Raw genomic sequence first — 72,089 nt, 5'->3', positions numbered from 1 at the left:
ATGTGGGCCTTGAAATACATCCATAGGTACACCTCCAATTGACTTAAATTATGTCAGTTAGCCTATCAACAGCTTCTAAAGCCAATATCTAATTTTCTGGAATTGTCCAAGCTGTTTAAAGGCACAGTCAACTTATGGAATGTAAATGTCTGACCCACTGGAATTGTGATACAGTGAATTATAAGTGAAATGATCTGTCTGTAAACAATTGTTGGAAAATGACTTGCGTCATGCACAAAGTAGATGTCCTAACCGACTTGCCAAAACTGTAGTTTGTTAACAAGACATTTTTTGAGTAGTTGAACAATGAGTTTTAATGACTCCAACCTAAGTGTATGTAAACTTCCGACTTCAACTGTAGGTAGGGGTAAAGTGACTATGCATGGATGATAAAATCGAGTAGCAGCAGCATAAAAACAGGGGGGGGGGGGGCAATGCAAATAGTCCAGGTAACCATTTAGCTCAGCAGTCTTATGGCTTAGGAGTAGAAGCTGGTAAGAGGCCTTTTGGACCTCGACTTGGTGCTCCAGGAACACTCGCCGTGCGGTAGCTGAGACAATCTATGACTACGGTGGCTGGAGTCTTTGACTCTTTTTAGGGCCTTCCTCCGGGCCGTATACACTATCCTCTGTTGCGCCCAGTGGCGAGCAGTTTCCTCAGAAAGCAGTGATGCAACCAGTCAAGATGTTCTCCAAGGTGCAGCTGTAGAACTTTTTGAGGACTCATGACAAACCTTTTCAGTCTCCTGAGGGGAAATAGGTGTTGTGTTGTCCTCTTCACAACTGTCTTGGTGTTTTTGGACCATGATAGTGTGTTGGTGATGTGGACACCAAGGAACTCAAAGCTCTTGACCTGCTCCACTACAGCCCTTCAATATGAATGGGAGAGTGCTCGGCCCTCCTTTTCCTGTAGTCCAAGTCCATGTTGAGGAAGAGGTCTCTGACCTCCTCCCTATAGGCTGTTTCATCATTATCAGTGATCAGGCCTATCACTGTTGTGTCGTCGGCAAACTTAATGATGGTGTTGGTGTCATGCTTGACCAGTCGTGGGTGAACAGGGAGTGTAAGAAGGGACTAGGCACGGACACGAGGGGCCCACGTGTGGAGGATTAACGTGGCAGATGTGTTGTTGCCTACCCTCACCACCTGCGGTAGTCCGTCAGGAAGTCCAGGATCCAGATGCAGAGGGAGGTGTTTAGTTCCAGAGTCCTTAGCTTATTGATGAGCTTTGAGGGCACTATGTTGTTGAACACTGAGCTGTAGTCATTAAACAGCATTCTCACGTAGGTGTTCCTTTTGTCCAGCTGGGAAAGAGCAGTGTGGAATGCAATAGAGATTGTGTCATCTGTAGATCTGTTGGGGCGGGCGGTATGCAAATTGGAGTGGGTCTAGGGTTTCTGGGATGATGATGTGGATGTGAGCCATGACCAGCCTTTCAAAGCACTTCATGGCTACAGACGTGAGTGCTACTGGTCGGTAGTCATTTAGGCTGGTTACCTTGGCGTTGTTGGGCACAGGATGTGCTTTAAACATGTACGTTTTACAGACTCGGTCAGGGACAGCTTGAAAATGTCAGTGATGACACTTGCTAGTTGGTCAGTGCATGCTCTGAGTACACGTCCTGGTAATCCGTCTGAATGTTGACCTGTTTACAGGTCTTACTTACATTGGCTACAGAGAGCGTGATCACACAGTCGTCCGGAACAGCTTGTGCTCTCATGCATGCTTAAGTGTTGTTTGCCTCCAAGTGCTCATATAAGTAATTTAGCTCATCTGGTAGGCATTTGTCACTTAGCAGCTCGCGGCTGGGCTTCCCTTTGTGGTCAGTAATAGTTTGCAAGCCCTGCCACATCCGACGAGCGTAAGAGCAGGTGTTTTAGGATTCAATCTTAATCCTGTTGTTGGAAAATCATTGCATAAACTTAATATAATTATAAGTATAGCATCAACATAAAAATAAATAAAAATCCCCTTAGCTGATCATTGTGTTTAGCTTGATCTGACCACAGTGTAATGAGACAGGCAGGGAGAGTGAGCTTGTCCGTGGTGGATGGCAGACCCTTAACCATCTGAACCGTAGCCCTGCGTGGCATCAACTGTGCCACAAAACCATGCTGAAGTGGTCAAGTCGATATCCGCGTTCATAAACACAGGGTTGCTACAGTTATTGCTATTTGTGATGGTAATCATTTGTGGTAATCTTTAATTTTTTTGTTAATTTCATGAGGGAGAGGGTGTACACATTTTTAAACAGTACAACGAGAGTCATATGAAAATATTTGTAATGTATTGATTAGATTAGAACCTGAGTGTGATGTCCTGTCTTTTGTTCTCGCCAGCAGAGTGCAAAGTAATACTAATTTAGGTTGGGGGGGTGAGTTTCCGTTTTTCCATGGAGAAAAGGTCTGTGTATCCTTTGGTTCATCGATACCTTTTCTGCAAGCTCCACACTTACTTTTTCTCTTAGAAATAATTCTGAACTGAAGAGACTGTAACCACATATTTGAAGTCTTTATGGTGATAATCATTTATTCTGTCTTATTTTGTTATGTGTCATGTATTCCATGTACACTGTTATTGTTTGAGTGTTCGTTAATTTGTGACTAATAAATGCATTCCTCGTTTATAGACTAACTCTTTGATTGACTACACCTTCATAAATTAGTAGGCCAATTGGTCAATCCTAAATTGTCGAGTTATTTACACTACACAACATATGTTTGGGTTCTAACGTGACATCTCTGAGCTAAACTTGACTCATTTAATTATTGCTGGAACTTGGATTGTCAGGATTAGCTCTTAGTATCCAGACATAAATAATTGCATAACTGTCATCTTAGACAAGTGTAATTATAGTTTAAAGGACTGGTGATGCAAGACTAGCTATATTGCTAGATCCACTAGAGACACTTCTGGCCTATTTACATGATTATGGAGTCAGATTGATAAATGCAGTTTATTGTTCAACATCATTTGTAACCCAACTACACAGCCTGACAAAACTGCCAGTCTGTGGGAGAGAAAAACTTGAACGAGTGAAAGAATGAAAGATAACTTGAATATAGTCCCTGACCATGCAATTACCTTCGCACGAAACGCTGCCATTCTCCCCCTGAAGAACGGCAGCAAACTATTTGTCCTTTAATGGGATTCCACTACAGTGGGTTTTTAATTTATATTGAGAATCAGGCAGAGCGGGAGGAAGTCTGAAAGTTTAATCAGGTCTCGTCACTGTCAGAGGGAAACACAAGAGCTCAGATAGCAGCACCTGCAGGAACAGGGCTCAGGATAATGATGGGCTATTGTGTATTAACATCAAGGGAATACTGTAAAATGAATACTTGGCATCCGACGTTGGGCTGACTGTGTGGACGGGTGGAGCAGGGAAGGCGAGCAGGGTAGGCACGCACAGCCTATATCAGGAGTTAATTTAATGGGTCGTGTTGATTTGAATTTGGTTTGGATTGTGTATAATTTTGTATGTCTCTTCCTCGAGGATAGCAAACAAACTATAATTGAGAAAATTGAAGGGAGTGCGTTCAATTTATTAGGGGATGCTGTTTTGGTTGATCCATCCTGTTGCATCCATACACATTCATCATTATAGACAAGATTTGGATTGTATGAAATTCACTCCACCTTAATATAGATATGGAAATAATCTATTTTACACTGTGACATGCACGCATGCACACACTCACACACATAAAGGAACAGACACACGCACGCACAAACCCTCAGCCATAGAGCTTAGTATTATTTCACACAGGGCCGCGGCAGGTCTGTTTGTATATTCATGTGTTGGCCTGTAGCCCAAAATTACTACATTATTACGCTGCCTGTTTGATTTGTAATATGATAACGACATATGGTAAATACAACAGTGTTTGTTTAAAAAAAAATCTATAACCCCCCCAAGAAATGAGACGGTAGATACAGTGTGTAGAACTGAAACAGAAGAAGACGTCAAGACACTATATTTCTGAATAATTCATCAACATGTAGACGCCTTCTGAGAATTAGATTACTGATACTGAATATCAGTTCTGTGGGGGGAAAAGAGAACGGAGAGGGAAATAGTTATGGAGAGAGAGGGGAACGATTGTAAACAAAGCTGTAGCCTATGAGGCATGGTGCTATGGCATCTGGGTTTGTTTCAGGGGAGAAGCTGAATAATTGATGAACAAACCTATTAATGTAACGAGGGTTATGTGACTGTTTCCCATCTCTTTAATATTCCATATAAGATTATAGCCCAAATTGCCTTGCATTATTGCCAAATTCATTCAATAAAAAATGCAGAGACAGTATTTATTCTGTTCTGTATAAAATTAGATTGAGCCGATCACTGTGTATTTTCTCCCTGAAAACATATTTAGATTCTCACAGTAATGTAATGAGAAGTTTTGTTTAAAATTGACACAGAACCATGTCTCCTAACTGATGCTGATGAGCTTTAAGACTGAGGGGGGTAAATAATGATTTGATTAAGCCTGCTTGAGCAACCACAAAAATCATTGGAAACTAAGGAGAGAAAAATAAACACAAAAGTGAAGACTATAGCTGAATACTAATACATTGAAAGGCCTCGACACTTTTGTTTGTGGAGTTGTGTGTGTTAGGTTATAGGGGCCCTGTGCAACATGGAAATTGGAATTGGCCCTCTTCTGTCTATTACCTGACAGTATTGACTGAGTGATAGTGTGCCCAGACAGTGCACTGAGGATCTGTGGAAGTGTGTAAGAAAGACACAGTAATAGGCCATTACTCCCCAACCCCTGCTCATCTCCCCCAATCTGCCTCTAGGATCTCCACTGATGGGGAGAATACCAAATGACAGATGTTCATTTCAGAGGACAAATGGAGAGAGAAAGAGGGAGAGAGAGAGAGTGGGGTTGAGTGACAGACAGAGCAGCGAGATGAGGAAGAGTGAGTCAGAGAGGAACACAGAGGGTAGAGAAAGGAGGTAAGTTTGGGTGATAAAGTCACATGAAAAGGAAATGTGATACACAGATAAAGTAAAGGCCCTTACAGCAAAAACCACTTGATCACAAGTGAAATCGTGTTTTGGCAAACACTTCACGTCGGAAATGATTCAGACCACTTTTTGTTATGTTACAGCCTTATTCTAAATGTATTAAATAGTTGTTTCCCCTTATCAATCAACACACAATACCCCATAATAACAAAGCAAAAACAGGTTTGTATACATTTTTGCAATACCAAAATTAAATATCACATTTACATATAGTACCAGTCAAAAGTTTGGACACACCTTGTGTCACGCGGAATGACGCTGTAGAGACGAAGCAGGTACAGGGAGTAAATATTTAATAAACAACTGACATAGACGAGACAGGAACAGTGTCAGCAAACTAATACTAAAGACAAAAACAATACAATGCAGCAGTGGGGAACAGAGCTGGGGAACTGACAAATATAGTGGAGGAAATAAACAGGTGATAAGTGAGTCCAGGTGAGACCAATAACGCTGATGCGCGTGATGAGGGAAGGCAGGTGTGAGTGATGGATGGCAGGAGCGTGTGATGCAGGGTAATCTGGCGCCCTCAAGCACCAGGGGAAGGGAAGAGCGGGAGCAGACGTGACACCTACTCATTCAAGGGGTTTTCTTCTTTAAAAAAAAAACTATTTTCTACATTGTATAATAATAGTGAATAACAGTGAATATATCAAAACTATGAAATAATACATATTGAATCATCTAGTAACCCAAAAAGTGTTAAATATATTTTAGATTTGAGATTCTTCCAAGTAGTCACCCTTTGCCTTGATGACAGCTTTGCACACTCTTGGCATTCTCTTAACCAGCTTCACCTGGAATACTTTTCCAACAATCTTGAAGGAGCTCCCACATATGCTCAGCACTTGTTGGCTGCTTTTCCTTCACTCTGCGGTCCAACCCATCCCAAACCCTCTCAATTGGATTGAGGTCGGGTGATTGTGGAGGCCAGGTCATCTGACGCAGCACTCCATCACTCCCCTTCTTGGTCAAAAAGCCCTTACACTGCCTGGAGGTGTGTTGGGTCATTGTTCTGTTGTCCCACTAAGCGCACACCAGATGGGATGGCACATTGCTGCAGAATCCTGAGGTAGCCATGCTGATTAAGTGTGTTGAATTCTAAATAAATCACTGAGTGTCACCAGCAAACCACCACCACACCAGCACACCTCCTCCTCCATGCTTCACATTAGGAACCACACATGCAGAGATCATCCATTCACCTACTCAGCATCTCACAAAGACACAGCGGCCTGTTACTTGAACTCTGTGAAGCACCTAGAGTGAGGGAAAAAAGTATTTGATTCCCTGCTGATTTTGTACGTTTGCCCACTGACAAAGAAATGATCAGTCTATAATTTTAATGGTAGGTTTATTTGAAAACTGAGAGAAAGAATAACAACAACAAAAAATCCATAAAAACGCATGTCAAAAATGTTATAAACTGATTTGCATTTTAATGAGGGAAATAACAGAAAGACAGAAAGATTTCTGGCTCCCAGGTGTCTTTTATACAGGTAATGAGCTGAGATTAGGAGCACACTCTTAAAGGTAGTGCTCCTAGTCTCAGTTTGTTACCTGTATAAAAGACACCTGTCTACAGAAGCAATCAATCAATCAGATTCCAAACCCTCCACCATGGCCAAGACCAAAGAGCTCTCCAAAGATGTCAGGGACAAGATTGTAGACCTACACAAGGCTGGAATGGGCTACCAGAACATCGCCAAGCAGCTTGGTGAGAAGGTGACAACAGTTGGTGTGATTATTCGCAAATGGAAGAAACACAAAACAACTGTCAATCTCCCTCGGCCTGGGGCTCAATGCAAGATCTCACCTCGTGGAGTTGCAATGATCATGAGAACGGTGAGGAATCAGCCCAGAACTACACAGGAGGATCTTGTCAACGATCTCAAGGCAGCTGGGACCATAGTCACCAAGAAAACAATTGGTAACACACTACGCCGTGAGGGACTGAAATCCTGCAGCGCCCGCAAGGTCCCCCTGCTCAAGAAAGCACATATACATGCGCATCTGAAGTTTGCCAATGAACATCTGAATGATTCAGAGGACAACTGGATGAAAGTGTTGTGGTCAGATGAGACCAAAATGTAGCTCTTTGGCATCAACTCAACTCGCCGTGTTTGGAGGAGGAGGAATGCTGCCTATGACCCCAAGAATACCATCCCCACCGTCAAACATGGAGGTGGAAACATTATGCTTTGGGGGTGTTTTTCTGCTAAGGGGACAGGACAACTTCACCGCATCAAAGGGACGATGGACGGGGCCATGTACCGTCAAATCTTGGGTGAGAACCTCCTTCCCTCAGCCAGGACATTGAAAATGGGTCGTGGATGGGTATTCCAGCATGACAATGACCAAAAACACACGGCCAAGGCAACAAAGGAGTGGCTCAAGAATAAGCATATTAAGGTCCTGGAGTGGCCTAGCCAGTCTCCAGACCTTAATCCCATAGAAAATCTGTGGAGGGAGCTGAAGGTTCGAGTTGCCAAACGTCAGCCTCGAAACCTTAATGACTTGGAGAAGATCTGCCAAGAGGAGTGGGACAAAATCCCTCCTGAGATGTGTGCAAACCTGGTGGCAAACTACAAAAAACGTCTGACCTCTGTGATTGTCAACAAGGGTTTTGCCACCAAGTACTAAGTCATGTTTTGCAGAGTGGTCAAATACTTATTTCCCTCATTAAAATGCAAATCAATTTATAACATTTTACATGCATTTTTCTTGATTTTTTGTTGTTATTCTTTCTCTCGCTGTTCAAATAAACCTACCATTAAAATTATAGACGGATCATTTCTTTGTCAGTGGGCAAACGTACAAAATGAGCAGGGGATCAAATACTTTTTTCCCTCACTGTATTTGGGCTGCAAATTCTGAGGCTGGGGACTCTAATGAACTCATCCTCTACAGCAGAGGTAATTCTTGGTCTTCCTTTCCTTTGGCAGTCCTCATGAGAGCCAGTTTCATCAGGGTGCTTGATGGTTTTTGCGACTGCAAACCAAAAAAAGTGTTAAACAAAATATATTTTATATTTGAGATTCTTCAAAGTAGCCACCCTTTGCCTTGAGAGCTTTGCACAATCATGAGGTAGTCACCTGGAATGCATTTCAATTAACAGGTTAAGGTTAATTTATCGAATTTCTCTCCTTCTTAATGCATTTGAGCCAATCAGTTGTGTTGCGACAAGGTAGGGATGGTATACAGAGGATAGCCCTATTTGGTAAAAGACCAAGTCCATATTATGGCAAGAACAGCTCAAATAAGAAAAGAGAATTGACCGTCCATCATTACTTTAAGACATGAAGGTCACTCAATACAGAACATTTCAAGAACTTTTAAAGTTTCTTCAGGTGCAGTTGCAAAAACCATCAAACGTTGGTTTTTGTGACTGCACTTGAAGTTACCTCTGCTGTAAAGGATACGTTTATTAGAGTTACCAGTCACAGAAATTGCAGCACAAATAAATGCTTCACAGAGATCAAGTAACAGACATCTCAATGTCAAGTGTCAGTGGTGAGGACGGAGTCAGGCTGTCACATTCGTTATAAGGATCGGACCAAGGCGCAGCGTCGTATGCGTACATTCTTATTTATTTAAAGAATGAACACTGAACAAACTAACAAAACGTAAAGCTATACAAACGAGTGCTGACAGGCAACTACACATAGACAAGATCCCAGAAAAAACAAACGGAAATGGCTACCTAAATATGATCCCCAATCAGAGACATTGATGACCTGCTGCCTCTGATTCGGAACCATGTCAGGCCACCATATACATACAAATCACCTAGACCTACAAAAACCCTAGACATACAAAAAAAACGAGATAATACAAAAACTAGCGTACCCACCCGAGTCACACCCTGACCTAACCAAAATATAAAGAAAACAGAGATATCTCAGGTCAGGGCGTGACACAGGCGCAGGGCAGAACCAGAGGGTTAAATAGGGAAAATAATATTAACGTAATGGGAACCAGGTGTGTACAATCAAGATAAAACAAAATAGAAAAAGAAACGTAGATCTGTGGCAGCTAGAAAGGCGGTGACGACAACCGCCGAACGCCGCCCAAACAAGGAGAGGCACCAACTTCGGCGGAAGTCGTGACACTCAACATCAACTCTTCAGAGGAGACTTGTGTGAATAAGGCCTTTATGGTTGAATTGCTGCAAAGTAAGCACTACTAAAGGACACCAATAATTAGAGGAGACTTACTTGGGCCAAGAAACATGAGCAATGGACATTAGACCGGTGGAAATCTGTCATTTGGTCTGTTGAGTTCTAATTTGTGCTCTATTTCAGAAATCTAGGCATATGTCACTACTTCATAGGAGAGCCGTTTGAACGTAAACTTTTTTTAAACATAATGCGTTTTTTGCCAGAAATTCCTCCTCGAAAATGTGAACTTTTATGTAAACTTATATGTACCTTAATAACAAACTTGTATGCCATCTGTAAATATGAAAAAAAGTGTTAAATTAGGTGCCTAGTTGGTTTAGCCACAGAAAGAGTGAGCAACCTTCCTGCTAGCCATATATTGGCTGAAATAATCAGTGGGCTAGACATGCCAAGAGATGATTTTGGATTGGTCTGCCATATAGCACACTTCTGTCTATTTGAGCTGATCAGTATGTCTAGGTAATCCTGTCTAATGTGGCTTTCTTTAAATGTATTGCGTTGTAAAACTGCATAAGCCTAATATCAATGCTAGCTAACGTTACGTGTATGCTCTCCTCTTTCTGGAGGACCGAGTTTTGAAATCAGTGGAATTTGAGTATGACACTGTAGCTAAGGAGATGGAGAAAACACTGTCTCCCGATTACATCTTCAAACAAAGGGAAACCATAACATCAGACAGGAGACACGTCCATCCATGATGGTAAGACAGTCTAGCTAGCTACATTTTCAGATATTACACATTTCTAATTTTGACAGAAAGTGATTTCCTTTCAGGTTAACGTGTACTGTTAGCTAGTTAATGTTAGCAGGCTGTCTCACTAGCTAACGTTATGTGTATGATATTATTATTTGTATCTCAGTGTCACGCCTGCTCCCGCTCCTGCTCCACCCGTCATCATATGCACCTGTTGCCATCATTACGCGTTGCTGCACTCATTGGACTCACCTGGACTCCCTCACTTTGTTGACTGCGCCTGCATATATGTCTGCTCCTCTGTGTTGTTCCCTGTAGTAGTATTGTTTGTCATGTCATGTTTATGTCCAGACGCTGTTCCTCTCTCCTTGCATGTCCGTCTATATTAAATGGTTCACTCCCTGTGCCTGCTTCTCATCTCCTGCATTGGGCATAAAAGAATGCTACTAGCATTACAAGAAGCATCAGGGAGATATTGGGGGTTTGTTTTGTTTTGTTGGTGACGTCAGACCTGGGGGCCGCCGACGGTTAAACCGGGGGTGGGTAAGCTGGCTCATCGGGCTGTCCTACCCTAGTTGGCTCGAGAAGTTTCCTTACCCCGATTGGCTATGCAGGTTCCCCTCCCACGTCATACTTCAGCCGGCTCCTCGGGCTCCGATGCCTCAGTCGGTCCATGAGTTATTTTGTTTTGTTGGTGGCGCAGGACCCGGGGGCTGCCGCCAATGGAACCGGGGGTGCCTAAGTTGGCTCGTTGGGCTGTCAAGCACTAGTTGGCTCGAGAGGTTTCCAAGCCCTGGTTGGCTCAGCAGGTTCCCCTCCCACGTCATGCTTCAACCGGCTCGTCAGGCTCCTATGCCTCAGCCGGTCCATGAGTTTTCTTGTTTTGATGGTGACGTCAGGCTTGGATTCCGCCGTCGATGGAACTGGGAGTGCCTAAGCTGGCTTGTCAGGCTTTCATGCCCTAGCTGGCTAAAGAGGTTTCCTTGCCTCGTTTGGCTCGGTAGGTTCCCATCCCACGTCATGCTTCAGCTGGCCCATGGGGCTTCGCTGCGGGATCTTCAGTCTGTCACGCCTCAGCCGGCCCATCCGGCAAGCCCAGGTGGGACACCGGGTGGCTCCCCTAGAGAGGGGGTACTGTCACGCCTGCTCCTTCTCCCCCTCCCTGGCGCTCGAGGGCGCCAGGCTACCTGTCATCATACGCACCGGATACCATCATTACGCGCAGCTGCACTCATTGGACTCACCTGGACTCCCTCACTTTGTTGACTGCCCCTGCATATATGTCTGCTCCTCTGTGTTGTTCCCTGTAGTAGAATTGTTTGTCGTGTCGTGTTTACGTACAGACGCTGCTCCTGTCTCGTTGCATGTCCGTCTATATTAAATGGTTCACTCCCTGTACCTGCTTCTCATCTCCTGCATTGGGTGTTACACTCAGAGACATTTGCTTGACTAGTTATAGCCAAATATTAGCTAGCTAACATTGAACCTGGTTGGTTAGCTACCTGCAGACTCATGCAGGATAGTAACGTCATGAGTTGGGATTATGGTTAATTGTTTAGCTAGCTAGCTACATGTCTTCCCAAAAGACTCATCTCAGTGTGCCAGAGAGCAGAATAACTGATGAATTACGAATGCTCAAAATCCGTTGAATATGGTCGCTGTCAGTAAACGTAGACAAAAAAGTGTAATTCGAACGGACAATCTGACTGCACAGTTACAGTCACCAAAGCTCTGGATAACATGACAGCCTAAACAGCTCTGCTAGGGCGAGTAATGTTCCCGTGAGCTGTTCTCTCTTTTGTGTCTGGAAGTAGCTAGCAAGTTAGCTTGAGTGCTTGACTGTTTTTATATATATATTTATTATTATTAATTTAAACAATATAAATACAAAAACAGAACTATACAAACAACAGACAGGGGAATTACACATATCGAGATACATTTTCAATTTGTCAAAAAGTTTTATGGTACGTAATTGCTTTTTTTTTTACACTTACTGATAATTTCAAAATAATATTTCAATTCTATTTTAAACAATGTGAGGGGTTTGTTCTCTGGCCACTTCCTTTTATGGAAAAACAATTGCCATAAAAAATATACGAATGAACAATGAAAGTTAAATCAGGGTCCATATAATTTGGATAAAAATAAAACATAATATCAGTCTTTCAAATGAACATTAATAGTATTTTTTTTAAATAAAATCTTCTTACTCACTCCAAAATCTTCTGACATAAGACCAGTCCTAAAATAAATGTTCAAAAGACTGTGGGCCACAACCACAAAATACACATTTGTTATATACATTATGCTCCATACATACATACAGTGTGCTACGGTGGAAACGACAACACTATATACAGAAGCTATAATGATAACGCAATATGGCACTTACTTTGATAGGAACGCACACATCCAAAGTTATTATTAGTAAGGAAAACAACAATGAAGGCAATGCGGACGCCAGCTGGAAAATGCTCCAGGGGGGGAATGTTTGTGCAAGTTCTGTTCTGATTGGAGATGTGCAAATTACTGCTTACTTGATTTGGGGAAACACTGGGGAAGTGCTTAGGCTCTCATCGAAGAGAAAAGTTTGTCAGGATAAATAATGTCTCAAACGTAAATTGTCTAATACAGTGAAATCGGCTACTTTTATGTTAATTAATGAGGAGGGGGAACACATCTCAATCCAAACTGTTGTTGGAAAATTAAACTTGTTAGAAAATAATTTGAAATTGACAAGTTAAAACATATAGATAATTAGCAGGCAACATGCCTTGGTTTGAGGGCAGTGTGGGTTTACTGAGCTGTACTGATGTGTGAAAAGGTTAACGTGACCCGTGTTCAATTACTCTATGCACATAGTGCAGCAGTCTCTAAGCTGCAGAGTCAGATAACCCGGGTGACACCGGATGCTGTAGATGTCCTGGAGGGCAAGCAGTGTGCCCCTGATGATGCGTTGGGCTGACCGCACCACCCTCTGGAGACCACTGCAATTGCCGTACCATGCAGTAATACATCCCGACCAGAGGCTCTTGATTGTGCATCTGTAGAAGTTTGTGAGGGTCTCAGAGGCCAAGACACACTTCTTCAACCTCCTGAGGTTCTTCACCACACTGTTGGTTTGAAGGGACCATTTCAGGTCCTCAGTGATGTGCATGCCGAGGAGCGAGGTGTCGGGGTCCGCAACATGGCTGGCATTCCCTTTATAATGCATGATTATCTGAAGTCCCTACCACATTTGTCACACTTCAATCAAATGTATTCATAAAACCCTTCTTACATCAGCTGATGTCACAAAGTGCTGTACAGAAACCAAGCCAAAAACCCCAAACAGCAAGCAATGCAGGTGTCGAAGCACGTGGATAGGAAAACTCCCTAGAGTTCAGAACCTATTAAGAAACCTAGAGAGGAACCAGGCTATGAGGGGTGGCCAGTCCTCTTCTAGCTGTGCTGGGTGGAGATTATAACAGAACATGGCCAAGATGTTCAAATATTCATAGATGACCAGCACGGTCAAACAATAATAATCACAGTGGCTGTAGAGGGTGCAACAGGTCAGCACCTCAGGAGTAAATGTCAGTTGGCTTTTCATAGCCGATCATTCAGAGTATCTCTACCACTCCTGCTGTCTCTAAAGAGTTGAATACAGTAGGTCTGGGACAGGTAGAACGTCCAGTGAACAGGTCAGTGTTCCATAGCCGCAGGCAGAACAGTTGAAACTGGAGCAGCAGCACAAACAGGTGGACGACCAGGTGGACACATTGTCACGTCATCACATTAACTTCACATAAGATCGTGAAAACATGTTTTTTTGGAACACTTCACGTGTAAGAGTTTTTCCGTAAGGGTATGGCGTTGACATGACGAGTTTGGGAAACTGCCTTCGTCTGTAATGGGCCAGGGCGGACTAAACAGTGGGGCACCGAGGCAACCATCGTCCCCAGGAGAATCCTGTCCTTCTGGGGGAATCAGAATGAAAACGATATGTTATCACAAAATGAAGCAGAATGAGGCAGAATTGAAAGAGGTCTATTAATTAACAAATGGATTCGATATGCTTGCTCCCTCTCAATCGACACTATGGAGGCTTTGATAAAGGAGGATAGGCAGGGTAAACACCTTATACTTTCTCAACCTCTGATTTCTCAAGCTCATTCTGGCCGTCTCACTCTCTCTCTCCTCTTTTCTGTCTCTCTCGTTCTCTCTAACAATCTCTCTTTCTTTTTCTCCCTCTCTCCCACTCTCTTTCGCCCTCCTTCTGTCTCTCTCTGATTAGGTGACAGTCAGGAACTGAAGCCTGTAGGTCACTGTAATGTTCTTAATCTGGAATGAAACCCAGAGAACCGGGATTAAATCAACAACACAGTACAACATCAAAGCCTTCAGTCTCGTATTCCGTTAGTAAAACACTGCAGGTGAGGCTGTGAGACTAGATATGGAATGTTTTGAAGAGCACCTACACACTAACATTCTACACAAACGCCCAAGAACACTGCATTATATTCCGAACTACATGTTCCATGCAAAATTGTCCCTGGTCTGTGTATGTTTGAAGTAAACACAAACACTGGCATTTCAGTGCATTATTATTATTAAACTTGTTAGTATGATCACCAGCAGCTCTAGCCCTCATTAAAATGTCCTGGGCGGTGCAGCTGCAGTCGGGCTAGGTGGACACAGCGTCCCCAGTACTTCTCCAGTGCTCCTTTTCAACAAGATAGACAAGGCGTCACGTTTACTCGGCAGTACTTATGGTTAATCACAAAGCGTCATCACCTCTCTGAACCCGCAGATTATTCAAGCCGAGCTTGTTGTCCAAAAAAAACACACATCACAACTCAGAGGAAAATACTCTCCGTATTTATTATTTTATTTTTATGTTTCTGCCTAAAAATGTTCACTTTAAGTCCCTCTTTCATTCACACTGATTTAAAATGGATTCAAATGGATAAAAACAAGAAGAAATAATAGCCATTCATTTTAGAACAAAAAAATAAGATATATTCACCTTTACATTTTAGAGTGTTCTTTCTCCAAAGGACCAGGGGGCATATTTGATTTAGGAAATGTTTTCTCTACTTACTCGCCCACAAAATACACCTAACCTCAGAGCGCTACTCTGATTTGAGGTGTGGATAGATTTCTTGCTTTACAAATGCTCTATGAATATAGCCTAATGTGTACATTATATTTTGATTCCATACACAGCAGACTGAAATTGCAGATATTTCACACACTTAGGCCTCTGAGAGTTCCATCACAGTAAACATCACAGGAAACTGTGTCCTAACAGTAGTTGCTTATTATTTCTGTATGCATCATAAAACCAAAAGAAGCCTTCGAAAGAAGTAAACCATGGAGTTGTTAAAGTTAGATTTCACTTTCAAAGAACCCCTGTGGTAGAAAGAAAACTCTAGTTACGATCTGTCTTTTGCGTGAAAGATGCAACATTTTTGTAACCAAACATATTTCTTTACAGCCAACAATACAAAATAAAAACAAGTGAACACAACACCTCGGTGGCTGTTCCTAAAGAAATATCATTATGCTCGATCTGAGATGAATGAACAGTGGCGCCATTTGATCCAGGAGCTTTGAAGCGACGTCTCCCCTTTATCATCACAAACATCTCACACATGGCGACAAGAGAGTGCTACAGGGAAAAGAAGATCAGGGATCAAACAGAGAGATTGGGAAAAAAGTTTCAGTCAGCGGTTTGGTTTATTTCGCAGAAGGTGTATGTGAGTAAAACGAGCTCCACCACCGTCGTGATTGAAGGGGAGGAGGCCTCCTCAAGATGAGAGATAGAAGATGAAGGAAGAATGTGGCTTGGCAATTGAAGCGGCTTGACAATTGAAAATGGAAGGTTTTTTTAAAAAGAGGAGTAGTGACAGCATGGAATAGAAAAGTGAGCATGTCAAAGGGTGATAGAAGTGCTTCAGCTTGGAGGTATGGATTTTCTTGCCATGAAAGTGAGCAAGGAGCTGTCACTGTTGTGACAAATGTAAGAAAGGCCCAGTCTCGGTACTACTGCACATCTACAGACCCTTCAGGAAGTATTCATACCCCTTGATTTATTCCATATTTTGTTGTGTTACGGCCTGAATTCAAATATATATATTTTTTCTCACCAATCTATACACAATACCTGATAATGACAAAGTGAATGCGTGTTTTTTGAAATTGTAGCAAATTTATTGAAAATTGAATACAGAAATATCTCATTTGCATAAGTATTCACACCCCTGAGTAAATACACAATATAATGACCTTTGGCAGCGTTTACAGTTGTAAGTCTTTCTGGTTAAGTCTCTAAGAACTTTGCACACCTGGATTGTACAGCATTTGCACATTATTATGTTTACAATTCTTCAAGCTCCGTGAAGTTGGTTGTTGATCAATCCTAGACAGCCATTTTCAAGTCTTGCCATATATTTTCAAGCCCATTTAAGTCCAAATTGTAACTAGGCCACTCAGGAACATTCCATATCATCTTGGTATGCAACTACAGTGTAGTTTGGCATTGTATTTTAGGTAATTGTCCTTCTAAGAGGTGACTTTGTCCCCCCAGTGTCTGTTGGAAAGCAGACTGAAACAGCTTTTCCTCTAGGATTTGACCTGTGAGCTTAGCTTAATTCTGTAAATTTGAACCCTAACCCCCTAGTCCTTTCTGATGACAAGCATACCGATAACATGATGCAGGCACCAACATGCTTGAAAATATGAAAAGTGGTACTCAGTGATGTGTTTTGTTGGATTTCCCCCAAATATAACATTTCGTATATATGTCTTTGCCAAAAAAATTCCGTTTCACTTTTGTCCCTTGTTGCAAACAGGATGCATGTTTTGTAATATTTGTATTCTGTACAGGCTTCCTTCATTTCACTCTGTTATTTAGGTTAGTATTGTGGAGTAACTACAATGTTGTTGATCCATCCTTAGCTTTCTCTTATCATAGCCATTAAACTCTGTAACGGTTTTAAAGTCACCATTAGCCTCATTCCTTCCTCTCTGGCAACTGAGTTAGGAAGGACTTTCTAGTGTAATTAATAAAATAAAGTGTAATTAATAACTTCACCATTTTCAGAGGGATATTCAATATCGTTTTTTTTCACCCATCTACCAAAAAGTGCCCTTCTTTGTAAAGGCTTTATAATGTCCATGCTACTTATTATGTGACTTGTTAAGCACATTTTTACTCCTAAAATAATTTAGACTTGCCATAACAAAGGGTTTGAGTACGTATTGACTCAAGACATTTCAGCATTTCATAAAAAAATTTAACATTTAAAAAATATCATTCCACTTTGACATAATGGGGTATTGTGTGTAAGTCACTGCTACCCTCAATTTTTGGAAGAAGACAGAAAATGTGTCCATAAGTCACATTTTATTTGTGTAAGGACAAACACTGGAGTAGAGAAGCAGATCTTGCACATTAATGAGATGCTATTGAGCACACACTACTACACTGTCTGAGCCAAGGACTACATGCTTTCTGGTAAGTTTTGATTACAATACTGGATGGGGTGAATATATTTTATAAGACATACATGATTTTTTGCTAACTAGTAAGTAGTAGCCGAAAGCAAAGTGTGTTTAAATAATTTCTACCTTTTAACAATTTCTGCTAGTTAGCTTGAGCCTACTAACTGAGGAGTGTTAATTCACCTGTTTCCATACATGTTTCATTTGAACCCTTTCCTATGTGAGTTCCAAATATCTCTAAAGGTCGCCCCAGAGTGAGTTTTGATGTTAGAACGTTCTCTCCATCCCAGAATGTGATTGTTCCACAGCAGTACATTTAATCCATGCTACCCTCAAACCAAGGCACACAGCCTGTTTTTATTTATAGGCAGTTTCAACTTGTCAATTTCAAATGATTTTCTAACAAGTTTTTATGTTTTAAGAACAGTTTGAATTGAGGTGTGTTCCGTCTCCTTATTCATTCATATAAAAATAGTCATTTTTACTTTTGATAACAATTCCTTTTTGGGACATTTCTAACCTGGACTAAATTCCCCAAGCACTTCCCAATTGTTTGTGCAGTTCAAGTCTGCAGACATTTGCGCATCTCCCGTCAGAACAGGATCTTCACACACGTGTTCACATTTTCCGTCTGTTGCTCGCATCGCAGTCATTGTTGATTTCGTTACTAATAATAACTTTGGAAATGTGTATGTTTCTATCAAAGTAAGTGCCTTATTATGTTATACTAGTTTTTGTATATCGTTTCTACTGTAGCTCACTGTATGTATGGAGCATAATATATTTGTGTATATTCTTTATAAACGTGGACACAGGAGGTAACGTTTCTCATTTCATGACCTTCATGGTGTTATATTCAATTGTGCTTATGTTGCTATCTACATTCTTCTGTCAGCTCTGTAAAACAATGCTAATTGTATCAGAGAAGTATTAGCTTGTGTTGTATTTGGAAGCTACCCAGCCCTTATGACTCCCAAGTGGTGCAGTGGTCTACGGCACTGCATCTCAGTGCTAGAGGCATCACTACAGACACCCTGATTCGAATCCAGGCTGAATCACAACTGACTGTGATTGGGTGTCCCATAGGGCGGTGCATAATTGGCCTAGCATCGTCCGAGTTTGGCCAGTGTAGGCCGTCATTGTAAATAATAATTTGTTGTTAAATTACTTGCCTAGTTAAATAAAGGTTCAATAAAATAAAAATGATATGACCATTGTTTGTTTTCATTTGGCCTATTTATCATAGCTCTGTTCAGCCCTGCTTTGCCCCCTTGTGGAGCTCAACAGTTACTGTTTCTTGCAGTTATCTCAAATTTGTGATTTTGTCAATGTAATATATTATTTTTGTAGCAGTGTTTATTATGTTACTTCTTTGTAATATTGTTTTGTTGCTATATCCTGATATTGTATTCTAATTACTAATCATTCCTCTTTATTCTGTATTCTTTATTCTGTATTATTTTATTCAGAAACCACAAACAGTATTTAACAATATCTTAACTGGAACTGGACATGTTTGGAGCTGAAGATGGAGGTTTTTGTATGCTAGTGTACACTCCTTAACAGTTTCACTGGATGAAAACACAGCGAGAAAACACATAGGCCAATATGTAATAATCGTCTATCTTATTGCAGTATTGGTGGTGGTTGGTTGAACAACAACAACAAAAACTTGTTTTACTAGAGGAAAAAAAATGGAATATGCATAACCCATATTTCATATTCATGCAGTGACTGAACAACAACTGCATTTCCACCCCCCCACCTCTAAAGGCAGAGTATCATGGCAGGTCACCTGTCAAGTCACCTGTCAGGTCAGTCAGTCACCAATTGCTGCAGATGTGCTTGAGCATATGATACTGCCCAAAGCATGGTGAAACACATAGAGGTGTATCACAAGCTAAACACATGTATTTTGTCTACCTCTGCTTACTTCCTCTGCTTACTTCTCCTGGTGCCAGACAGGCAGACTTTGCAGTGCCTCCCTGTGCAACTACCTTGAGCAGCAGTTAGAGGGACTTTGCATGGAAAATGCTGTGCAGTGAGGCGTAGGGGATTGTCCGTAGCAGGACGACCCCCAGTGGATGAGCGCAGAGGGGTGTGGTGCACCTCCAGCAGCTCTCTCATGAGGTTCTCTTTGTGCTTTTGGTAGGTAATTATTTTACCTATGAGGGAGAGAGAGTGGGGAGGATGAGGGAAGGGAGAGGATGATGCGCAGTGGGTAGGTGGGTGAGATACTGTCACTATAATTGCATAATGGAACTGTATGTGATTTGTATGTGAACTGTACGTCCAATTACAAAAATACCTTGTTCAGTAATCATCTCACCTGTTAGTTGGCGGTGAACTATGTGGCCATTGAGGGCAGCAGTGTCGATCAGATGGCAAAATATCTTCTCATACCACATGCCTTATCCACTGCCCCCATTTTGAGGTTATAGTCAAGCACACAGTCTGGTTTGATTTTTCTCTCTCCCGTCAGGTGGTCCACCTTCCCTGTGGCCAACATGGTTGCTGTGTGAACAGTGGAGAGGACATGGACGTCTCGTTTGTCATGCCACTTTACTGCCAGCAGTTGACTGTTCTCCTTGAGCTCCACCTCCCCTCTCTGCATCTTCCTGCATCCGAATGCCTGTATCCCCTTCCTGTTCAACCTGACTGTGCCACAGGCCCTTGTGCTGTTGGAGAGCAGATGCTGGGAGAGTGTGGGACTGCTGTACCACATTGTCCACATGTCCCTTGCCGAGATGTGGAGCCAGCCTGGTCATCACCGTGGACGCGGACACCCAAAGCCCCTCATAATGTTGGATGTCAGTGGTGGACCCTGTGGAAACTATAGTGTCCTGGACAAATATTGTCTTCACGTCACACATGACAAAGAACTTGACCCCAAACCTGTGCCTTTTGGAGGGAATATATTGACGGAACGCCAGCCTACCTTTCCATAACATCAGGGACTCATCATTGCATAGGTCCTTGTATGGCACAAAGACCCAACCAAATGCTGATGTCAGGCTGGTAAGAACATTTCATACTTGCCGTTTAGGATGGTAGTAGCATTGTTAATGAAATGCAGGCACCGTAGCAGAACTAGGAAGCGGTATTGGAAAAGAGGGTGGCAAAGAAGGGAGTTGCAAACATAGGATCTGTGCCCCATTATTTTCTTAGGGAGTTCTTCTTTACTATCCCCATGAGAAGGACTGTCACCAGGAAGGTATACATTTCACTAATTGTGGTTGTCACTCATTTAGCGAGTTTCCCCCCCACTCCTGGCTCTCTCTTCTCCTGTAGCTCCAAGGCATAGCGATTGGTCTCCTCTACTATGTCTCCCACCAGCTCCTTTGTCAGAAACAACTTGAGGCACTCTGCCTCAGATGGAAATGGTAAGGGGCGTTGCACTCAAGAATGGGACTCATCAAAACAAACAGCAGGGCCAGGAGGGGTGAAATGGCTGGCGGCCTTCCAGCTACCACATAACTCCTGAACTTCATCCACTGTCTATCTGCCTCCATCACCACCAGCATCTTCAAAAGGATCTGGGACTTCGTCAGTGGACAAGGGGGTCCTCAGATTCAGGGTTCTCAATGGCTACAAGGTTGTGGGGCAGCTCCTAACTGTCAGAATCTGATTCATGACTTTCATACTCAGACTCATTGTCAGAATTTAAAAAAAGCTCCAGAATTTCCACATTTGTAAGTTGTCTCCTTTTGAAAGACATTGCTAATGCTACAGCTGAGCTCACTAGCTAAATACATAAACAACAACACTGTCACACCCTGACCTTAGTATTCTTTGTTTTCTTTATTATTTTGGTTAGGTGTGACATGGGTGATGTATGTGTTTTTGTGTGTCAGCACTTGTTTATGTATAGCGTCACTTTCGTTTTGTTGTTTTGTAAGTTTCTTCGTTTCATTAAAGAAGAATGTATTCACATCACGCTGCGCCTTGGTCTCCTCCATTCAACGAACGTGACAACCACTGAATGGCTCAGAGTGGGAGTGAGAGGTTACGTGATTGACTGCCAGCACGCACCACTTGAATCAATGTTTTGTGTGGTAATTCATTATATATTTGCTGTTTTATTCACGTTTTCAATTACCGATGACAAATCATGGTTTCCGGTTCTTGGATGGATTGCAGGCACATTGTGTTTGTAAAATACTTTTTTGAAGGTAGTACTGATTATGATGAGCTAATCTAATTCCAGCTGTGTGTGGAGCCATGTTTATTGACATACAATGCAGTCTGGGTTTTGCGTATCTGTTGGACCAAAGATTTTATAACAAAGTGAGATGAGTAAGGGTTCACACATTTTTTGAGAACTTCTGGAAATTAATGGTGGGATGTGAACGATGGTAGACGACACACCCCCTTCAACATGCATGCTATAAACAAACCAAACTCATCTTGGCTTCTCTTATCTTTGGTTTCTGTGAGAAAGAAAAGCATGGCAGCCATCGTCGGATTACTTTCGATTTCTAGAGTGTTTTACTCAATTATTTCGATCAATGGTGAGCTCACCCGTGATGCGATTAAAAATAAATAGTAATTTCTATTAGCTAATTCATATTGTAGTTAATGTCAGTCGATTGTTATACAAAGAGTTATACATGACCGCTTGTGTTACGTCAGTCTTTCCTCAGTTAGCGATAGGACAAATGTAGCCTACATTTTTCCGGTTTGCATGATTGTGTTATGCTGTAGATACTTCTGTGAATGTCTGAACATTGCATCCAAAAATAAACTGCTCACATTCTCGACATAACTTTGTAAGGACAGTGTTTGTGCAAAATGTTTCTGAAAAAACAGTGTGGCTGATCAAATGCTGATTGATGCATCATCCGAGACTGGCCGTTCTAAATAAGCATTCTAAATAAGCATTCTAAATAAGCATTCTAATCACACTGGTTTGATCGTATGCTACAGGGACCACTGTAGAATGATCACACCAGTGTGTTGGTATGTGTGAAAAGGAAAAACATTTGTCTTACAAATTAGTTGTTAAATCTAACTGCTTAACTATTTATCTGAAAAACATTTGTCTTACAAATTAGTTGTTAAATCTAACTGCTTAACTATTTATCTGTACCTAGAATTATATTCTTAATTTTTTTTCTAATCTTTACAGGAAAATGCCACGGGCACTATCTGATGTGTGGAAATATTTCACTGCAGCTAATGTAGAAGGAATGTCACACCCTGACCATAGTTTGCTTTGTATGTTTCTATGTTTTGGTTGGTCAGGGTGTGATCTGAGTGGGCATTCTATGTTGTGTGTCTAGTTTGTCTGTTTCTGTGTTTGGCCTGATATGGTTCTCAATCAGAGGCAGGTGTTAGTCATTGTCTCTGATCGGGAACCATATTTAGGTAGCCTGTTTGGTGTTGGATTTTGTGGGTGATTGTTCCTGCCTTTGTGTTTGTTGCACCAGATAGGGCTGTTTCGGTTTTTCACGTTTCTTATTTTGTATTATACATTGCCCAAGTTATCATCTTTATTAAAGATGTATAAAAATAACCACTCTGCGTTTTGGTCCGCCTCTCCTTCTCAGGAAGAACCGCGTAACATAATCACCAACCACTACAGGACCAAGCGGTGTGGTGACAGGCAGCGGCAGCTGGAGCAGCGCAAGGAGGACTGGACATGGGAGGATGAGTTGGACGGTAAAGGACCCTGGGCACAGCCAGGAGAATATCGCCGCCCCAAAGAAGAGCTGGAGGAGGCGAAGGCGGAGAGGCGCTGGTATGAGGAGGCAGCACGGCGGTGTGGATGGAAGCCCGAGAGTCAGCCCCAAAAATGTATTGGGGGGGTGGCACACAGGAAGTGTGGCGAAGCCAGGTAGGAGACCTGCGCCAACTTCCTGTGCTTACCGGGGGGCTAGAGAGACCGGGCAGGCACCGTGTTATGCTGTGAAGCGCACGGTGTCCCCAGTGCGGGTGCATAGCCAAGTGCGGCACATACCAGCTCTGCGTATCGGCTGGGCTAGAGTGGGTATCGAGCCAAGTGCCATGAAGCCGGCTCTACGCATCTGGTCTCCAGTGCGTCTCCTTGGGCCGGCTTACATGGCACCAGCCTTGCGCATGGTGTCCCCGGTTCGCCTGCATAGCCCAGTGCGGGCTATTCCACCTCGCCGCACTGGCAGGGCGACCGGGAACATTCATCCAGGTAAGGTTGGGCAGGCACGGTGCTCAAGAGCTCCAGTGCGCCTGCACGGTCCGGTCTATCCGGTACCACCTCCACGCACCAACCCTCCGGTGGCAGCCCCCGCAACAGGCTGTCTCTCCGTCTCATCCCTACAGGTGCTCCCGCCTGTCCAGCGCTGCCGGAGTCTCCGGCCTGTCCAGCGCTGCCGGAGTCTCCGGCCTGTCCAGCGCTGCCGGAGTCTCCGGCCTGTCCAGCGCTGCCGGAGTCTCCGGCCTGTCCAGCGCTGCCGGAGTCTCCGGCCTGTCCAGCGCTGCCGGAGTCTCCGGCCTGTCCAGCGCTGCCGGAGTCTCCGGCCTGTCCAGCGCTGCCGGAGTCTCCGGCCTGTCCAGCGCTGCCGGAGTCTCCCGCCTCTCCAGCGCTGCCGGAGTCTCCAGTCTGCCCAGCGCCGCCTGAGCTACCCGTCTGCCCAGCGCCGCCTGAGCTACCCGTCTGCCCAGCGCTGCTAGTGCCGCCAGTCTGCAAGGAGCCGCTAGTGCCGCCAGTCTGCAAGGAGCCGCAAGTGCCGCCAGTCTGCAAGGGTCTGCCAGAGTCGTCAGCCAGTACGGAGCTGCCCCCCCGTCCCGAGCTGCCCCCCCCGTCCCGAGCTGCCCCCCCCGTCCCGAGCTGCCCCCCCCCGTCCCGAGCTGCCCCTCCGTCCCGAGCTGCCCCCCAGTCCAGTGGGTTCATTTAGAAGGGTCGCCGTGGTTAGGAGGCCACGGAAGCGGACAATGGGGCGGACTAAGACTATGGTGAAGTGGGGGCCACGTCCAGCACCAAAGCCGCCACCGCGGACAGATGCCCACCCAGACCCTCCCCAATAGGTTCAGGTTTTGCGGCCAGGGTCCGCACCTTGGGGGGGGGGGGGGAGGTGGGGGGGTACTGTCACACCCTGACCATAGTTTGCTTTGTATGTTTTGGTTGGTCAGGGTGTGATCTGAGTGGGCATTCTATGTTGTGTGTCTAGTTTGTCTGTTTCTGTGTTTGGCCTGATAGGGTTCTCAATCCGAGGCAGGTGTTAGTAATTGTCTCTGATTGGGAACCATATTTAGGTAGCCTGTTTTGTGTTGGGTTTTGTGGGTGATTGTTCCTGTCTTTGTGTTTGTTGCACCAGATAGGGCTGTTTCGGTTTTTCACGTTTCTTATTTTGTATTATACTTTGTCCAAGTTATCATCTTTATTAACCTTTCTGATCTCCCCATCCCGGATCCGGGTTCGTGAATACAGACTCAAGCTCATTACCATAACGCAACGTTAACTATTCATGAAAATCGCAAATGAAATGAAATAAATATGCTAGCTCTCAAGCTTAGCCTTTTGTTAACAACACTGTCATCTCAGATTTTCAAAATATGCTTCTCAACCATTACAAGCATTTGTGTAACAGTATTGATGGCTAACGTAGCATTTAGCATTAACATTCAGCTGGCAACATTTACACAAAAAAACAGAAAAGCATTCAAAAAAATCATTTACCTTTGAAGAACTTCAGATGTTTTCAATGAGGAGACTCTCAGATAGCAAATGTTCAGTTTTTCCTGAAAGATTATTTGTTTAGGACAAATCGCTCCGTTTTCTGCGTCACGTTTAGCTATGAAAAAAACCCTGTATCCAGGATTGTGTAAATCTATCAGCAAGCTCATTAGCATAACACAACGTTAACTATTTATGAAAATCGCAAATGAAATGAAATAAATATGCCATCTCTCAAGCTTAGCCTTTTGTAAACAACACTGTCATCTCAGATTTTCAAAATATGCTTCTCAACCATAGGAAAACAATAATTTGTGTAAAAGTAGCTAGCTAGAGTTAGCATTTCGCGTTAGCATTTAGCATTAGCGTTAGCATCCAGCACGCAACATTAACAAAAACATAAAAGCCTTCAAATAAAATCATTTACCTTTGAAGAACTTCTGATGTTTTCAATGAGGATACTCTCAGTTAGATAGCAGATGCTCAGTTTTTCCAAAAAGATTCCTTGTGTATTAGAAATAGCTCCGTTTTATACATCACATTTGGCCACCAAAAAAAATCCATAAATTCAGTCCTCAAAACGCAAACTTTTTTCCAAATTAACTCCATAATATCGACTGAAAACATGGCAAACGTTGTTTAGAATCAATCATCAAGGTGTTTTTCACATATCTCTTCATTGATACATCGTTCTTGGACACATGCTTTCTCCCCTGAATCAAATGGTAAAGTGGAAGCAGCTGGCAATTGCGCACCGAATTCGACGCAGGACACCAGGCGGACACTTGGGAAATGTAGTCTCTTATGGTCAATCTTCCAATGATATGCCTACAAATACGTCACAATGCTGCTAAGACCTTGGGCGAACGACAGAAAGTGTAGGCTCATTCGTTGTGCAATCACAGCCATATAAGGAGAGAATGGAAAACAGAGCTTCAGAAATTCTGCTAATTCCTGGGTGATGCATCATCTTGGTTTCGCCTGTAGAATGAGTTCTGGGGCACTTACAGACAAAATCTTTGCAGATTCTGAAACTTCAGAGTGTTTTCTTTCCAAAACTGTCAAGAATATGCATAGTCGAGCATCTTTTCGTGACAAAATATCGCGCTTAAAACGGGAACGTTTTTTATCCAAAAATGAAATAGCGCCCCTAGAGCTCTAACAGGTTAAAGATGTATAAAAATAACCACGCTGCGTTTTGGTCCGCCTCTCCTTCCCAGGAAGAACCGCGTAACAAGGAAAAGCTGTGTACATTTGAAAATACTGTGCCAAATCATATGTGAGGAATGCAAAGATGCAGAATCATCTGGCCATCTGCATAAAGTTCCCTCAGTGCTCACAACAAGTAACCTCTGACACAAGTCCCTCTACTTCTATTCGAGGTGTAAATGATGAATCAGACACCTTGTCGATAGCAACAGCTCATGGTCCTCCTGGAATCAGACGTTTTTTTTACTCAATGGAGGAACGTAGTCAGAGAAATGCTGATGAATGTCTTGCTCGAGATGTATCCAACTTGTTCACCTCCGATGCTCACAGGCAATGAGTATTGGAAGAGATTTCTGAATGTTCTTCACACAGCATACACCCCTCCAACCAGACATGCTATATCTACTCATTTGCTGGATCATAGAGAAAGCAGACTGCATTGCAATCATCTTTGATGGGAGGTTGAATGTTCGTGGGCAAGGAATAATTAACTACACCATCTCCACCCCTCAGCCAGTATTCTACAAGAACACAGACACAAGGGACAACAGACACACCGGTCTCTACATTGCAGATGAGTTGAAGGAAGTCATCAATGACCTTGGACCACAGAAGGTATTTGCATTAGTGACAGAAAATGCTGCGAACATGAAGGCTGCTTGGTCTAAAGTGCAGGAGTCCTGCCCTCACGTCAAACCCATTGGCTTTGCTGCTCATGCATTGAATCTGCTCCTCAAGGACATCATGGCACTGAAAACAATGGATACACTCTACAAGAGAGCCAAGGAAATGGTTAGGCATGTGAAGGGTCATCAAGTTATACCAGCAATCTACCTCACCAAGCAAAGTGAGAAGAATAAGAGCACCACATTGAAGCTGCCCAGCAACACATGTTGGGGTGGTGTTGTTATCATGTTTGACAGTCTCCTGGAAGCGAAGGAGTCTCCAAGAACTGCCCATATCAGTCTGCTGATATGGACAGCCCCATCAAGAGGATCCTCCTGGATGATGTACAGTTGAAGTCGGAAGTTTACATACACCTTAGCCAAATACATTTAAACTCTGTTTTTCACAATTCCTGACATTTAATATGAGTAAAAATTCCCTGTCTTAGGTCAGTTAGGATCACCACTTTATTTTAAGAATGTGAAATGTCAGAATAATAGTAGAGAGTGATTTATTTCAGCTTGTATTTCTTTCATCACATTCCCAGTGGGTCAGAAGTTTACATACACTCAATTAGTATTTGGTAGCATTGCCTTTAAGTTGTTTAACTTGGGTCAAACATTTTGGGTAGCCTTCCACAAGCTTCCAACAATAAGTTGGGTTAATTTTGGCCCATTCCTCCTGACAGAGCTGGTGTAACTGAGTCAGGTTTGTAGGCCTCCTTGCTCGCACACACTTTTTCAGTTCTGCCCACAACTCTTCTATAGGATTGAGGTCAGTGTTTTGTGATGGCCACTCAAATACCTTGACTTTGTTGTCCTTAAGCCATTTGCTACAACTTTGGAAGTATGCTTGGGGTCATTGTCCATTTGATAGACCCATTTGTAACCAAGGTTTGACTTCCTGACTGATGTCTTGAGATGTTGCTTCAATATATCCACACAATTTTCCTTTCTCATGAAGCCATCTATTTTGTGAAGTGCATCAGTCTCTCCTCCAGTAAAGCACTCACACAACATGATGCTGCCATCCCCGTGCTTCACGGTTGGGATGGTGTGTTCGGCTTGCAAGCCTCCCCATTTTTCCTCCAAACAGAGTGATGGTCATTATGGCCGAACAGTTCTATTTCTGGTTCATCAAACGAAAGGACATTTCTCCAAAAAGTACGATCTTTGTCCCCATGTGCAGTTGCAAACCGTAGTCTGGCTTTTTTTATGGTGCTTTTGGAACAGTGGCTTCTTCCTTGCTGAGTGGCCTTTCAGTTCATGTCGATATAGGACTTGTTTTTACTTTGGATATAGATACTTTTGTACCTGTTTCCTCCAGCATCTTCATAAGGTCCTTTACTGTTGTTCTGGGATTGATTTGCACTTTTCGCACCAAAGTACGTTCACCTCTAGGAGACAGAACGCGTCTCCATCCTGAGCAGTGTGATGCCTGTGTGGTCCCATGGTGTTTATACTTACGTATTATTGTTTGTACAGATGAACGTGGTACCTTCTGGCATTTGGAAATTGCTCCCAAGGATGAACCAGACTTGTGGTCTACCATTTGTTTTCTGAATTTTTGGCTGATTTCTTTTGATTCTCCCATGATGTCAAGCGAAGAGGCACTGAGTTTGAAGGTAGGCCTTGAAATACATCCACAGGTACACCTCCAATTGACTCAAATTATGTCAATTAGCCTAACAGAAGCTTCTAAAGCCATTACATCAATTTCTGGAATTTTCCAAGACGTTTTTTGTGACTAGGGGGCAGTATTTTCATTTTTGGAGAAAAAACGTTCCCGATTTAAACGGGATATTTTGTCACGACAAAATGATTGACTATGCATATAATTGACAGCTTTGGATAGAAAACACTCTGACGTTTCCAAAACTGCAAAGATATTGTCTGTGAGTGCAACAGAACTGATGTTACAAGCGAAACCCAGATAAAAATCCAATCCGGAAGTGCCCCATATTTTGAAAGCGCTGCATGCCAATGACTCCTTATATGGCTGTGAATGGGCTACGAATGAGCTTACGCTTTCTACGTATTCCACAAGGTGTCCACATTGTGGAATTTTTACGCATAAATGTTGAAGAATAGCAATAAGGGACCATATTGAGCAAGTGGTCACATGATGGCTCCCGCAGAAAATCTTGCGTAAAGTACAGAGGTAGCCATGTTTCTGTCGATATTATGGAGCTAATTTGGAAAAAAGTTTGGTGTTGTAGTGACCGCATTTTCCGGTCGATTTCTCAGCCAAACGTGAAGAACAAACGGAGCTATTTTGCCTACAAAAATAATATTTTTGGAAAAAAGGAACATTTGCCCTCTAACTGGGAGTCTCCTGAGTGAAAACATGCTTTTCTTATTTTTGTGAAAATGTTGCCTGCTGCTAGCAGAGCATAATGCTATGCTAGGCTATAATAAACTTATACAAATGCTTGTCTAGCGTTGGCTGTAAAGCATATTTTGAAAATCTGAGATGACAGTGTGATTAACAAAAAGGCTAAGCTGTGTCTCAATATATTTCATGTGTGATTTTCATGAATAGGAACATTTTCTAGGGATATGTATGCCCGCTGCGTTAAGCTAATTAGTTTCAGGTGATGATTACGCTCCCGGATCCGGGATGGGTAGTATCAAGAAGAGGCACAGTCAAGTGTATGTAAACGTCAGACCCACTGAAATTGTGATACTGTGAATTATAAGTGAAATAATCTGTCTGTAACCAATTGTTGGAACAATTTCTTGTGTCATGCACAAAGGAGATGTTCTAACCGACTTGCCAAAACTATAGTTTGTTAACAAGAAATTTGTGGAGTGGTTGAAAAACGAGTTTTAATGACTCCAACCTAAGTGTATGTAAACTTCTGACTTCAACTGTGTTTTGGGAGAGAGTGGTAAGCAGCCTGAAACTCCTGAAACCTATAGCAGTAGCCATTGCACGGACTGAGGGAGACAATGCTATTCTGTCTGATGTTCAGACTTTGCTTGCAGATGTTAGAGTAGAAATCTGTACTGCCCTGCCAACTTCACTTGTTGCTCCAAGCAGAGGAAACTGCAGTTCTGAAATTCATCAAAAAGTGTGACGACTTCTGGCTGAAGCCCATACACGGCGCAGCGTACATGTCGGACCCCAGGTATGCTGGCAAGAGCATCCTGTCTGGTGCAGAGATCAACAAGGCCTATGGTGTCATCACTACCATGTTTCACCACCTTGGCCTTGATGAGAGCAAGGTTGTTGGCAGTCTGGCGATGGACACTTCCAAGCAAGGGCTTTGGGATGGAGTTTCAATATGGCAGTCGTGCCAATATACCTCATCAGCCACCTGGTGGAAGGGACTTTGTGGATCTGAGGCTCTTTCCCCTGTTGTCTCCATTATCCTCCAAATCCCACCAACATCAGCCATCTCAGAGCACAGCTGGTCCTTGTTTAGGAACACACACACACTAAAGCACGCAACAGGCTGACCAATACAAGGGTCAAAAAATTGGTGGCCATCTGGACAAATTTTAGGCTTTTTGAGCCTGACAACAAGCCATCTTCGAGAAGGTTGGAAAGTGACAGTGAAGATGAGGCCTCAGAGTCTGATGTTCAAGAGGTGGACATTGAGGAGATCCAGGGAGAAGACATGGAAGCCTGAGAGGAAGAAAACCAAAGCTTTAGTTTCTAGACTATCATTTCACAGATGTATGTTGAAAACATTTTTGGGACCATTCAATATTCTTTTGTTGTTCAGTGAAATCATCCAATGTGAAGAGTCAACCCATTTAATTAAAGTGCAATTCGTAGCTAAATTGTTTTTTTTTCTATTGGAAGGATTTAATAATTTGCAATTATGTCTACTTATGATGAGGTAAAAGGTTTATGTTTCTGTCTCCATATGATATGGTAAATATATCCAATGCAAAAACCATCTACATTTAAATGGTATTAATATTCATTTGCATTGATTTCCATTCATTCCCATATATTCCCGTTAATTCCCATATATTCCAATGAATTCACACGGAAAGTTTCCACCTCTGAATAGTCCCCAAAATGTGCAACCCTAGGTGTGACAGCCCGATGAGCTGGCTAAGGCACCCCCGGTTCCATCGGTGACGGCCCCTGGACCCAACGTCACCACCAACCGGAAAGCCAGCACTTCCCGATGCTTCGCTTGGTGGCTTCCGCATTCTGTAAGGACCGACACTGGAGTAGAGAAGAAGGTACGTGGAGTCAAACATTTAATCGGAACAGACAAGGAACACGACAGGAACAGAGTCAGTACATGGGTAAAGAAGGACATATGACAATCAATGCTGAAGCAGGGAACAGAGCGGGGGAACAGAAATATTTAGGGGAGGTAATGACAGAGGTGATTGAGTCCAATAATCGCTGATGCACGTGACGGGGAAAGCCAGGTGTGTTTAATGATGGTGGCAGGAGTGCGTAATGCTGGGGAGCCTGGGGCACAAGTGCGCCAGGGGGGAAGAGCGGGAGCAGGCGTGACAATTTGTTTCATAAATTAGCTAAGTGACCAAAGTTAGAGTTGAACACATTTTCTTTACCTGTCCAATCAATCATTTTGACAATCAACTCTCAACTCCTCAGCAGATGCTTGTCATAATTTCCGTTTTAGTGTAATCACTCTCACTTCTTTAGAAATAAAAACCAAAACTTCCCACTCGAGTTGGAAAGTAAACCCAAAACATAATGAGTTACACTTCAGTATCAATCATTCGGGTGACATTTTGCGAGACAGACCGAGTGCCATAACTGTCTTCAGAACAGACCATAGTAACCTCTGGGTAGAACAGAGCTCTTACATCGTACTATCACATTGTCAGCCTGGGGAAAAGGGGAGGTCATGATGGAGGGATATCAGAGGGAGCAGGCCAACACATTAAGAGTCCATTGGAAACAGCAGGATTTTAACTGATGCTAATTTTGATGAATGATGGGCATGGCGGCTTTAATCAAGCCATCTGGAAGACTAATTTACTGTACAGACTGCTGATGCAAACTGGTTGCCTGACTCTGGTACTAACTAGGCAGTCCTCTTCATTCGCTCATTATTTACCAAGTGTGACACCAGAGGAGACGAGCCTCCATTAAGAAGGAAGCGGAAGAGGAGGAGAGAGGAAGAACATTCACAAACAGTGCCAAAATGGGTGGAGGAGAGATGTGTTCACTCCACATCTTCTCTCTTCTAACCATTTTGGCAGTGTTTGTTGCAAGTTGCAAGTAAGAGAGAACATCATCCTGAAAATATTGCTGAAAAAGGTGCGCATGAGCAGCCTTGAGTGACCATGGATATGGAAAGGGTCTCCACTGTGTATTTATTTGTGTCTAGACTGAGCCCGGCATTAGGTTCCTGTGTCTACAGACCTCGTTGGTCTGGGACTGCTAGGGATAATTTAGATGTGTGTGCATGCCACCGGGGACAGTTGACTTGACTGAAGTGAAATCTGTTTACCCCCTTCAAGGGTAACTTTGAGACTTTCTCAGACACCCCATTTAAATTCCCCTGTAAACCTGATAATACAAACAAGTGGTGAGGTAAAGGGGAGCAGCTTACATTCGAGTGGCTTTCAACTTTATCTTTATTGTGTATGTGTGTGTGTGCGCGTGTATACTTGCTAAGGAATAGTCCTTTTTCATGCTGTTAGGGTATTATGCATCTCCATTCCCTTTGAGGTGCACAGAAAGAGTGTAGCATTGGGCCTTCAGAGTTGCAACTTCCTCTTTGCTTCTTTCTTTCAATCATCCCAATTTGCATCTCTTGTTCCCCAGTTTGCCCATTTCGCCTATTTCGCCATTAGACTGCTTTTGAGTTTTCTCTATATCTGTATTCAAATCAGTTTAAATATACCCTGATTAAGTTTACTTTCAGAAGTTTAAGAGGCTGGAATGTGGGTCTTAAAAAAAACTACAAAGAAACCCAACATATTTTGCATTGCTTTATCATGTGATATTGTGTCTCTGGATTTAATGGCATAAAATAAAATCACTGCAGGAAGTTGTCTTGAAGACTGACAGTGTGTTTTCATCACTGTGCAGCCATTTTCAACAGATTCTGTATTCATGAGCAAACTGAGGTCAAGTCGTTTCTGAATGTGCGGTTGTATTTTAATGAAGGGGAAGCCCACTTACACAGTTTCTTGATAATATTAAACTTTTCCCATTAAAAAGTCAATAAGTCAGTATGAGTACAAGCTTTTATGGAGCTACATCTGGTCTTGTAGTCTCCAAGGACTCCATTGTAAAGGCTTACCTTACTTGATAAGAATGATTAATCTGTGCAGTAATTTATCAGGTTATGAATAGCAACTAGAATTCCATGATGTTATTCAGTTTCTTCTCACTGATGATAAGATTGTACTTTATGGCCTAACATGTCCCCATCCCCATTCATTTGTCATGTTATGAGGGGTATAAAACCTTAACCAAACTTTAGACAATGATAATGATTGATGTTGACACATTATTTGTCTCAATGATGAGATGTTGTACAATCTATCTTTAGTATCCACGGTTGATGTACTGAAGTACTATTTGAGAAGGTCCGGTCACACAAATGTTCTAGGTGGCAAAGCTGGTCGGGATGGATATTGTCATTTATCTGCATGGTAACAAACCTCCACATTGCGGCCCATGTGACCCCAAACTGTTCAAAACCCTCTTCTAGGCAGGGAGAGCATTTCATTTCCTGCAACTCTACACATTTTGCAATGGGGCGGAGAGAAAATGTTGCAGTTTAAATGCACATTCCCTGCAATTCTGCACATTTTGTTATATATGTGATACCTGAGTGACTCAACAAAATACATGGGGGTCCCCTTGAGGTCGAATCCCCTGGGCACGTAATCTGGCCATGATGAATTCAAGATTCAAGATTAAAATAAATACACATACAGTGTCTGACAGAGCTTGAGAGGATCTGCAAAGAAGAATGGGAGAAACTCCTCAAGTACAGGTGTGTCAAGCTTGTAGCATCCAACTTGTAAGGTTCTGTGTTTATTTTCTTAGTCAACCTTGTGTTCTGTTTCGTTGTGTTCTTGAACATAGCCCTATCCTTCATTTGTGTTCATTGATTTCACCTGTGTTAGTTACTCAACTGGTCTCATCAGCTCCTTATTTAGTTCAGTTCATTCTGTTTGTGCCTTTGTGAGGTATTGTTGGTTTAGACTCTATTAAGCCTTTTCCTAGCTCGTTTGTGAGAACAAGTTATTGCCTTCAGTCTTAGTTTTGATTCACCTGCCTGTTTGCCTACCTGTGTATGCCCATTGCCTGCCTGTGACCATGATTCTACGAAGGCAAAATAAACATGTGCCGCACTCTGCGCGTGAATCTACACATTTTTCTCCCTGAGTTGTCAATACATGGATTCGGCAGAGCGTATGGAGGAAATTGTTGTGGAAATATTCAGTCAATCATATTTTACAAATACCGGAGCCTATGAGTTCAAATAGACTTTTAATTACATCATAACAAAAGCCGAGCTGATTCATGAAAACAACTCCTTTACCAATCTTGGCACAGACTACTTATACATTTGTCCTCCTTACGTCATACTCATACTAACTCTTAATGGCTCATCACCTCTGGCATTTAGCGACATTTATCACATTGCCTTCATATAAGGACATAGAACCTGTAGAGCCACAGAAATAGTTTAATGCATGTAGGACCACAGTAACAGACCTTGGCACCTTACAGAAATAACCATACATGTCATCCTGCTAACTCCTCTGAAAGGGACACCCTTGTTCTGGAAAAGGCCCAATAGGTGTAACCATAGCAACAGTACCCCCATGTCTAATGGTGTCTAATGACCCAGAGCACATATAGAGTACTTGCTCCTTCTGAAATAAATAATCTGTACTGAATGTACTGAAAATCACAATTAAATCTGCCATCTTCTTCGCCAGCCTATCCCTATTCCTCCGATGCCATTTATTGTAACCCATAGCTCTCCATTCATATCCATGCCTGGAAAATATGACGGTTCACCTGGGAAATGTGAGGGATTTCTGATGCAACACAGCAAATACATTGAGCACAACCCCACTAACTTCACCACTGACAAGAGCAGGGTGGATTTTGTTGTCTCTACTCACACTCAAAGCCCTGGATTGGACCACCGCCATATGGACTGCCTACAGCACAGAACTCGGATCCGAGACCCATTTCCACACCTTCTTCAGGGGTATTCGATCACTCTCCTTCCGATCATCCTATAGGAGACCTCCTCATAGAACTTCAACAAGGACGCAATTCAGCTGCCGAGTATGCCCTCGAATTCCGCACCATCGCTGAAGGGAGTGGATAAATGAGGCTGCTTTACTTACGTCTACCAAAGCAGGCTCAACAGGGAACTTCAGGCGGACCTGGCCTGTAGAGGTGACCTTCAGGATTTAAATCAATATATTCTTATGTCCATCATCGGCCACCTCATCAGCGACCGCCAAAGAACTGTGCCACCCAGGAACCCGAAACCTTCTCTTTCCATGATTTTGTCATGCCGTCCAAGTCTTCCAGAGCCCATGCATTTGGGCCATGCTCCTCTCTTGTGTATCGGACGTCAAAGGCGGATCCAAGAAGGGCTTTGCCTATACTGTGGAGGGAAAGATCATCTACTCAGCCATTGCCCGCACTGAGAGATGAGAAGGGTCCCTCCGCTGCCATGCAGGTAGGCGTGTCCTTATTTAAAAAAATCTCCCAGAAGCAATTCTCCATTACAGTTTTGATAACCGTGAAGGGGGTTACTAAGTACGTAGAGGGCTTGATAGATTCGGGAGCAGCCGGTTTTTTTATCGATCACCAGCTAGTACAAGAGCTTGACATTGATCTAACACCTGTCACCCCTCCCTTAAGGATTAACACCATGGGCGGGCAGCCATTGGGAATGGGCTTCATTACGCACCTGACACAGAGCGCCCTCGGACAGCCCTGGCTTTGTCGTCACAACCCTGCCATCTCATGGCAACAAGGTGAACTACTGTCCTGGTCTTCTACCTGCTTCACCAGTTGTTTTAGCCTACCCTGCAGAGCCACCACCATTGAGGACTCTGCCTCTGCAGTGCCACCCACCATACCACCTGAATAGGCCCAGTACAGCAATGTCTTCAGCAAAATCAAGACCTCCACTCTGCCACCACATCGCCCAGGGGACTGTGCTATTGACTTACTCCCTGGAGTGTCCCCACCTAAGGGCCGTGTTTACACCCTTATCTAACCTGGAAAATGAGACAATGGAGAACTACATTGATGAAGCACTCAAACGGTTTCATTCGTTCTTCTTCGTTGGAAAGAAGGACAGTGGTCTCCGTCCATGTATTGATTACCGTTCCCTGAATGACGTCATAGTCAAGAACCGTTTCCCTCTTCCTCTGATCCCAGCGAACCTTGAACAACATCTATACAAAACTCGCCAACATCTATACAAAACTGCGAAGTGCATATAACCTTGTCCGTATCCCTGATTGCGACGAATGGAAGACAGCATTTATCACCGCACCAGGGCGATACTGGTCATGTCCTACGGCCTTACTAACACTACCGCCGTCTTCCAATCCTTTATGAATGAGGTTTTCCAGGATATAATCAACCGCTTTCTCGTCGTCTACATTGATGACATCCTGATTTACTCCCACTCCCTGAAGGAACAAATACAGCATGTGCAAAAGCTTCTTCAATGGCTCATTGAACATAACCTTTATGTGAAGACTGAAAAGAGCACATTCCATGTAACCTCGGTAAACTTCCTCGGTTTCATACTGACACCTGGAGGGATCAGCATTGATGAGAACAAAGTCACCACCGTCAGTAACTGGCCCAAACCCACTACCGTTAATAACCTCTTGAAGCTAGGGGGCACTATTTTTATGTTTGGAAAAATAACGTTCCTAAAGTAAACGGCCTATTTCTCAGGACCAGATGCTAAAATATGCATGTAATTGACAGATTAGGATAGGAAGTGCCTCTTATTTTGAAACCCTCTGTTCCTATGCATGTCTATCCTCCATTTAAAGGGGTATCAACCAGATTCCCTTTTCTCTGGCTTCCCTACGGTGTCAACAGTCTCTAGACATAGTTTCAGGCTTTTATTTTGAAAAATGAGCGTGAAACATCACATTGCGTAAGTGGATAAGAGGGAGCTCTCAGAGTGAGTTTTTGCGCTATAGAGTAAAGCCTCCATTGTTCCTCCCTCTGTTATTGAAAAACCTACACACTCGGTTGATATATTATCGAATATATATTTTAAAAACTACCTGAGGAATGGTTCTAAAAAACGTTTGACATGTTTCTGTGTTTCAGTTCTACTGCCGCTCCCCTCACTGCCCATACCAGCCAAAAGACCCGGACCCTTCAATGGACTGATACCGCCCTGACTGCTTTCAACAACTTGAAACGCCTCTTCACCTCAGCTCCTGTCCTTCGCCAACCTGATCCGACCATTCCTTTCACCCTGGAGGTGGATGCCTCTGAAGTAGGAGCCATACTCTCTCAGCGGATGGGAACACCTCCAAAATCACATTCCTGTGCCTTCTTCTCCAGGAAGTTATCCTCCGCTGAGAGAAATTACGATGTGGGGAACAGAGAACTCCATGCCATCAAGCTGGCCCTCGGAGTGGCGCACAACATCCCTTTCTCGTCCTAACAGGTCATCGTAATCTGGAATATATATCAGGGTCCAAGAGGTTAAACTCTTCACTCTTCACACGCTTCCATTTTCATGTTACTTATTTCCCTATGAAAAAAAAACGTAAAAGCTGATGCTCTCTCTTGCCAGTTTGACCTTTCGACCAGTAACTCAGACCCTACACCCATTCTTCCTTCCTCTTGCATTATGGGACCGATACAGTGGGAGGTTCACTCTGCTATACAAGAAGCCCTAACCTCAGACCTGGTTCCTCCTGAGACACCAGCTGGGAGGAGTTACGTACCAGCAACTGTTAGACTCCAACTGATGCAATGGTGTCACACGTCCTTGGGGTCAGGACATCCGGGCATTACACGAACCACCAAACTTCTAGCCTGTAAGTTCTGGTGGTCCTCACTGGCATCCAACATAAGGAATTACGTACTCTCTTGTCCAGTCTGCGCCCAAACCAAAAGCCCTCATCTCCCTTCTGGTAAGCTTCAACCTTTGCCAATCCCTCACAGACCCTGGTCCCACATAGCTGTTGATTTCATCACAGACCTTCCTGAATCCTCTGGTAACACCACCATCCTTGTCATAGTAGACTGTTTTTCAAAAATGTGTCATCTGGTTCCTCTTCCTCATTTACCTAATGCCATGGAATTGGCTGTGTATGTTCCAGTAGGTGTTCTGTCTGTATGGGATTCCGGAGGACATCGTCTCTGACCGCGGGCCCCAGTTTGTCTCCTGGGTGTGGCAAGCCTTCTGTGACCGACTTAGGGTCGCCCTCAGCCTCCCCTCCAGGTACCATCCCGAGACCAACGGGCAGCCGGAAGGCCTGAACCAAGAAATAAGGATGTACCTCCACCAACAATGTTCTGCCTCTCCACACGACTGGAGTCGGTATATGGCCTGGGCAGAATACGTTCAGAACTCACGCATGTATTCATCCCTCCGCCTTGCTCTGTTTCAGTGTGTACTTGGTTTACTAGCACAGTCAGTGTAGTCAGCTCAGCTATCCCCATTGAGACCGTGTCTGTGCCTCGACCTGGGTTGGGCAAAACTAAACATGGCGGTTTTCGCCTTAGCAATCTCACTAGGATAAAGACCTCCTCCATTCCTGTCATTATTGAAAGAGATCGTGATACCTCACATCTCAAAATAGGGCTACTTAACCTGTTATGGCTGCATCCCTTTGTTCTCAATTTCCGCCTGAAGACATACCCAAATCTAACTGCCTGTAGCTCAGCCCCAGAGGCAAGGATATGCATATTCTTGGTATCATTTGAATGGAAACATTCTGAAGTTTGTGGAAATGTTAATTGAATGTAGGAGAATATAGGAGAATGGTGGAAGAAAAGAGAAAGAAAGAGCATAGAGTTTTCTGTTTTTTATTGTTGTAGTGTCATCTTTCACATGTACTAGAATAGCCACACAGTCATTTAGGATGCTTGAGATAATTATGATGGATAACACAAGAGGGCAACTGTAGGTGTGCAAAGTTCCAGACTGATAACTTCAGGAATGGGTGAGCTACATGACATTTAGCATGAAGTCACCCAGGTGTCCCACACAAGTTGCCCAAATGTACCCGAATGGCCGAATTGGTGAAATGACCTATAACTATATACAGCAGTGCAAATAACTATATACAACACACCAAAAAGCAATTCTAACACACAAAAAAAACATGTTTTAAAAAATATTAGAAAATAAATATATTTTAAAAAAACAGTACACCCCTTGGAAGTCCTCGTCACAGTATTTTGCTGCCTGTGCCATGTCCCATAGCAGTCTCTTTCTGATGTAAAGCAGAGGCAAACTGAACAAGTGGTGCATTTCATGCGACACAGAACACAACGACGCCTCCATGCTGTGCCCTTTTGGCCCTGAGGCACAGTCATGCCTACAACTGTGGCATATGAACACCACTGGGGGCACAGGTAGAGCGGGCAGCTTGGCACCGGGGGCTCCCAGTCGGAGTCGCTATCACTGTGAAAGACAACATTAAAAAAATATTTGTATGAGCCTTTTATCATCACATAAAATAAACATATGTATTGCATAGAGCAGAGGGAACAGTCCCTAAGGTGAAGTGCTGTTCCATTCAACTCCGGCCATTGTTGTATATATATATACACACACACACACACACACACACACACACACACACAAAATCAAGTCTTGATTTTTTAAAATATATAATATAAATATATATATTTTTTTATATTTCATAAAACGGCATTAGCACTTACGTCCTGTCCTTGCAGGAACAGCTCCTCAGTTAATTTGAATCATAACACTCCAAGATTCCTCAAACAAAAAATCTGTCTCAATTTCACCTTTTCACTTTCACTTTGACTTCGCTTTTCCTGATTTATTCGCCATGATATCTTCAATGAAATCGTTGAAACTACAACTTTCCGAAATACAGCTGCGCGTAAAAATCCTTACAGCAACTCCTCTGATCGTCAAGGCGAGAATGGAGTTCCCTGCGCGTGCGATTACAACCATCAATATTTTCAGTCCATGGCCAGGAAACTCCCCAGACCTTAATCCCATTTAGAACTTGTGGTCAATCCTCAAGAGGCGGGTGGACAAACAAAAACCCACAAATTCTGACAAACTCCCAAGCATTGACCCTCAGTCAGGATGTGGCCCAGAAGTTAATTGACAGCATGCCAGGGAGGATTGCAGAGGTCTTGAAAAAGAAGGGTCAACACTGCAAATATTGACTCTTTGCATCAACTTTATGTAATTGTCAAAAGCCTTTGTCACTTATGAAATGCTTGTAATTATACTTCAGAATTCCATAGTAACATCTGACAAACATATCTAAAGACACTGAGGCAGCAGACTTTGTGAAAATTAATATTTGTGTCATTCTCAAAACTTTTGGCCACGACTGTACACTGAGATCATGTGACACTTAGATTGCACACAGGTGGACGTTATTTAACTAATTATGTGACTTCTGAAGGTAATTTGTTGCACCAGATCTTATTTAGGGGCTTTACAGCAAAGGGGGTGAATACATATGCACGTACCACTTTTCCATTTTTTTATTATTTTATTTTATTAGTTAGTTATTTCCATTTCACTTCACCAATTTAAACTATTTTGTGTATGTCGATTACATTAAATCCAAATAAAAATACATTTACATTACAAGTTGTAATGCAACAAAATAGGAAAAACGCCAAGGGGGAGGAATACTTTTGCAAGGCACTGTTACATATCTACCTCAATTACCTTTAACCCTTGCACTTCGACTTTGTACTGGTATCCCTTGTTTTTAAGCCAAGTTATCGTTACTCATTGTGTAAATATTATTACATGTTTTACTTTTCTATTTTTCTATTTTATTTCTCTCTGCATTTTTGGGTAGGGCCCGTAAGTAAGCATTTTTCTGTTAGTCCACACCTGTTGTTTACAGGAATGTAACAATTGTTATTTCATTTGAGTTACTACTCTACCAGCAGCATCTCCGGGCGCAAGGGCTTGCCACCCAGTGCTTGGATTGCATTGTCAGCTATTGCATTACTTGCTATAGGACTGCCTCCATGGACACTGAAATGAGCCACCAGACCTTCTGGATCAGCTCTGTCAGGTAGTCAACAGAAGGCGCTAAAGAGCTAACCTTTTTTAAAATATTTTATTTCATCTTTATTTCCTAGTACTAGTTCTGTGGCTCGCTTGCCAATTTAAAGTCCTTCTGAACTAACATTATAAGCTCAGAAATATGAAGTTAACTGGCTAGCTCATCATGCATTTGGGACATTATGCTAGCTATCCCCAGTAAGATAAGTTGTTTTCACTTGTCACATCTGTTGCATTCTCCCTGTGCTTGTCACTGGTACACTCGCTCGTGAGCTGGCTAAATAGTTGGTAATCTGTTCAAAACAGTAGCAGCATGTGCAGCATGTACATATACATTACATGTAAAAATGAAATAGGTGTATTTATTCTGTTGTTCAAATGCACAGATATATCTTCCTAAATACATTATTGGTAGTTTGAACATTTGGCATAACATTTCTGTCATGCTTTTATGTTAACAACTTTAAACAGATTTTTAGGAAATTCTGTTCATTTATTCTTTGTAAAAATGTTTAGTCGGGACCCATGGTCCTTATTTACTCCTTTCTGGGTCCGGATCTGAACCGCGGTCCCCCTGTTGAGTATGTCTGACGTACATGATCTGTTGAAATAGAGATGCCCCAAATAGAAAAGTTTGAAATGATTGTCTATCCACCTCAGACACAAAATCAAAAGAAATCCACTTCGTCTTTTGTTGTTTCCTCATAAATGTTTCAGGAACAACCTCTCATTGACTGTTTTGACTCACAGAGAAAGTCTTGATCATTGTTAGAGCGCTGATATAGGAAGTTATATTACTTGATTCTCATGTTTTTCTCTTATTAGTGAGTTTAAAGAACATTGAAAACAATGTGTCCCAGTAATACTAAGTTACTACTTTGTTTTGAGGTCAATTATTGATTGTGTGTCTATCATGGGCTGCATTTACACAGGCAACCCAATTCTGATCATTAATGGGTCTTTCGACCAATCGGATGACCTCTGAAAAATAGCGCCTATGAAAAGATCTAATATGATTGGTCAAAAGACCAATTAGTGGAAAAAGATCACAATTAGGCTACCTGTGTAAACACAGCCATTGTGTGTTTGTGCAAGTATGGTTACAGATACGATCATAAAATGTCACAATGCCATCGCAGACAAAACTGTATTGTAGGATGTCATCGATTACAACTCCTGTGGGAAATCATTAGGTTCCATTTTAGGCCTTTTCCCATCAGTTTGATGCAGCAGTACCAAATAAACATTTCCCCATAATTGACTGAATATTGTTCAGATTCAGTGGGTTGCTGTGTCCCTGGGGCCTCCCAAAATTGGGTTTCAGAGTCATTGTCTACCGTCTTTTGATTTTCTCTGTAAATTACAAGAAATTACGGGTTGAAATTGGATGGCATAAATGGCCTCCAAGGGAATGCAAATTGGACCCTAGCCTTGGTGAAGCTAAATTAAAAGGTTGTATTTATTCAAATTAAACTAATTTAGTTGATCACCTTTCACCCAAAAACACTTTTTCTCTACAACCTGTCCCAAAGTCCGTTTGAATTGATCCAGGAAGACAGGAAACAATGGAGAAAACGAATGCTTTACCACTTAGACCAGTTAGACCAGGGTTGCCGGAGATCAGTTGCGGAGGCCCGTTATCAGACAACGGTCCTAGATATCTTATCATGCAGATGAAACCGCAGCCAGTTTTAGCATTCTCCTAGTTGTGCGGGTCTGAGTCTGAGCAAACATCTGTGAACTCCCATCCACCCCGGCGCCAGCCTCCTCAGGGCCATCCCAGGGCCAGAGGGCATTAGCCTGAGGACACTTGCACATCTCACACACAACCACATTGGGGCCTCACACTGATTAGTAGGGACAGAAAACCACATTGAGGGGAATGGTTGTGACATCTTTTTTTTTCTCTCACAGAAAAGTTGGCTCCACATCAAGGTACCAACAAGGTTTCACCGATACATTTCTACCTGTTTCTGGTCTTTAATACAATTAAACATTTTATGGATATGGGCTGAAAAGTGAAAAATACATAATTTAGATGTTCAATAGTTAATGTAGTGTCTTCAATCTACAAAGGGCATAATGGAGGTCACGCTGTTCTGGACAAGAGAGAGATGGAGAGAGCTTTAAAGAGAATATCTGATGGCAGAGAGGTAAAGTATCATGCTTTTGATGAAACAGAGAGCATGTAACATTTGAATGATACATAACAGTGTTATATCATATGTTGCTAAATTATGGTAATAATAATAATAATAATAATAATGAATTCAGGAAACACAGCAAGGTGACATTTAAAATGCATCAATGTGTATGGTTATTAATGTCTTGAGCCTCATGGCAACCCTTATCAAAATAAATATCTGATTTTCAGGGTGAAGAAGCTTCAGATTTTTTAAAATTCAGAACAAAAATTAAAGAAATGTCTCAGCTACATTTTGTTAAGCTACAGATTCAATAATGATGATGAACTTCACAAGGTGATTCATGTGCAAGGTGATGAGCTTGATGATCCTTTCCAATAAATATTGAGGGTCTTATTCTGGTGACAAAATGATTGAAGTTTATCTGCCATTTGACAAATACAAGTAATATCACTCTTATCCGTAATAATCTTATAATGTAGGTAGCTTTCTTGCACCGTATGCACATTTGCTATTAAATGCAACCGTTTTTGTTACAAAAGCCATCAGTAGAGTTGAAAATGCGATGGAAACCCATTTTTTTTTCGATACATAGGAATTGATCAGCAAAAGTAATTTTTATGTGCACTACGTCATCACTCACAGCCTTTTATCTGCAAAATGTCAGTTTGATGGAAATCCTCTCTCTCAACATCTCTGGTGAAACATGGGCATATTGTTTTATACAAATTTGAGAAAATTTTCCAAATCTGTTGCAATTTGGATGGAAACCTCTGTTTGGTGTGTGACAAATTGGAAATGGGCTCACTGCATTCCATTTCTCCACACACAGTCCCTGTGTCAATGGCAGTCTATCGAGAAAATTCAAAGACCTCAAAATGTCTCTCTACTCAGGAAAAATAATGAACCACAGGGCAATGTGGATAAGCTCATTCCAGGGACCCCCTCACCCCGGAAATTTTGTCAACATGCCACTCCTTAGTTCAACCCTCGTCCATGAAACTCTGAAGGCACACCAGAGCTTCACAGAATAGATTTCAGCTGCAGAATGGATTCAATTCGGTCCAACTCTGAGAGAAAGAGTTACTAATGAGTTTATAATCAGGTGTTGGCAGGAGTTCTATCTGTAGGACTGTCATAGTCATCAAGCCTCTCTTACTCATCAAGCTCAGTATACTGATCAGGCAGGTGTCATAGATGATGGCACTACGCTTAAATGATGAACATCGTGGTCGCCAGCATGTCGCTGAGACGCCTCTGAAGTGTCACTGACTAATTTCTCGACATTGTTGTTTGCACTTAATTACATATTTATTAATGCCTCATTTAATTATGAAACACAGTTATTGAAAAAAAGGCGTACATTTCACATGGGAGGACAATTCACACCATTATAGCGTACTCAAGTAAATGGAATACAAATGCATTTCAAAGAGGAAATTAGCTCATAAGGAGAGGTTGTGTTTTGTCTCGTGGGTTTCATAACCACAACTTTATAACAGTTCAATAATGGTGAGACGGGGGACAGGAATTCAGTTCAACCATTCATCTAGAACGTGATCATCTACAACACATGCAAACCCCCACGTTGCTCTGCGGCACATCTATGGCAAGCATGGAGGTGCAAATGGTACAACCCGAATACACAACAGATTGAAAGTCAGAATCAGGATGAGCTCTGTATAAAGATTCATTTAGTGTTCTTCTACATGAGCTGTGTACCACTGAGTAAGGCATCATCTCTTGTTATTGTTATTGCAGAGCTTATCTTTTCCAAGGATTGTCACAGATCAACGCATGCCCAGATCCAGGTGCAGAGAGAAATGGGATTTGAATATGAATAAGTGGCCAACGCTGCTGAGAGAACATTCACATTCACATTCAAATCAGGGTTTTGGAGCAGCTCAAGGTGGACAGGCTCCCATGAGGAATATGGAGCACCTGGATTCTAACGACATGCAAAATAATGTTCCATAAACATCACCTCACAGATAAGTGGGATAAGACAGCTCACAAAGAACTGCTTGAGGCCTGTTGAATTAAAGCACCATTAAGAATGTACATTAAATACTAATCTGGTTGTCAAACAAACATGAGGCTTTGTGGGAGTAATTTATTCTGTTTTGATCAGTGGAGGGTCCTCAGGGGAGGAAGGTGAGGACCATCCTCGTCCATTAATTTTCATAAAATTAGCATTTTTAGATAAAACTATATTAAATATATTCACATCACCAAATAATTTATTAAAACGCTGTTTTGCAATGAAGGTCTACAGTAGCCTCAACAGCACTGTAGGGTAGCACCGTGGGGTATCCGGAGGACAGCTATATGACAACCTCCGGAGGACGTCCTCCAACCTATCAGAGCTATTGCAGCATGAACTGACATGTTTTCCATCCAATCAAAGGATCAGGCTTTGAAATTACACTTTTCAGTTTCACTCAAACGCATCCCCCAAATGTAACTGAAACTAGCCACATGAGTAAGGTGTCTTGATATAGTCCTCAGTGCGTCTGGTAAATTATCAGAAATGTAATCTCAGCAAACCCCTCTCTTTTGTGGGGCAGAGGCAGAATGTAAAAGGCAAATAAAAGTAGAAGAAGTAGAAGTGCAAGGTCTAAGAATAAAGCAACATTTTACAGAAAATACATTTATGAACAGATAATACTGGCAATGAGGATGGGAGACACTTCTGTTTTTAGTCTGCCTCTGTCAGTTTTCCCAGAATCACATAAGTGTGACTTGCCCTTTGCTCTCCCCACTACCCAGGCTCCCGTTGGATATGCAACAGGGGAGATAACAAGATTGGGCCCTAACTCTATGGGCTGCTATCAGCCAATAGAGCTTCATGTAAGCTATTAATGGAATATTTGACAATCGTGTCTATTCAAAGGATGTTTTTACAGCCAATAATGGCACTCATTGTTTTATTTTGTGATTTATCTGAACATCTAATTAAAAGTTGAATATTTTAAATCCAGTTTGATGAACAAAATTTTGGATCAAGCGAGAGTTTAGAAATTGTCATCACAAATCCAGATGTGAATGGCCATGAAACAAGTTGGGGATTAATATTAATAGTTTAAAGACCGTATATAGCAATTAATAGCTAGCTAGTACCACCCTTTTAGAACTTCAATCCAGTCCTGCATTTGATGGAAGGGGTAAACCTACAGTACATCAATGCTTCTATACCAATCATGTGACCGTTGAAGTTGAAGGACAGGCTAACTGAGAGAGAGATGTGCTGTGTCAAATGTCCCCTAAGTGGCTCAGATCATATGTTCACACAGCTGGCCCCGATCCCACAGACCATGACAGAGACAGAGTGACCCAGAGAAAATGGAAAAAGCAGCGTGACAAGAAGGCACTGTAAACGCTGCAACGCACCCAGGCCTACGTTGCTATGGTAACCTAACAGACTCACGGAAATAAGAGCAGTGTGGCCCATATGAACCAACCACATTCTTACCATCACAAGATTTGAGAGTCCAAGAGATAGCGGTCTATGAGAAAAATAAAAGTGGATTCTGTGGTGAATGTTTGTAATGGCTGATGTCAGTGAGTCAACCTCCTTCCATCGTATCCAGTGGCGATTTTAGCATGTAAATCTTGGTGGGGCAAACTCTATATTCTTTTTTTTAGCAAAGCCACGACACTAAACAATACATTAATTGCCCTATAATGGTGACAAATGGTGCCCACAAACTGTTAGGGCCTACATAAAGCTGTCCCAACAGCAGAGTCCCAACACATTAACACGGCTACACCTGTCTATCAGCAGAGCCTTGTCTGGCAGCGAAACAGTTTACTCAGCCTCATTTACTGCCTTTAAAAAAAACATAGCTGACATGGCTGACTTGCTTAAATAAATGTGGTTACTACTGACAATTGAGCTGTACAAACTATGGCATAAGGGATAAGAGGCAATCCGTAATTTTGATTAAGAAATAATGAGTGAGCTAGGAAGGACCTAGGATGGACGTAGTCAATTTAACTATTTGTTCAGCACTTTTGACATGTACAGCAACAGAATTCAGAACATTGGCAGTTCTTACAGTGTTCTCCCTTGTGACCAAGTCAGAACTGTAGGATAAATACAGGGGGCATATAAGCAGACAATGAATATTAAATTATTACATTTCTCTAAAACAGGTTGGTTGTAAGCTACATGTGCACCACCAAGTCAGAACAGAGGGGAAAATATACCAAAATATACCAAATTATTAGGGTGAGGCACATGGGCTACTAACAGCTTACTACACAACATACACTTAGTATTACTTTCTGAGCTACAGTATACATATCTCCCTGGCATATTACATCATTTATGCAGCAGAATACAATACATTTTTGGACTCACCTTGTTGTGCTGTGTTCACTTGAACAGAAAGGTGGCGCTGCTTTCCATCGTGGGCAAATGTTGTCATCAAAGTCTGGCATTCTCTGGATTTATGGTGCTTTCAAGACAACTGGGAACTCTGGAAAAAACAACAATGTTGAAGCATGATGACGTCAGTGATCTTTAGGTTGTAGCTATAGAAAGAGGCCCGAGTTCCCGACTTATAATTCCGAGTTGGGTGACCGTTCAAAACATATTTTGTCAGTCGGAGCTTGTTTTTTCCAGAGTTCCCATTTGTCTTGAACTCACTGAAGTCAGTTAACAGTTGTTTTGAGGATGGCAGAAATCATGCTGGATTGACAGCATGTCCAATGTTGAATGTTTATCATTTTAAGCTTGGAAAAGAGACCCTTAAAACCAGAATTGGGACCACACTCCCACTCCACTTAATAGCAGGCTAGTAGTTGCTTTTCACTGCTTGCAGTTAGCTACTGATTCCTTCCAAACCACTCATTGTTGAATTTTCGATTTCCAATTTGTGTAATGTTTATGTCCAATGGCCGATGAGCACCGATACGTTTTCTCTTTCATTTCTCTTCATTATTTCTCTTCATATGACAAGGATTGAAAATGATTTGCCAGTAGATTGTCGACTTGATTCATGGTGATGACTGCTAGCTAAGATTTTGAAAGTATGATGTTGACATGATCAGTACAATCAAAGCTACTGTAGACATAACACAATTTGATGTCATTTTATCTGTGGCCAATGACCTTGAGCCTTCTTGGATGGGCACTTCTAATGTAACTCTATGGCAGCACCCAAGGGGCTTGAATTTATGAGCTCTACCCTTAGATTTGGCAGTGACGTAGTGTCCCCATGGGTGACAGAACACTGAGCCAATCAAGGCGTAACTAGAAAACATTATCAACCCATACACTCTGTATTTTCCACTGGCTGCCCCACCACCACAGAAAGCACTGAGCTAGGCTGAAAACCTGCATTTTGGAGCTGCCTTACTCAATAAGCAAAAAAGAGACTGTGTTTGTATGGAGGCTTTATTTACTCAATTATTATTATTATTTTTTACATTGTTTGCAAACTGATATGTGACACCTATTAATGCCAAAATAACATGAAAAACAGACTCCCCCCACCCCCCCCCAAAAAAATGAATGACGGGTCGCCACTGATCCTATCATCATTACTGCAGAGAAAAGAGATGCCATTTTATCGCTCTGGGGCATACAATTGAATTACTTGATTGCTCCAAAAAGTAGTCTGAGGGAAACAATGCTTGCTCTGAATTACAAGGTGGACCCTGCAACCACCTAATCTGAGCTAACAGTTTAACACATCCATTTTATAATGCACCGGGATGTCTCTGTGGTGTGCTTGTTAATCTCACCATAAAAAATTATGGGACAATTTGTTCACAATTACTATTGCCTTTACCTCTAATTGTAACGTCTGCTTCCAACTCACACTCTTAAAAACGTAGATCCCCTGAACATAGCTCACTTTGCAGCCCACTTTCCAGCTCACACTCTCAAACACATAGATCCGCTGAACGCAGCTCACTCTCCAGATCCAAATCACCTGAATTCTGACCACCTGTTCACACACCTGTATGTCATTATCACACACTATTTAGTTCTTTGCACCCCATCATTGTGAGCTATTGTTTGTTTTGTGACACACTTCTATTTCGATGTCTGTTTTTAACGTAATTTAATCCTCCAGTGTATGATAGTTTTTGCCTGCCTTACTAACGACGCCTTTTGCCTATTCCTTGCCTGTACTTCAGCCTATCGGCTTTCCTGTTATCAACCTTTTGCCCAATCTCACAGACAACATTACTAGTCTTTCCCTGCCTGTACTGTTGCCTTTTTGGACCCCCTGTGTATGACATTCTACCTGCCCTTGGACCCAGCTACCTGCCTCCCCCTGTGGTCCTTTATAATAAACACCTGCTGCGCACTGCACTTGAAACCAGCTCTCTGTCTCCCATTGTGTTCATTACAGAATACCTCATCCAAAAACTACAGATGGATTCAGCGGAGCTGCAGCTACATGTAGCCTGACAGGAGGAACGAATCGATAAACTCTGAGGCCTCCTTCGCCAGTCCATTCCTGCTTCACCGATATCAGGCGACACAGCCTCCTCTCGTTCATCTCCCCCATATCCATACTTAATAAATATGAAGGCTCCCCAGGCAAATGTCAAGGATTTATTATGCAGTGTAACCTGTACATAGACCATCACCCCACTGACTTCACCTCTGACAAAGACAGGTTGGACTTCGTCATCTCCCTACTCACAGGCAAAGCTCTGGATTGGGTCACAGCCCTGTGGGCAGCTCAAAGTTCTGATCTGTCCTCTGAATCACGTTCCCACACCCTCTTCAAGGAGGTGTTCCACCATTCAGTTTCAGGTCGTCACACCGGGGACCTGTTATGTGAGCTGCGACAGGGCCGTCGCACCACCACTGAGTATGCCCTTGAGTTCTGTACCATGGCTGCCGGCAGTGGATGGAGTGAACCAGCTCTCCTTGCAGTCTACCGAAGGGGGCTTAATGAGTTACAGACCAAACTGGCCCGCAGAGGAGATTTAACGGACCTAAACCAATACATCCGGATGTCCATATCCATTGGCAACCTACTGGTGGACCTCAGACCTATACAGCCTGCGAATCTTCCACGCCATTTTCTCGTCCACCACAGTCTAATAGCCCCGAACCCATGCAACTCGGCCACTCCCCCCTCACACCTGAGGTTACGTGAAAACCTGTGTCTCTATTGTGGAGAGAGTAACCACCTACTCAATAGCTGTCCGATTTCCCCCCCCCCCCCCAAAGTCAGCTTGGGTGCTGTTGGTTTTGTAGTTTTCTATTCAATGCCATAACATTATCCATTGACTTAGGACTCAATTTGCAGTTCCTATGCTTTCCACTAGATGTAAACAGTGTTTAGAAATTGTTTCAGGCTTGTATTCTTATAAATGAGGGAGTAAGACCAGTCTGAATGAGTGGACCCTGATGTGTCACAGAGCTTTTTCATGCGCAATCCCGAGAGAGTGCATTTCTTGTTTACCTTTTATATTGACGACGTTATTGTCCGGTTGAAATATTATAGATTGTTTAGGCTAAAAACAACCTGAGGATTGAATATAAACATCGTTTGACATGTTTCTATGAACTTTACGGATACAATTTTGATTTTTTTGTCTGCCTGTTTTGACTGCGTTTGAGCCTGTGGATTACTGAAGAAAACGGGCGAACAAAACTGAGGTTTTTGGATGTAAAGAGACTTTATCGAACAAAAGGAACATTTATTGAGTAAATGAATGTATTCTGAGTGCAAACATATGAATATCATCAAAGGTAAGGGATTAATTTTATCTCTATTTCTGAGTTTTGTAACGCTTCTGCTTGGCTGGGTACTGTCTGTAATAATTTGTCAACTGAGCTACAGTGGGGCAAAAAAGTATTTAGTCAGCCACCAATTGTGCAAGTTCTCCCACTTAAAAAGATGAGAGAGGCCTGTAATTTTCATCATAGGTACACTTGTTGATGACGATGTGCAAGTAGAAATACTTGGTTGCAAAAGAGCAGAAAAGTTTAAAAAAAAAAACAATATCGGGATGAGGTAGGTAGGTAGATTGGATGGGCTATTTACAGATGGGCTATGTACAGCTGCAGTGATCGGTTAGCTGCACAGATAGCTGATGTTTAAAGTTAGTGAGGGAAATATAAGTCTCCAACTTCAACGATTTTTGCAACTAGTTCCAGTCATTGGCAGCAGAGAACTGGAAGGAAAGGCGGCCAAACGTTATGTTGGCTTTGGGGATGACCAGTGAGACCAGTGACCTGCTGGAGTGCGTGCTATGGGTGGGTGTTGTTATTGTGACCAGTGAGCTGAGATAAGGCGGAGATGTACCTAGCAAAGACTTATAGATGACCTGGAGCCAGAGGGTCTGGAGACGAATACGGTGCCTTGTGAAAGTATTCGGCCCCCTTGAACTTTGCGACCTTTTGCCACATTTCAGGCTTCAAACATAAAGATATAAAACTGTATTTTTTTGTGAAGAATCAACAACAAGTGGGACACAATCATGAAGTGGAACGACATTTATTGGATATTTCAAACTTTAACAAATCAAAAACTGAAAAATTGGGCGTGCAAAATTATTCAGCCTCCTTAAGTTAATATTTTGTAGCGCCACCTTTTGCTGCGATTACAGCTGTAAGTCGCTTGGGGTATGTCTCTATCAGTTTTGCATATCGAGAGACTGAATTTTTTTCCCATTCCTCCTTGCAAAACAGCTCGAGCTCAGTGAGGTTGGATGGAGAGCATTTGTGAACAGCAGTTTTCAGTTCTTTCCACAGATTCTCGATTGGATTCAGGTCTGGACTTTGACTTGGCCATTCTAACACCTGGATATGTTTATTTTTGAACCATTCCATTGTAGATTTTGCTTTATGTTTTGGATCATTGTCTTGTTGGAAGACAAATCTCCGTCCCAGTCTCAGGTCTTTTGCAGACTCCATCAGGTTTTCTTCCAGAATGGTCCTGTATTTGGCTCCATCCATCTTCCCATCAATTTTAACCATCTTCCCTGTCCCTGCTGAAGAAAAGCAGGCCCAAACCATGATGCTGCCACCACCATGTTTGACAGTGGGGATGGTGTGTTCAGCTGTGTTGCTTTTACGCCAAACATAACGTTTTGCATTGTTGCCAAAAAGTTAAATTTTGGTTTCATCTGACCAGAGCACCTTCTTCCACATGTTTGGTGTGTCTCCCAGGTGGCTTGTGGCAAACTTTAAACAACACTTTTTATGGATATCTTTAAGAAATGGCTTTCTTCTTGCCACTCTTCCATAAAGGCCAGATTTGTGCAATACATGACTGATTGTTGTCCTATGGACAGAGTCTCCCACCTCAGCTGTAGATCTCTGCAGTTCATCCAGAGTGATCATGGGCCTCTTGGCTGCATCTCTGATCAGTCTTCTCCTTGTATGAGCTGAAAGTTTAGAGGGACGGCCAGGTCTTGGTAGATTTGCAGTGGTCTGATACGCCTTCCATTTCAATATTATCGCTTGCACAGTGCTCCTTGGGATGTTTAAAGCTTGGGAAATCTTTTTGTATCCAAATCCGGCTTTAAACTTCTTCACAACAGTATCTCGGACCTGCCTGGTGTGTTCCTTGTTCTTCATGATGCTCTCTGCGCTTTTAACGGACCTCTGAGACTATCACAGTGCAGGTGCATTTATATGGAGACTTGATTACACACAGGTGGATTGTATTTATCATCATTAGTCATTTAGGTCAACATTGGATCATTCAGAGATCCTCACTGAACTTCTGGAGAGAGTTTGCTGCACTGAAAGTAAAGGGGCTGAATAATTTTGCACGTCCAATTTTTCAGTTTTTTATTTGTTAAAAAAGTTTGAAATATCCAATAAATGTCGTTCCACTTCATGATTGTGTCCCACTTGTTGTTGATTCTTCACAAAAAAATACAGTTTTATATCTTTCTGTTTGAAGCCTGAAATGTGGCAAAAGGTCGCAAAGTTCAAGGGGGCCGAATACTTTCGCAAGGCACTGTATATAGCGAGGGCCAGCCGATTTGAACATACAGGTCACAGTGGTGGGTGGTATATGGGGCTTTGGTGACAAAATGGATGGCACTGTGATAGACTGCATCCAGTTTGCTGAGTAGAGTGTTGGAGGCTATTTTGTAAATGACCGCCAAAGTCGAGGATTGGTAAGATGGTCAGTTTTACGAGGGTATGTTTGGCGACATGAGTGAAGGAGGCTTTGTTTGTGAAATAGAAAGACGATTCTAAATGTAATTTTGGATTGGAGATGTTTAATATGAGTCTGGAAGGAGAGTTTACAGTTTAGCCAGACACCAAGGTATTTGTAGTTCTCCACATATTCTAAGTCATAACCGTCCAGAGTAGTGAAGCTAGTCGGGCGGGCGGGTGTGGGCAGCGAATGGTTGTAAAGCATATATTTAGTTTTACTAGCGTTTAAGAGCAGTTGGAGGCCAAATTCAATTACAGAAATGCTCATGATAAAAATTCAGAAAACAAAACATATTTTACATAGGTTTAAAGATGAACTTCTTGTTAAACCAACCACAATGTCATATTTATAAAATGCTTTTCGGCGAAAGCATACCTAGCCCAGAACATACCTAGCCCAGAACATAGCCCAGTTGACAAATTATTACCAACACTAACCAGCCAAGCAGTAGCAGGCCGTTTAATTTGGGCATGCTTTTCATCCAAAATTCCAAATGCTGCCCCCTACTCTAGAGAGGTTAGCACAGTGTCCAAAGAAGGGCCATATGTATACAGAATGGTGTCGTCTGCATAGAGGTGGATCAGGGAATCACCCGTAGCGAGAGCAACATCGTTGTTATATACAGAGAAACGAGTCGGCCCGAGTCAGTACCCCTATAGAGACTGCCAGAGGTCCGGACAACAGGCCCTCCGATTTGACACACTGAACTCTGTCTGAGAAGTAGTTGGTGAACCAGGAAAGGCAGTCATTAGAGAAACCAAGGCTGTTGAGTCTGCTGATAAGAATACGACGATTGAGTCGAAAGCCTTGGCCAGGTCGATGAAGATGGCTGCACAGTACAATCTTTTATTGATTGTGGTTGTGATATCGTTTAGTACCTTGAGCGTGGCTGAAGTGCACACGTGACCAGCTCGGAAACCGGATTGCACAGCGGAGAAGGTACGGTGGGATTCAAAATGGTCTGTTTATTAACTTGGCTTTCAAAGACTTTAGAATGGCAGAGCAGGATGGATATAGGTCTATAACAGTTTGGGTCTAGAGTGTCACCCCCTTTGAAGAAGGGCATGCGCGGCAGCTTTCCAATCTTTAGGGATCTCGGACGATACGAAAGAGAGGTTGAACAGACTGGTAATAGGGGTTGCAACAATGGCGGCGGATAATTTTAGAAAGAGAGGGTCCAGATTGTCTGGCCCAGCTGATTTGTACGAGTCCAGGTTTTGCAGCTCTTTCAGAACATCTGCTATCTGGATTTGGGTGAAGTAGAAGATGAGGAGGCTTGGGCAAGTACCTGCGGGGGGTGCGGAGCTGTTGGCCGGGGTTGGGGGAGCCAGGAGGAAAGCATGGCCAGCCGTAGAGAAATGCTTATTGAAATTCTCAATTATCATGGATTTATCGGTGGTGACAGTGTTACCTAGCCTCAGTGCAGTGGGTAGCTGGGAGGAGATGCTCTTGTTCTCCATGGACTTTATAGTGTCCCAAAACGTTTTGGAGTTAGAGCTACAGGATGCACATTTTTTGTTTGAAAAAGCTAGCTTTTGCTTTGATGACTGACTGCGTTTTTCAAGAAACTGTCACCCGCTGAGAGGAACTATGATGTCGGGAACCGAGAGTTCCTCACCATTAAGCTGGCTATTGAAGAATGGCGCCACTGGTTAGAGGGAGCTCATCACCCATTCCTTGTCCTTACCGAACACCACAATTTGGGGTACTTAAGAAGTGCTAAGAGGCTTAACCCCAAACAGGCTCGCTTGGCACTCTTCTTCACCCGCTTCAACTTCACCAACTTCAACTTCACCCGCTTCAACTTTACTGTCACCTATCGCCTGGCAAGAAAAATGTGAAGGCTGATTCCTTATCCCGTCTATTTGACTCCCCTTTCTCTAACCCAGCTCCCGAGGCCATCCTGCCTCCGTTTTGTGTCGTGGGACCCATACAGTGGGAAATCCAATCAGCCGGGCCAAGAGGCCCTAAAAGTTGCTTCATACTGCGGCACACCCTACGTGCTGCTGCAGCATTCTGTGGCGCATCATTTAATTCTCAGCCATGCATCTTTGAGAAGCATTTGACAGTATTCTGTATTGGCATTACCAGATCATTTAAAACCTTTTTTATACTAACATAGTATAGGGTATTGATTTTAAGAAATGTGGCTTAATTAATTTGATAAAATATGATGGTGTTTCCATTCAGAGAAATTGTCAGTTTGTAAATTCAGACCGTTCTGCTCTCGGAGCGCACACTGGACGTTCGGGCCCAGGAGTAGGGTTGATTTGAGCATTCTGGCCTTAGAACGGGAGTCAAGCTGACTTTGGCTAGCTACTTCCAGACACAAATGTGACCACTCTGACCATTTTACTCACCAGAGCAGAACTGATAAGGCAGTTTCCTGTTAACCAGAACAGGTGTCTGTAAATGTGCAGCTGGAAACAATTTAATTACACTTTTTTTCCTGACGTTTACTGACACCGGCCATATTCAACAGGTGTTGAGCTCTGGTAAAGTAATTATTCTGCGCTCTGGTACATTCAGACGAGCGTGCTCTGAAATCCGGGTAGATAGTAGGCTGGACACATTACATTTTTAACAACGTTCTTTTCTGATAACTAGTTCATTGCATCTGCCATGACAATGAGACCTGCTCACATTGTTTTATAGTTAAAATGTAAACAACAAAAATAATATTGGACCTTTGCGGTCTTCCCACTGTTTTCTTTGGGGGAAATATAGGCATGTCTGTCTATTTCGCCAAATATCTCACAATGTGTATATTTAGATTTTTTGAAGTCGGGTGTAACCAGTGTGAAATGCTAGCTAGTTAGTGGGGAGCGCTTATAGCGTTTCAATCGGTGACGTCACTCGCTCTGAGACCTTGAAGTAGTTGTTACCCTTGCTCTGCAAGGGCTGTGGCTTTTGTGCCGCTATGGGTAACGATGCTTCGAGTGTGGCTGTCTATCTGTGCAGAGGGTCCCCGGTTCGAACCCATGTAAGGGCGAGGAGCAGGACGGAAACCAAACTGTTACACGGGCACCATTTTAATCAGGAGAAACTCCTCTTTGTAATTATGCAAGTTTGGGTAGCGAGCTCTTTGTCATCGATCGCTAGACCAGAAATAGTCAGAAGTTTGTATTTTTTCCCTACTTTTTCATTACACAGACATAAGCAGAGTTGACATCATCGAGGTGCGGATGTTGACTTTCTACACAAGTTGTTTTTCCCCAGTTTCGTCTGACGAACAGATTGTAGTGGTAAAATAAAAAGGGATACAGGCTCCGAGAACGTTCGATTTCAGTCAACATTCCAGTTTAGTCAACGTTGTTAGGCTGTTTTTCAGCCTTGGGTGAATTTTGATTCGTTCTATTGTCCAGCCTATAGAAAGCCAGAGCGAATTTAAGAAAGCACCCGAATGTCCTTGAGAAAGCACAACGACTATACAATTTAGCTAAGCTAAGAATGACGAGAATAATCAAGTTAATAAACATTGGGTAGATAGATAGTTAATATACTGGCAAGTTTGATGTATAACTACTAACTTTAGGTAGCTAGCTAACATACCGGTACATACTGCTGTAATGTGGTATGTAAAGGCCAGCGTAGCTAACAAATTGTCAGCCAACATAACATGCAAGGTAACTTATTTGAAAAGTCATTACTTTATTACATTGAGTAGCATGCAACCCCTTGGTCGTTAGGGCAAATCTGGTCTGTGATAGGAGGGAGATTTTTCACACCTAGCTTGGCTATTAGACCATTCTTTAGTAAAGGTCGAATAGTCTATTGTTCAGCTATTAGCCCTCCTCCCCAACTTGCAACAAATTGCTCTTCCCATCTCATTCCTTTCCCTCTTCCATGTGTCTTCATTCTGCCCCTGAGTGGATCGCTTGTGGGCGTGCTGGCAGGACATGGAAGCATCTTCTGTTGTGCGTCAAAAATTCTGAATACAGTAGCACGTTTGTATGAAGGTGTGATTATTCACAGGCCAATTGTTATATGCTATGGAGGTACATTTGTGTCTTTTTGTCAAGAGCAAAACCTTTTTTATTTTCAATCAAAAATAATAGTTCTGAAAGCAACTGTTTTCCGACACAAAATAAGTCAAAGTGGACATCGACGAAGATGGCGTCTCAGGTAAGCAGCACTGGGCTGTATTGACGTATCCTAAAAATGACATCTGCTGCTTTCGATTGAATGGTCATATCTCAGTTCTTGTTTTCATATCTCTAAAAAAACATAAGCTGTTTCTTTACTTTCAGAGAGCAAGCTGACCAAGGGGTCGAACATTTAGATATTGACAGATGTTCACTGTCCGAGGAACAGGCCGTGGAAACTTTATTGCAGGCAAAAGTGTCCATAACCAGAGTCAATTCAATTGTTCTGTGTTCTTTTTCACCATCTCTGCCTGTCTTGTTGTACATGAAACCTGTCTCACATGCCGTTGTTAAAAAACTATTAAGATGTCAGTTGATAATATTCAGATTTACACCACATAAACACAGCCATTTTCACTGGACTGTCTGTTGCTGCCAAGTCATGATTTCCCTTGGGGTTAGCCTTGCAATAATCAAGTGGTGAGACACATAGCCCTCTATATTTAAATGTTTCAGGTACACTCTGATCGGTGTCTGCATCACATACAGTATCTTCTCTTGACATTGTCTATTGTTTGTCCTATTATGTGTCTGTTTTTCAGCATAAAGTACTCTGTAGCCACTTAGTGTGGACACCAGGTGAGACCACACACACAATAACAGTCTCTCTTCACTTCATCCCTCTCCCCCTTCTGCCTAAATCCTCTAGGTTATATCAGCTGTTTTGGCTGACACAGAGGGCACAGCATGATCATAGGCAAGATGTCACTTGGTCGGGTCAACAGGAAGTATTATTAAAGAGATGCTTTACATTGAAATGCAGACAGAGATGTAGTAGTCCCAGAGTTAATGATCCAAGGTCAGTTTTGAATTTCACCTAATGACTTAAGATAACTGACCGTGTTAGAATATAAAAACAAAGCTTAATCATGTTATCTCTCTATCCATCTGTCACTCATCTGCTGGTATGTTTTGATGTGAGAGAGGAAGCCAGTCCCGTCATCGCCACCTCACCTGCTCTTAAGATAAAAGTTCAGGCACCGGTTCAATGGTCCCTTCAAAACAACACACCGCATCAATCCTGATACCTACCGCCTTCAGTTGCCATGCCATTACCGGATCTCATCCTTCCATGTGTCCCTTCACAAGCCTGTGAGGTACAGCCCTCTCCATCCTCCAGTGGCACACCTCAGAGCACCCCCCGTTTGATGTCGGCGGTGCACCGGCTTATTCCATCCAAGCCCTCCTTGACTCCAAGAGCATGGGTAGTTGCATCCACTACCTGGTGGATTGGGAGGGGTAAGGACCCCAAGAACGGTCCTGGGTCCCCGCCCAGGACATCCTCGACCCAGCCATGATCCTGGCTTTCCAATGGAACCGTCCTTACCACCCAGCTTCTCACCCCTGGGGGAGGCCCCCTGCTCAGCTTCCTAGGCCGTCAAGAGCCACCCGTGGGGGAGGGGGAGGGGTACTGTAACGTCTGCTTCCAACTCACACTCTCAAGCACGTAGATCCTTGAATGCAGCCCACTTTCCAGCTCACACTCTCAAACAAATAGATTATCTTAACGCAGCTCACTCTCCAGATCCAAATCACCTGTTCACACATCTGTATGTCATTATCACACACTATTTAGTTCAGTTCTTTGCACCCCATCATTGTGAGATTGTTTGTTTTGTGACACACTTCAATTCGGAGCTCTGTTTTTCTGGTAATTTAATCCTCCAGTGTATGATAGTTTTTGCCTGCTTCACTAACGATGCCTATTCCCTGCCTGTACTTTAGCCTATTCCTGTTATCAACCTATTGCCCGATCTACCGGAAGATGTTACTAGCCTTTACTGTTGCCTTTTTGGACCCCCTGTGTATGACCTTCTACCTGCCCCTGGACCCAGCTACCTGCCTCCTTCTGTGGTCCTCTACAATCAACACCTGCTGCGCCCTGCGCTTGAAACCAGCTCTCTGTCTCCCCTTGTGCTCATTACACTGATCTGGAGGACGTTGGAGTCAGAAATGACCCATGTTTACACACAGAGACATCCTCAATGCTCTTATACATACTGCTGGAAACCGTTATTTATACAGTACAGAGTTGTCTTTGTACATAGAGGTTGTTAATTAATTTATAGACACTGAATGTATTACCTTTGACTCAGACAAACTAACAACTGGCTGTAGCAGCCCATTTATTTCTGTGCAACCAAAACACCACATATTACTTTTCAACAAATCTCTTTCCCCATCCGCTTACTCCTTTATTCCAGGCTACTAATTGGCCTGGAATTAAATGCCTCAAATTAGTACTGGTCCAGAAAGATAATTGGTCAGAGTTTTAGGGCTGTGCCAAGTAATGCATTTGCTTTATAAGGAAAGATAAAAAGAGCGAAGGCGAGAGGGGAATGTAGAGAGAAAAACAGAGAGAGGGAGGGGATTGGGCAATGGAGATACACCAGAGGTAGATTGAAACGCTTCTCTCATGTTCTCCATGTCCCACAACCTCTCTGTCTATGTGTTTGCCAGCTGATGAGTCCAGTTCTTGTTCATCCTCCTCCTTTGATGGTCACTACGCGATGCTTCAAGACCAAAAAAGGAAGCCTTCTTCAGCCATCAATGATCTCAATTCGTGTGTTCCGCCCACACCATATGTGCTGGATTACCGTGCTCAGTCAAGGACATGTCTGTCCAAAGGCTCTGGCTTCCACGCAACACAGAGGTGCTTGTTAAAGCCTGCCAGGTACGCAGATGGCGAGGCAGAGAGACAAAATGGCCACTCTGTTACTCCCTGGCACCTGTTATTAAAGATGGACAGGTTGGAGTCGTTTTGAATCACAGGACAAAAGCCCAATCAACTCCACCACGAAACATACAGGACATACAGTGGGGCATAAAAGTATTTAGTCAGCCACCAATTGTGCAAGTTCTCCCACTTAAAAAGATGAGAGAGGCCTGTAATTTTCATCATAGGTACACTTCAACTATGACAGACAAAATGAGAAAAAAAATCCAGAAAATCACATTGTAGGATTTTTAATTAATTTATTTGCAAATTATGTTGGAAAATAAGTACAAGGAAGAATTCTGGCTCTCACAGACCTGTAACTTCTTCTTTAAGAGGCTCCTCTGTCCTCCACTCATTACCTGTATTAATATTAATAATCTCCCTCGATCTGGGGCTCCACGCAAGATCTCACCCCGTGGGGTCAAAATGATCACAAGAACGGTGAGCAAAAATCCCAGAACCACACGGGGGGACCTAGTGAATGACCTGCAGAGAGCTGGGACCAAAGTAACAAAGCCTACCATCAGTAACACTCTACGCCGCCAGGGACTCAAATCCTGCAGTGCCAGACGTGTCCCCCTGCTTAGGCCAGTACATGTCCAGGCCCGTCTGAAGTTTGCTAGAGAGCATTTGGATGATCCAGAAGAAGATTGGGAGAATGTCATATGGTCAGATGAAACCAAAATATAACTTTTTGGTAAAAACTCAACTCATCGTGTTTGGAGGACAAATAATGCTGAGTTGCATCCAAAGAACACCATACCTACTGTGAAGCATGGGGGTGGAAACATCATGCTTTGGGGCTGTTTTTCTGCAAAGGGACCAGGACGACTGATCCGTGTAAAGGAAAGAATGAATGGGGCCATGTATCGTGAGATTTTTATTGAAAACCTCCTTCCATCAGCAAGGGCATTGAAGATGAAACGTGGCTGGGTTTTTCAGCATGACAATGATCCCAAACACAACGCCCGGGCAACGAAGGAGTGGCTTCGTAAGAAGCATTTCAAGGTCCTGGAGTGGCCTAGCCAGTCTTCAAATCTCAACCCCATAGAAAAACTTTGGAGGGAGTTGAAAGTCTGTGTTGCCCAGCAACAGCCCCAAAACATCACTGCTCTAGAGGAGATCTGCATGGAGGAATGGGCCAAAATACCAGCAACAGTGTGAGAATACCTCGTGAAGACTTACAGAAAACGTTTGACCTCTGTCATTGCCAACAAAGGTTATATAACAAAGTATTGAGATAAACTTTTGTTATTGACCAAATACTTATTTTCCACCATAATTTGCAAATAAATTCATAAAAAATCCTACAATGTGATTTTCTGGATTTTTTTCTTCTCATTTTGTCTGTCATAGTTTACAGGCCCCTCTCATATTTTTAAGTGGGAGAACTTGCACAATTGGTGGCTGACTAAATACTTTTTTGCCCCACTGTAGATGGAAACATATACACAGTTCCTTCAGAAATTATTCATACGTACTTCACATCTTGTTGTGCTACAGCCTGAATTCAAAATGGAATATATCTTAGAGATATAAGAAACATCAGGAAACATTTGTAAAATACTTTCTCTACATTTATTTAAGCCCTTATTTTTGGCACTGAACAGTCTCCATAATACTTCTATCCATGTTTTTCAACTGATACCGGGGGACCTTCAGACGACTCTTGTGAGGCCTGTGAACGTCCTAGAGCAAATTACATGTATGAGAGTCACCTTTCCACAGAGGGGTCATACTAGCGTGTAGCCCAAACTGTTTGGATGCTACAGACAGAAGTTGGCAGATCGGCTGTACCGACTTTAGCTGAGTACCAAGCTGCTTGTTGGGGTCGTAGAGCAAAACTGAGACGACCATCGTGTTCTGTCACAATAGTTCGGACGCTACAGACGATTTTGTAAGAATACAGATTTTTCAGGATGTCTCATTGGCTGACAAACACCGCTCTAGCTCGTTCAACTTTCACCGCAGATGCGGATGGGCGACATAGGCAGATGCAGTGGATTGAGAAGCATCCAATGCAAAAAAAACAACAGATATCACTAGCTTAATAAACGGACAGATTTTAAAAATATATATTTTTAAATGCTAATTATATTCCACAGGGACACGGACATCAACGTTAGGGGGTTACGTCCCTTAGCTTTGCACACCTGGATTGTACAATATTTGCACATTATTATTTTTTATAATTCTTCAAACTCTGTCAAGCTCTGGGGGCAGCAGGTAGCCTAGTATCCTAAAAAAAAATCCCTAGTTCTTGCTCATGACAATTATACCCATGAATCAAATCACATTTTATTGGTCGAATACACAAATTTAGCAAACATTATTGCGGGTGTAGTGAAATGCATGCAGTCACCACCATGTTCCAAATATGAAGAGTGGTACTCACTTATGTGTTGTGTTGTATTTGTCCCAAACATAACGCTTTGTATTCAGGACATAACGTTAATTTCTTTGGACGCCTGTATCTTTGTAGTGACTGGGTGTATTGATACACCATCCAAAGTGTAATTAATAACTTCACCATGCTCACAGGGATATTCAATATCTGTTTTTTACCCATCTACCAATAGGTGCCCTTCTTTGCGTGGCATTGGAAAACCTCCCTGGTCTTTGTGGTTGAATCTGTGCTCGACTGAGGGACATTATTGATAATTGTATATTTGGGGTACAGAGATGAGGTAGTCATAAACACTATTATTGTAAAGAAGGGCACCTATATTGGTTGAGATTTTGCCATGGGACTTAGAGGTCAACTGAGGTTTAATACGTTACCCTGCGTCACTGCTTCATTGCTCCAGACCACCGCAAGGGGGAGCTAGAGCACTGATTATGCTTTTTGGTGCCAAGGCCTAATGTGTCTCTGTCTCTACCTGACAATGAATGGGCGATATAAACCAAATAGAAACTGATAATTGAATTAAATTGAATTTCTCTGAACTGAATGATGAGGATGAAGAAGGTGATTGAAATTAGAAACTAAAATGTTCAATTATATTCCATGACATTCTTCATTAAGATATACAATATGTGTTGACTGAATATAAGCAGCAAGTGATGTCTGCTAAATAATCAAGTTGATGACGCAGTCATATGGCTTTTACGTGTTATTTCTTACATTGGTACCCCAGCTAATCTTAGGTTTAATTAAATACAGTCGGGAAGAACTACTGAATATAAGAGCAACGTCAACTCACCATCAGTACGACCAGGAATATGACTTTCCCGAAGCGGATCCTGTGTTCTGCCTTCCACCCAGGACAACGGAATGGATCCCAGCCTACGACCCAAAACAACAATGTCGTAAAAGAGGGAAACGAAGCGGTCTTATGGTCAGGCTCCGGAGACGGGCACATCGCGCACCACTCCCTAGCATACTACTCGCCAATGTCAAGTCTCTTGACAACAAGGTTGATGAAATCCAAGCAAGGGTAGCATTCCAGAGGGACATCAGAGACTGTAACATTTGCTTCACGGAAACATGGCTCACTCGAGAGACGCTAGCGGAATCGGTGTAGCCAGCTGGTTTCTTCACGCATCGCACCAACAGAAACAAACATCTTTCTGATAAGAAGAGGGGCGGGGGCGTATGCCTTATGATTAACGAGACGTGGTGGGATCACAACAACATACAGAACTCAAGTCCTTCTGTTCACCTGATTTAGAATTCCTCACAATCAAATGTCGAACGCATTATCTACCAAGGGAATTCTCTTTGATTTTAATCACAGCCATATATATTCCACCCAAGCAGACACATCGATGGCCCTGAACAAACTTTATTTGATTCTTGGCAAACTGGAAACCACATATCCTGAGGCTGCATTCATTGTAGCTGGGGATTTTAACAAGGCTAATCTGAAATTGAATAAATTGTAAATTGTATCAGCATATCGATTGCGCAACCAGGGCTGGTAAAACCTTGGATCATTGCTATTCTAACTACCGTGACGCATATAAGGCCCTCCCCCGCCCTCCTTTCGGAAAAGCTGACCACGACTCCATTTTGTTGATCCCAGCCTACAGACAGAAACTAAAACAAGAAGTTCCCGCGCCCAGGTCTGTTCAACGCTGGTCCGACCAATCTGATTCCACTCTTCAAGACCGCTTCGGTCACGTGGACTGGGATATGTTCCGCATTGCGTCAAACAACAACATTGACGAATATGCTGATTGGGTGAGCGAGTTCATTAGAAAGTGCATTGATGATGTCATTCCCATAGCAACGATTAAAACATTCCCAAACCAGAAACCGTTGATTGATGGCAGCATTCGAGTGAAACTGAAAGCGCAAACCACTGCTTTTAACCAGGGAACGGTGACCGGAAACAAGCTAAGCGTCAGTATAGAGACAAAGTTGTTAGTGGAATTTCTAAATTCCTGTATGTTTTGTAGCCAAAACCAAATTCGCACTCTTTCTATTTCATTAATGAGTTGTAAGTTCATTAATTATGCATGAAGTAGATCGAGACCAGTCTTAAAAGCCAGGTAACAGCGTTTATTTCAAGAGAGTACTCACCACACATATATTTCCACAGGTTATAAACTGAAAATGACATCATCAGTTTACCACCCTCTCTCCGATTCCCACAATAGCCCAGTGTTTTCAGGTCCGGAAATGGTTTCTACTCCTCTCATAAACCAGACATTCCAATCTGTCTAAAAGATATCTTCTCCTCCACAAATGGTACATCAAGGACCATTCTTATCTGTCGGAAAAGATACGTCATCCCTCTCCCTTAAACTTCCCGCAAAGTACAGACAATTAATTAGTTTTCCTTACATTTTCAGTAACAGCTTAACCAAGAGCCCATGCATTTCATATCATAACATAATAGTATGAAAATAGATGGTTCTAATTTAAATGTATACATTATTAATCATTTCATCTATAATTTCCTTCAACAAAAGTAGAGTCACAATTCAACGGCTCAGACACAGGAGGTATGTGGCAGGGTCTATAGTCAATCACAGATTACAAAAAGAAAACCAGCCCCGTCGCGGACCAGGATGTCCTGCTCCCAGGCAGACTAAATAACTTTTTTGCCCACTTTGAGGACAATACAGTGCCACTGACACGGCCCGCAACCAAAACGTGAGTAAAACATTTAAACGTGTTAACCCTCGCAAGGCTGCAGGCCCAGACGGCATCCCCAGCAGCGCCATCAGAGCATGCGCAGACCAGCTGGCTGGTGTGTTTACGGACATATTCAATCAATCCTTATCCGAGTCTGCTGTTCCCACATGCTTCAAGAGTGCCACCATTGTCCCTGTTCCCAAGAAAGCTAAGGTAACTGAGCTAAACGACTACCGCCTCGTAGCACTCACTTCCGTCATCATAAAGTGCTTTGAGAGACTAGTCAAGGACCATATCACCTCCACCCTACCTGACACCCTAGACCCACTCCAATTTGCTTACCGCCCAAATAGGTCCACAGACGATGCAATCTCAACCACACTGCACACTGCCCTAACCCATCTGGACAAGAGGAATACCTATGTGAGAATGCTGTTCATCGACTACAGCTCAGCATTTAACACCATAGTACCCTCCAAACTCGTCATCAAGCTCGAGACCCTGGGTCTTGACCCCGCCCTGTGCAACTGGGTGCTGGACTTCCTGAAGGGCCGCCCCCAGGTGGTGAGGGTAGGTAACAACATCTCCACCCCGCTGATCCTCAACACTGGGGCCACACAAGGGTGCGTTCTGAGCCCTCTCCTGTACTCCCTGTTCACCCACGACTGCATGGCCATGCACGCCTCCAACTCAATCATCAAGTTTGTGGACGACACTACAATGGTAGGCTTGATTACCAACAAAAACGAGACGGCCTACAGGGAGGAGGTGAGGGCCCTCGGAGTGTGGTGTCAGGAAAATAACCTCACACTCAACGTCAACAAAACAAAGGAGATGATTGTGGACTTCAGGAAACAGCAGAGGGAGCACCCCCCTATCCACATCGATGGGACAGTAGTGGAGAGGGTAGTAAGTTTTAAGTTCCTCGGTGTACACAACACAGACAAACTGAATTGGTCCTCCCACACAGACAGCGTCATGAAGAAGGCGCAGCAGCAGAAATTTGGCTTGTCACCAAAAGCACTCACAAACTTCTACAGATGCACAATCGAGAGCATCCTGTCGGGCTGTATCATCGCCTGGTACGGCAACTGCTCCACCCACAACCGTAAGGCTCTCCAGAGGGTAGTGAGGTCTGCACAATGCATCACCGGGGAAAACTACCTACCCTCCAGGACACCTGCACCAGCCGATGTCACAGGAAGGCCATAAAGATCATCAAGGACAACAACCACCCGAGCCACTGCCTGTTCACCCCGCTATCAACCCAGAAGTTGAGCTCAGTACAGGTGCATCAAAGCAGGGACCGAGAGACTGAAAAACAGCTTCTATCTCAAGGCCATCAGACTGTTAAACAGCCACCACTAACATTGAGTGGCTGCTGCCAACACACTGACTCAACTCCAGCCACTTTAATAATGGGAATTGATGGAAATTGATGTAAAATATATCACTAGCCACTTTAAACAATGTTACTTAATATAATGTTTACATACCCTACAAAACTCATCTCATATGTATATGTATATACTGTACTCTATATCATCTACTGCATCTTTATGTAATACATGTATCACTAGCCACATTAAACTATGCCACTTTTGTTTACATGCCCTACATTACTCATCTCATATGTATATACTGTACTCGATACCATCTACTGCATCTTGCCTATGCCGTTCTGTACCATCACTCATTCATATATCTTTATGTACATATTCTTTATCCCTTTACACTTGTGTGTATAAGGTAGTAGTTTTGGAATTGTTAGGTTAGATTTCTCGTTGGTTATTACTGCATTGTCAGAACTAGAAGCACAAGCATTTCGCTACACTCGCATTAACATCTGCTAACCGTGTGTATGTGACAAATAAATTTGATTTGATTTGATTTAAAAGGAAAAATATTACCGAAAAATGCCCCTTAGATATTAATTTAGAATCCTCCAATCCTCTACATGTAATTATTGGCCATATAGTGTAGATTGCAAAATAGTTGGGAAGAAATTTGGTGGCACATGGTTTATGAATTGACACCAAATTTTCTGTTCCTCCTGTTCCTCCTGAAAGCGAAGTCAGATTTTATGCATTTATTAATTAAATCGCTTAATTAATTAAATAGCTGATATGTTGCGGTTCATTTGATGAAGGTGCACATGGGCCTATTTATATAATGAATATGAATTCGGAGGGCAGAAATGATTAAATATTAAAGATTACAACTGCTCACTTTCGGTAATTTGAAAATGAAATTATCTCCAGAATATCTATAGTTTTTAAACAAGGACTTGAAAATGAGATTCTTGACTCTTGCCAAGAAGAAGGGTAGGTGGAGAATTGTATCGTTACGGATTAATGTTTTCAGTTGATGCTAAAGAAGTTTGATTGGGTTTAAGTCAGGAGACCTTTTAGATATATTGTAGGCATACCGTAGGTGTTGTAGGTCTTTTAAAATGTATTTTCATTTTACCTTTATTTTACTACAATCCCATATACTATGTTCTTACAAAAAAATATTTTAAATTCTCTAGTACAGCCAATATTACAAAATTTCAAATGCTCGTCAAAGATGCCCTCTGGTGGTCAAACTAGCACTAATTAGCATTAATGGCAGCAATGGCTGACACTAAAATAGCGTGCCTTAGTATTCCGAGGCAGCCCGCAAGGTGTGCTGCAGTATTACACAACTTTTACAGGAAGAACTGTCACACCCTGACCATAGTTTGCTTTGTATGTTTCTATGTTTTGTTTGGTCAGGGTGTGATCTGAGTGGGCATTCTATGTTGGATGTCTAGTTTGTCTGTTTCTGTGTTTGGGCCTGATATGGTTCTCAATCAGAGGCAGGTGTTAGTCATTGTCTCTGATTGGGAACCATATTTAGGTAGCCTGTTTTGTGTTGGGTTTTGTGGGTGGTTGTTTCCTGTCTTTGTGTTTGTTGCACCAGATAGGGCTGTTTCGGTTTTGCCACATTTATTGTTTTGTATTATGTTCATGTTGAGTTTACCTATTAAAAAACCTGAACTATAACCACGCTGCATTTTGGTCCGCCTCTCCTTCCCAGGAGGAAAGCCGTTACAAGAACCACTGTATGTGTTGGATTATTTGATTAGCGGGATCAGGTATGTAGTGCCAGGGCAAAAACAGATATAGGCACCCCTTTGGTTCCCAGGACCAGGATTAAGAAACACTTGCCAATAACATTTGTAGTCTGAAAATGAAACCTGTTTTGTTTTTGTCAAAACCCATGTAATCTCTGTTCGGGTTCCTTCCAGTGATAGCCTAGGCTTATTATCATTCCTGAGGCAGCTCTATTCAAAGTAACCCATCTGTCACAAAGAAAACAAGTATGTCAGCGTGACCCCCTACAACCCACATCCCAGAGTGGAACAGTACACTACAGTACATTCTAATAACAAACAAAGACACCAAACCACAGCACAGGTCTGTCTCTATCACGCCTGTTGTTGCTCTTCACAGGTTTCAGTATGTTGATTACATCCATTTCGCACTTTGCCGAAATGGAGAGATGAGGGCCAATCAGCATCCTGTCAGATGCTGGCATCACCTCGCTCTATCCCCCCCCCGCTCACTTCACACCTTTGCCCTCGCCTCCCCCTCACCTCGTCCCGTCTGAGCGAACACTTCATTATGCCCTGCTCCCAGCGCTCCACTTCATTTGGTCTCTGTGACCCCTGCACTGTGCTCCGTTCCCTTTCATTTTACTCCTATATCTCTCGTTGCCGCCAAGCATGAACTGAAACACATTTAATGATGCATGAAATACAGAAATGAGAAAAAACAAGATATTATTTTTCACTTTTTCACAATGAACAAATTGAATTCCCCTCTCTGATATTCTGTTTTGCATGATTAGGAGTGAGCTACTTCAGAATGAAGAGGGTGCCATTGCAAAGGACTTCAAGAATTCAAGAAACCAAGCGCTGTGACATGAGATTTCAAGGACAATGACTTATCATCTTTACAGCATTGGAGACTTTTAGACGATAGTATTTGCATAGATTCTCGGGTTCACAGCATGTAATGTAAGATGATTTTGAATATTTTATGTACACTACAATAGAAACCCTACTGCAGTCTCTGTTGATTCCCCATGTGAGACCTGACCTATAGGGATGGAAATAAGAAACTGGTCCAAGAATATTGTAAAAGAGAAAAGGAAAGTCATGCATTTCAAATAAAGAAGAGACCTTGGGCAAAAAGCTCATGTTATTGATGTTAGAAACTGCCTGTAAGTGTTCAAAAGACCCTCCAAATAACACAAGGACAGTCATTTAGGAGATTATAGAGTAGGTTATGATGGTATTTTATTGATGGCCTCTGGCAGAGGATATTGGGACAAAGCAGGACTTGGATAGGCAGTGAGACACATATAACCACACAGATTTAGGGACCTGCAAGTTTACTCTCTGTGTCTCTCTGTCTCTATCTATGGGATTTATTGGCATGGGAAACATACGTTTACATTGCCAAAGCAAGTGAAATAGATGATTAACAAAAGTGAAATAAAACTAAAAAAATTAACAGTAAACATTACAAAATAAATAAACATAAATATGGGTTGTGTTTACAATGGTGCTTGTTCTTCAATGATTGCCCTTTTTTGTGGCAAATATATATGGGAGTTTATCAACATTGGATTTGTTTTCAAATTCGTTGTCGGTCTGTGTAATCTGAGAGAAATATGTGTCTCTAATATGGTTATAAATTTGTCAGGAGGTTAGGAAGTGCAACTCTGTTTCTACCTCATTTTGTGGGCAGTGTGCGCATACTGTAGCCTGTCTTCTCTTGAGAGCCAGGTCTGTCTACGGTGTCCTTTCTCATTAGCAAGGCTATGCTCACTGAGTCTGTACATAGTCAAAGCTTTCCTTAATAATGGGTCAGTCACAGTGGTCAGGTAATCTGCCACTGTGTACTCTCTGTTTAGGGCCAAATAACATTCTAGTTTGCTCAGTTTTTTTGTAATTTTTTTTCTAATGTGTCAAGTAATTATCTTGTTGTTTTCTCATGATTGGGTTGGGTTCTGTTTGTGTTTGTGAACAGAGCCCCAGGACCATCTTGCTCTCTCTCTCTGTGTCTCACTCTGTGTGTATCCCTCGCTCTTTGTGTCTCTCTCTGTGTCTCTGTCAGACCAAAAGTTTTTGGTCACATACACGTGTTTGGCAGATGTTATAGCGGGTGTGGCGAAATGCTTGTGTTTCTAGCTCTGACAGTGCAGTAATATCTAACAAGTTACTGTATATCTAAGAATTTCACAACATATACCCAATACACACAAATCTAAGTAAAGGAAAGGAATTAAGAGTATATACATATATGGAAGGGCAATGTCAGATCTGCATAGTCTAAGATACAGTAGAATAGTATAGAATACAGTATATACATACGAGATTAGTATTCCACTTATTAACATGGCAGTGATGTCAAGTCTATGGATATAGACAGCAGCCTCGAATGTGCTAGTGATGGCTATTTAACAGTCTGATGGCTGATGATAGAAGCTGTTTTTCAGTCTCTCGGTCCCAGCTTTTATGCACCTGTACTGACCTCACCTTCTGGATGATAGCGGGGTGAACAGGCAGTGGCTTGGGTGGTTTTTGTCCATTAGGATCTTTTTGGCCTTCCTGTGACATTGGGTGCTGTAGGTGTCCTGGAGGGCAGGTAGTTTGTCCCCGGTGATGCGTTGGGAAGACCGCACCACCCTCTGGAGAGCCCTGTGGGTGGTGCAGTTGCTGTATCAGTCGGTGATACAGCTGAGGAACTTGAAGCTTTCTACCTTCTCCACTGCTGTCCCGTCGATGTGGGTAGGGGGGGTTCTCCCTCTGCTGTTTCCTGAAGTCCCCGATCATCTCCTTTGTTTTGTTGATGTTGAGTTAGAGGTTATTTTCCTTGCACCACACTCCCAGAGCCGTCACCTCCTCCCTGTAGGCTGTCTCATCATTGTTGGTAATCAAGCCTACTACTGTTGTGTCATCTGCAAACTTGATGATTGAGTTGGAGGCGTGCTTGGCCACGCAGTCATAGGTGAAAAGGGAGTACAGGAGGGGGCTGAGCATGCACTCTTGTGGGGCCCCAGTGTTGAGGATCAGCGAAGTGGCGTTGTTTCCTACCTTCACCACCTGGGGGCGGACCGTCAGGAAGCCCAGGACCCAGTTGCACAGGGCGGGGATCAGACCCAGGGCCTCGAGCTTAATGATGAGCTTGGACGGAAGAGGTGGGACCAAGTCATTGTTTTACAAGTCACAAGTAAGTCTCAAGTCTTAGCACTCAAGTCCCAAATCAAGACCGCCAAGTCCAAGTTAAGTCTCAAGTCAAGACCGTCAAGTATCAATTCAAGTCACAAGTTCTAAACTTTGAGTTCCGAGTCCTAAACAAGTCATAATGTGTTCTTCACCAAATGTTATACCATTTCATATTTTTAACAAGAGTAATAGTATATTACATTTACGCAAATCATGAATGCTTTTAAAAAATATCTATATGTTTATTACTTGCCAAATAAATTGTATATTTCCATGGAAATACATGGGTAGCCATGAGAAAGTCACCCCCCCCTCAATAGTGATCGACTATCGAGGACTATGGTGCACAATCGGGCGATGTAGGCTTGTACACAATCGCCCAACCTTGACTTTATTTGACTCTATGCAAACTGGAAACCACATATGCTGAGGCTG

The 72,089-nt window shown here is 42.7% G+C and overlaps 1 protein-coding gene and 2 long non-coding RNA genes across 3 annotated transcripts; 1 reads left to right on the top strand and 2 right to left on the bottom strand.

The window, feature by feature from the left end:
- Positions 1–13,159: 13,159 nt before the first annotated feature.
- Positions 13,160–25,807, bottom strand: LOC149970417 (uncharacterized). The gene is made up of 3 exons (XR_016493331.1): positions 25,482–25,807; positions 25,058–25,119; positions 13,160–13,874 (listed from the first exon to the last, which is right to left on the bottom strand). It is a non-coding gene; the product is annotated as an uncharacterized LOC149970417 (long non-coding RNA).
- Positions 22,601–24,603, top strand: LOC149970418 (uncharacterized). The gene is made up of 2 exons (XM_090226219.1): positions 22,601–23,677; positions 24,578–24,603. The coding sequence occupies exons 1-2, from the start codon at positions 23,053–23,055 to the stop codon at positions 24,601–24,603; spliced, it is 651 nt and encodes a 216-aa protein (XP_090082345.1). The 5' UTR covers positions 22,601–23,052.
- Positions 25,808–39,288: 13,481 nt separating the features above from the next.
- On the bottom strand, positions 39,289–63,599 carry LOC149970416 (uncharacterized). The gene is made up of 3 exons (XR_016493330.1): positions 63,516–63,599; positions 47,658–47,775; positions 39,289–39,542 (listed from the first exon to the last, which is right to left on the bottom strand). It is a non-coding gene; the product is annotated as an uncharacterized LOC149970416 (long non-coding RNA).
- Positions 63,600–72,089: the final 8,490 nt, after the last annotated feature.

The sequence above is a fragment of the Oncorhynchus mykiss genome, chromosome 29 (genome assembly GCF_057628025.1).
Source record: "Oncorhynchus mykiss isolate SJ-2025 chromosome 29, ASM5762802v1, whole genome shotgun sequence".
NCBI classification, from domain to species: Eukaryota; Metazoa; Chordata; class Actinopteri; order Salmoniformes; family Salmonidae; genus Oncorhynchus; species Oncorhynchus mykiss.
This window is presented reverse-complemented; position numbering and strand designations above follow the sequence as displayed.

Bases quoted from the DNA above. Each gene is read 5' to 3' on its own strand.
- LOC149970418 (XM_090226219.1), top strand. From the start codon at position 23,053: ATGAGTTGGACGGTAAAGGACCCTGGGCACAGCCAGGAGAATATCGCC. The intron at 23,678-24,577 runs GTCTCTCCGTCT...TTGGCCTGATAG, and splicing joins GGCAGCCCCCGCAACAGGCT to GGTTCTCAATCCGAGGCAGG.